Raw genomic sequence first — 70872 nt, 5'->3', positions numbered from 1 at the left:
AAAAATGTTGACGGATCACAAATTTATCAACTAAGATCAATTAAAATTTTAATTAGGAAATTGAAAACAAATATTAAGGATGTGATTAATAGTGACTATTAATTAAGTTATTAAAAATATTACAACTACTTGGTGAACCCATGGTTGGATTCCGAAAAGTCATTTAAAAATAATAGTGGTTCAAAAAATTATTAAACGATAGTAAGTAGTAAAAGATGTTACTTTTTAAGATATTATTAGAGTGAATTTTTGTAATATAAATTATTTTTATATATTTTTTAAGTTTTAAAACTAATTCTTTGTTGCTTTTTTCACTGTTAGAATTCAAGATTTTTAATAATTAAAAATGTGGGAGCATTAATTTGATTAAAAAGAAGGGTAAAGTGCATAGAGTGTAGTAGCTATGGAGAGTGGAGACCAATGCATGTGGCTTTTCTTTGCTGTCACCAAAGTCGTGTATGGGTCCGTAAGACATTAATCCAATAATAATAATAATAATAATAATAATAATAATAATAATAATAATAAATAATAATAATAACATGTTTGTGATGCCATAAATCAGAAGTTGTTGGGAATTACTGTATGAGTAGTGAAAACATTAAGTATAAGAAGAATAATGTAACATGATTGTTCCTTATTCTTTGATTGTCAAATGTCGTTGACTTTTAAAGAGAGGTAAAAAATAACTGAAAAGACAAATTCTGGGCATCTCTCACCCTCTAACTGTATCCATTGTCAAACTTAAATGGTTAGGTTTGGTTAGTGTATTATGAAAATTTAAAAAAGCTAAAATAGAAGGTAGTAGTAGTTTGGATGGGTGGGCCTAGATTGTGAAAACTCTCAATCTGGTCCATAACAACCTAAACACCATTATTTTGGCCTTCCCATTAATGCTACATTGCTATTCAGCGCAAAGAATTTATTACTAAATGTGGTGATTTTTATTCACAATCACAAACAGGGCATTCAATGCATAGCCACTTATAACCATTTTATCGGCAACCGTTTCTCTATATTTAATTTTTCCACCTTCTTAATTCTCACAAAACTCCATTATCCCTCTCTATGTCTTCCTAGTACAACAATCAACTTCTCATTTAACCCCATACAACAACCAAAATAACTTATTAACTTTTTTTTATTCACTTTTAAGCTTACAAATAACCTCATAGCTTCATCTATTCCATCACCATTAATTTCCAATCTTTTTTTTTTTGTTATACCAATTTAGAGATTGCAACCTATTTTTCATCATTAGAATTTAATTATATTTGATAATCACATGTAAATTAATTCTATGTTATAACTGTATCATCCCATTTGAATAACATTATACTCCTAAAATAAACATATTTCATATCTAATAATCCAAATTCGATAACCCAAACAATATCTATATATTTATAATATTAATACAGTCATCTAAAATGATAAATTATAACAATAATTATATAATCTAATATTGTCTACTAGATAACCAAATTTCATCTCAAAATTATATATAACAAATAACAACTACTCTTAACTCAAGTGGTTGGCTCTTCATCACCCATAGGTGCCTCAACTTACACCAAACAAGGTGATAATTACACAAAAATATAACAAAACCACACAACAGACAACATACGGACACATGCACATGTACACATAGAGACACACACACAAATACAGAAATGCACCAATACAGACACACAAATAGATAAACAAACACACTAAAAAACAAACACACAAGCATAAATACATAGACACATATACAAGACACACACACGTGCACACACAAGCACAAAGACGTACACAGATAGATACAGACACATACGCAAACACTAATACAAAGACACAACAACAAACACATACACAAGTCACACTACGACAATAGTGCAAAAACAACGTATAATGTCACACGTTCAACGTCCAACCATTCAATAGCCAAAGTTAAAAATGACCGGTGACATATTTGTAAATAAATGTAATTATTAATCGTCTTCGATGTAAAAGGATATAAAACGTCGAATGCCCCAACGCTAAACGTCAAAAGTTAGTGAATTCAATAAAAATTTGAGTGAGAGATTGAAAATCCATTCACTTTATCTTAGTACGCGATACTCTCTTCTGTGCTCAAACTTTTCTTGAACGAAATTTAACGACCATCACGTGTAATTTTTCTTTCATTTGATACAAATGTATGTTAATTAACTACTTTAGGTATGATTTTCGTTTATTTTCACCAATTATTTTCGTGTTCTTGTCCTTCATAGGCCTATTATGTTTTCTCTCTCACTAGTGACAACACTTTATTCCGATAAACCACTTTTTTGAAGGTTAGTTTTCGTTTTCGTTTTGAAGAACTTATTTGTTGAACTTGTTTGTTGTTTTTTTGTTGAATGTTGTTTGTTGTTTGGTTGAACTTGTTTGTTGTTGTTGTTTGATTAAACTTGTTTGTTGTTTGTTATTGTTCTTTGTTGTTGATCCTATATTACCGTTCATAGTTCATGTTTTATAAAATATCAAAAACTGAAATTTGTTGTTTTTTTGCTTTTGTCTAGTAGAGTTGTAAAAAAGGATCACAATTAATGAAAAAATAAAAGAAAATTATTAACGTCGTATATTAACAAAATTCAACGTCAATTTAATGTCTCTCGATATAACGTTATTCTCGAATTTAACGTGAAAGACCGAAAATATTCGACGTTGTACGTTTTTTTTTATACAAGTGAGAGTTTCATATCTTCAATTAAATAAGCAAATAGTGAGAAATACGAGATAAAAATAAAAAATTATAAAAAAAATAATTCTAGATAGATATATGTTTTCACAGTAATTTCTAGATAGATATATGTTTCTACTTATTTTTAAGTATTTTTAATATTAAAATAAATGAGTCATATTATTTTAAATATACTATTAACTTGTAAATACCATTTTATACGTTCTAATAATAATAAGGAAAAATACAATTCAAATGATAGAAAAGTATTATATTTCATTACTAATTTAAATTGATCTTAAATTTTTTAATCACTCAACTTAATTTAATAATAGTATTTTTTTTCTTGTAAAATGAATATTAATAAAATAAATTAAAACTGCATAGAAATTGAATTATGTTTAAAAATTTTATTCTTTAAATCCATGTATCTTTGAATTTTATATATTAATCACTTTATAATTAATTAATCATAAATCTTAATTAATATCTATTTTTATTAGAATTAAATAAATAATATTTTTGATTTGTAACTTATTACACTTTGTAATTAATTTAAAATTTTTCCTATTGAATTAATAAAATCTATTATAACATTTTTCATTCTTTGTACTTAATTTCCCTTAATACAAAGAATATCACTTCTCACTCTCTTACTCCCTCCTTTTCTTATCTTCTCATTCCCACCACGGTTCACTAAATATGCATTATATATTTGTAGAAAGTAATTGTGGGATGACAAAAATGCATAAGAAGTGTTAGCTGAAAATGAATATAAAGAATAGGTTGAGATGGATGACCTTGGAGAATCAACTTAGGAATATGTCAAATCTCTCACTATTCTTTTCCTTACATGTTAGCTTTATACATATTTAGGTGGCAAATATAAATCCCTATAATTATAGATTTTAAATCACGTAGGAAATATATGTATATATATATAAACACGTTTGATTTTTATTAATAAAATTATTACATAAATTAATATAACAAATATAACAAAATCACATACATTTAAATTGTTATTTTTCTTTATCAAATCTTAAACTCGTAATTATTGAATTAAAATTAAAATTTTAAAAATATCATTATCACAAGAGAGGTATAAGATAAAAAGTTACAATTAAAAATTAATTACAAAAAGGTAATTAAAATTCATTTTATATTTATTTAAAAGCAATAAGTTAAAAAACATTTAGATTTTTTTAAGTCTAAAAATTTTAAAAATTAAATAGAATATAATTATTCAAGTTTTTATATTTTAAACTTTTTTCATAGATGAAAGATATTTTTAATTGTGAAATTTCATCAAATTTTCTATTAAATAGAAACATATTTTATTTTTCTTTTATATATCGTTTTTCGAAATTTTTATTTTATATTATATTTAACTTTATGTTTTAATATTTTATTAAAATTAAATAATATATAAATTGAAAATCTTTCTAATTCCCTAATTTAGTTCCTCTTGTTATATGTACGAAATTTACTTGATACATGAGATGTCACGTGTTCAATATAATCTAACTTTAAAGTAATCCAAGCTGCATTGTTAATTTTATGATAGAAATCATTACATAATTATTAAGTATAACATGTTTATTACTTCAACAATCTTCAATGCGCAAAACTAGTAGGAATCATTTTCCATCCATCACATCGATTTATGAAAATATCATATTTCAAAATACGTGTAAGCGTAATTGTAAATTTTAAGACACATTTTCCATTGTTTTGAAATGAAAAGTAATTAATATAAATGTTATTGTATATAGCATATTTTTCATCTAGGTACATTATTTAGTGCTTTATATAATATTTTAATACATAATAAATTAAATGAATTCGGTTTCTAAAATGAGGATCAGTGGATTCTGGATAAGATAAGAGAGTGGTCTTAGTGAAAAAAATAGAAAAAAAGTTGATGAATGAATTTTTGAATAAACTGTTGCGATAGATCATGCTAGCTTCCATCGCTTCCATCGCTCATGCTAGCTTCGTTCTGGGGGCTGTGGTTCGTGTGTCAGCTTGCAGTATCAGTCACGAGGAGTGGATCATTTAGCATATTTTCTTAGGTACTAGTAAGGTTGAAAAGAAAGAAGGTGAGGGGCTATGATGGGAAGGTGGCTGGAAGATGTAAAACATTGATGGCCTAAAAAAACGAATTTATGATCTGCTGGAGGAAATTAATGGAGATGAAATTATGTGATTAAGTTATTGTAGAAATTGTATTCTTATTTATCTATTGTTTTATCTTTGTGCTCTTCTAGTGGATTAAATTTTATGTTGTGTCATATTTTGCACCATTAAAAGTATTGGGGGAAGGAAGAGTGATTTAGGGTAGAGAGGAAGAAATGGAGGCTTGAAGTTTTAGAAATTTTTTTGTAATGGGAAGGTGTTATGATGATGATGATGGGTGGAAGAAGAAAGGAGATTTTTGTTGTGTGTGGGTCTTTTAGGTCTTTCACTTATATTTGTTACATATTGTTATCAAACAAAATTTCACGTTAGAAAAAATATTGTTATGTTTGCATAACTTGTGAAATAAGCATGTGTAATCACGTAATAATTTTAATGACAACAATAAAATGGACTTGATTGAAGTGTTTTAATAAATTTTGAGATTCAATCGAAACAAAAAGTTAACCAACGATTAACTTGAAACTTTTCATCCAAGGTGAGAACCAAGTCAACTTTGATTGAAGATCGGTTTAAGTTGATCTTGATCGAAGATAGGTTCAAGTCAATTTTAATGGAAGGTTAACCTTAGTCAATCTCAAATAATTATCGGTTTGAGTAAATTTTGGCTAAAGGTCAATTTGAATTAATCTAGCAGTATAAATATTCTCGGAATTACTGACAAAAATAAATTTGTTGATAAATTTGAATTGCCGACAAATTTTACAGACGGATTTTTAATTTTCAATTAATGCTAAATTTATTTTTGTCGATAAAATTTTCGGTAATTGAAAATTCCAATTACTGATGAATTTATAGTCGTTAAAAAAGAACGACAATTTTTTTGTCCAAACTTCAGGGGAAATTATCCCCAATGACCTCACCTTAACCTTTTCCTTTTCTTCTTTTACCAACACAAAACAAAAACTTATATGTGTGAAAGGGTTCTCTTCCCTCATCTTCAGTATTCAATAAATCACTAAATCGTCCACAATGCTTTAATCCACTCCATCAGAGATGATGATTTCGACGTTAATTGCCACTAGAACCTCGATTGTGTTGTTATTGACAAAGGTGGCAAATAGTCAATCTTAAACATTAAAGTCAGTGGCCATTTTGTGATAAGACGTTAAGAAATGGTTCCAATAAGCTCTAGTGCCCTTAACACTAAGTGCTTTAAAGTCAGAAAGCTCCAAGGGGTTACCAATGTTAAATGCCAGTTTGTGTAATTGAATGCTCCCTTGATAGCAGTTGTGGTCAAAACTGAGACAAAAAATGGTCTATGGCCTCGACTATGATCATAACCACTGCCATATGTTTAAAAAACATTTAATATTAAGGAGCTATTCCAGCGATTCTAGCAAGAACCGTTGCCACGGACCCTTAAAATTAAATATATGGAGTGGTTCCTGCATAGCCGCTATCAAAAAATCTATTTTTCTTTTTTCAAGTTACTACTTCGTTATTCGAGAATTGAGGCAACTGAGGCAAAAAAATGCACCTTTTTTGCCTCGCTTGGAAATATCTCGATTTGAAAACAGTTGTCAATTGTCAAAAATAACTGTTCTTATTTTCCTTCGCTAATTCTGATTTATGCTTTTCATGTTATTATTAATGTGTTTCAAGGTTGAAATGGTATGATTGATGGTGATGTGGGGATTTCCAAGGAAGAAAATCCTATTTGATGTAATTAAGTAATGTGTGCATCCATGTAAGAAGTTAGTACTAGAAGTTTATCCTGATACTCTAAGAACCATTTAGACTCATATAGAATAGAATGTGTTATGTGGCAAGAGTAGCCTAGTCTAGAGGTTTTACCATGACCAAAGGTGATGAAAAAACTAACTTTGTAAGTGGTAGTAAAATCAAACTCATTAGTAATGACTCTGTAAAACAATAGAGACCAGTGTAAGTGTAAAAACTAATAAAAATCTTGCATCAATGCTTGTATTCGGATAATTGAATCCAAAGTTGTTTTTCTATGAATAATTATATGATATTGTGGGTGTGATATGTTTGAATTAATGAATTGAAATTTTATTAATTTTATATATATATATATATATATATATATATATATATATATATATATATATATATATATATATATATTATTTTACTTTTACAAATTAGTTTATCATTCATTTTGTCTTGTTTGTTTATGTGATTTTGTTTTGTCTTTATTTTACAATAATTATCTTATTTAGTGTAAGTAAAAGATAATACAATGTTAGAGATACTTTTAGAAAGTGAGAAGTTTGATGTGAATGATTTCGAAGCATGGATAGTTAATTTTGATATAAATTTTTGTTTATTTGATGTGATTATATAAATGTCATATTTTTTATATTCTCAAAGGACTATATTAATTTATAAATTGGATTATCTATTTTAAATGTTATTATAAAATGTTTTATTTTATTAATTTTATATTATTAAAATGAGATATTATATGTTTTGTAATTACAAAAGAAGTTAAAGTTAAAATTCCACTTAAATTATTAAAGAAGTAGATATCTAAAATGCATAAAGCGTTTGTTTGTTCGACTAAATTTAAATATAACAAGCACTCTTTTAAAAATCAAAGTTCAAAAGACATGTGCCCAGAGTTAACGGAATATAGCATTCCATGGTAATAGATGTGCTTTTTGGGGCAAATAAATGTTTCTGTCGGTATCTTAATTTCAACACAATCACGTGAGACCAAGGAAACTAAATTTTTAGACTCTGTAAAGGCGAAAAATAATGGATTATGTCCCATGAATTATTTAATTTTTTTAAAAGTAAAAATATTATCCTTTTAATATCTTTAAAAAATAAAATAAAAATTCAATCATTTAACCACACTAATTCTGTATCCATAATTTCTTTTTTTTTTTTTTAAAAAATGCCCATATATACTTCATGACAACTGGTACAATCTTCCACATTTTTGTTAACCCAAAATAATGCATTAATAGTCTTCTCAACCAATATTATTCACTTGTATTTCCTTCATTAAATGCTAGAATTAAAGGCTAAGCAACACTTTATAGAATTAGTGGGTGAGAACTTTCCTTCATGAAAGACTATCTATTTATTAATTTATTTTGGTATAAACAATAGTAACACTTTGTTTGAATCTAATATGTGGACTACGTGTTTTGATGTCTATGGAAGTGTGATGTTGATTTATTTTTCAAATTAAAATATCAATTTATATTTGTCCTTAATATTAGTAATATTTTTTTAAAGAATATTTCTTTTTTATAATGATCTATGTACTAACTATATGTTTTAACTAAAATAATTTAAATTACTTCAGTAAAAAAATTAATAAATGTTACAAATTATCTCTTTTTCTCTCTTATAGAAAATGAAAATTGAAGAATTTAATTTTAAAAATTAAAACCCGCATCACTATGTGAATTAGTTGTCGATGTGTTATATTTATGGATTATTAAGTGATATTATTATTATTATTCTTATTTCAAATTATGGTGGTTTTAGCCAATAGCATGAATTAAAAACGTGTGATTAATAATTAAATCGTTGAAATTAACATCATAATTAGTTGTGATGGTCCATACTTATTAAGTGTAAAGAACTTTGTTGCCAAAATAATAGAAATGTTTTTAATGCATCTTAAGTTTACTCTTAGAATTATTAATATTTTGTAGGATTTTTGTGGAACTTGCAAGATTTATTCGTTGTGTTTTTCTTTTCATAAAAAGTTTATTTAAAAAATCAAACAAAATGTAAAAAATGATAGTAATAATTGTATTTCTTTTTAATTATGTTACCCAAATAGAATAATTGACAATATTACAGTGAGTTAAACATTGTTTGTGTAAGTCTAAGGTAATCTTTAATAAACTTATTAAAGATTCTACGAGGAATACGTCAACCGTAAAAGTTTATTTGTTTTTTTTTTATAATATAAATTGGTATAAATTTAATCTTACAATTAATTTTGTATGGTTGAATTAGACTTAAAATTTAATTCTTAATAATTTTTAAAAATAATTGTTTTTTATTTTTTCCGCAAACTTTATCTTCATTATACGTAAGAAAAAAGTTTGCTTTGTGCATACATTTGTTACGTTGCCTATATTTTTTTTTCTTCTATTTTTTAATAAATATTCTTTATGTAATGTCAAATTGTATGTTTTGATATGTCAGCTAACTAAAATGTCCTCGTACACAATAATATCTAACATAAGAATTTATAATAAAAATGTTAGTATGAATGCATTGTTATTTATTTTTTAAATGGAGGATTAGATTTTTTAAAATAGAGATATAGTTTGGCTTCTCTCTTCTACCATTAGCAAGTATTGAGCATGTGCTATAAAGAAATTTGTTCTCATTTTATTTATAGATCGAAAGAGAGGGGGAGGGCCCTGCTTGTACAAAAATTAAATAAAAAAATAAAAAATAAAAATTCTTAATAAAATCAAATTATTAACTAATACTCATATCAGTTTAACTGCTTTTTCTTTCATACTAATTATAATAATAGCTAATCCGTTAATCATCAGATAAGAAAATAGTGTATGGTAAGACATATATAAGAAGGTGTGTGTGATAGTAATAATTTTCATAACATTCCCGCATTCCTTTCTATTTGTCTTGATTTTAAAAATAATTGTTTTCTTTTTTTATTTCTCTTGTTTAGAATTTTAATAAGACATTTTAGGTTTCTTTTCTATTAGACTTCGTATGGATAAAAGAGATAACTATAGAATAAAAAAATTATTATATATATTTATTCATTCGTTCAAAATAACCTTACAAAATGTATAAAAAAGATACAGAGAAACATTTTTTTTTTCTGGAAGTTGTATAAGAATATTCAAGACTTAAATCTAAAACTCTTGTGTAGAATTACTTGTCCTCTCACACCCCCTTAGGGGGTGCAAAGAGTAGCATGATAAAAATAGGCTTGACCTAATTTTTGAAAGTTTCATAGAACAGGTCAAACTAAACTAAAAAAATTGTAACCTAAAATACACCGAACATTGTTCTGAAATCCGTTAAAAAGAAAGGTATAACTACTAATGCTTAGATCCTATCTCACTTTACTTTTTCTTTAAAATTTATTTAAAAGCATCACACCTCAACCAACCACAGTAATAACTTGATACTTTGATTGCTATAGATAACTGATCTTATTTCCAATAATTCTTTTTTTTTTTAAATAATTATTATTTGTGATTTATCTTCCATAAGAGTGATGCAATCTACAACAACATTTTCTTAATAATCACCGTATTAGAAATGTACTTTGACATCACTTGTTATATCGGTTAAACCCATAACCTCATGCATTGAACTTTATAAAATAATAATAATAATTACATTTTAAAATAAATAAAGCAGTACCGTTTTAATATATATATATTATAAGTCATTCTATCTATTTGAAAACTGTAGTCAAGAGACCGAGTCCAGTTTTTTTACGTAATTTATTGTACTATCCTCTAGAATGTTTTCAAAATAGATTATTTTTTGTATATTAAAGAAGGGATTTATATACTTGAAAACATTGAAAAACAATATACATGAATGGAGGGTGTAGCACAAAAAACTTAACAGGACCTGCATATTACACCAGCATGACGAAGGAGCAGAGATGCATTGAAACTTCCCCAAGAGTATATATATTGTGAAACATTGAAGAGGATTAATGTAACATAAAGAAATGTAATATTTGAAAAGAATAAAAAAGATAAAATTAAAATTCCATAAAAAGAATTGTATAGGAGTAATGAAAAAAGGAAAAGAAAAAAAGAAGTGTAAATATACTCAACGACCTCGGTGGGCATTAATGAGGGTGGATTGAGAAGGCAATGGAGTCTACTGGTGAGGGAAGAAAATGATAAACAAGAGGCAGCATTTCCACTCCTTATTAATTGTCCCACTTTCAACTTCACTACTATAAAACACTTTTTTCTCTCCTTCACCTTTCCCTCACACACAAACCTCTCTCTTCTTCTTCAACCCTTCTTCATCATCATCCCTCAATACACACACAGCCATTATTCTTCATATTGCATGCAACATAGTTTCTACACACCTTTCCTTTGCTTACATTGAACTCGTATATAGATAGATGCACATGCATGCATTTGAAGGGTCTCTCCGGTGAAAGAGGGAGAGAATAGAATAAAGGAGGTTTTTTTTTTTTTTTTTTTGTTTTTGGGAGTAGGGTCCCTCGTTCACATGGAGGCATCAACGGCTTTAATGTTCCTATCTGCAATAGCGGCCTATTTAATATGGTTCACCTTCGTAACTCGCTCCCTCAAAGGTCCACGTGTCTGGCCCCTATTAGGCAGCCTCCCCGGTCTCATCCAACATGCCAACCGCATGCATGACTGGATCGCTGACAACCTACGCGCCTGCGGCGGCACCTACCAAACCTGCATCTGCGCCCTCCCCTTCCTCGCACGCAAACAGTGCCTCGTCACTGTCACCTGCGACCCCAAGAATCTCGAGCACATCCTCAAGCTCCGCTTCGACAACTACCCCAAGGGCCCCACCTGGCAGTCAGCCTTCCATGATTTGCTCGGTCAGGGCATCTTCAACTCCGACGGCGACACCTGGCTCTTTCAGCGCAAAACAGCGGCGCTCGAATTCACCACGCGCACCCTGCGCCAGGCCATGGCGCGTTGGGTCAACCGAGCCATTAAGCACAGGTTCTGTCCCATCCTCGCCGCGGCTCAGCAAGACAACAAATCGGTGGATCTCCAAGACCTCTTGCTTCGCCTCACTTTCGACAACATATGCGGCTTGGCTTTCGGGCAGGACCCTCAGACTCTGGCCGCTGGCCTCCCTGACAATGCTTTCTCTATTTCCTTTGACAGCGCCACCGAAGCCACTCTACAACGCTTCATTCTCCCGGAGATTCTTTGGAAGCTCAAGCGATGGCTCCGCCTCGGCATGGAAGTCAGCCTTAGCCGAAGCCTCAAACACATCGACCAATACCTCTCCAGCATCATCAAGAACCGTAAACTCGAACTCGTCAACGGCACTGGCTCCCACCACGACGACCTCTTGTCTCGTTTCATGAGGAAAAAGGAAACCTACTCGGACGAGTTCCTCCAGCACGTGGCACTCAACTTCATCCTGGCCGGACGCGATACGTCATCGGTCGCCCTCAGCTGGTTCTTCTGGCTCTGTATCAAGAACCCGCACGTGGAGGAAAACATCCTTCGAGAACTCTGCACTGTTCTGCTCTCCACTCGTGGAGAAGACATCTCAACCTGGCTGGAAGAACCTCTCGTGTTCGACGAGGTAGACCGTCTCGTCTATCTCAAAGCTGCCTTGTCCGAGACCCTGCGACTTTACCCTTCCGTCCCTGAAGACTCCAAACATGTCGTTGAGGACGATGTTCTCCCCAACGGGACTTTCGTTCCGGCGGGGTCCTCCGTGACGTATTCGATTTACTCCGTTGGGAGGATGAAGTTCGTATGGGGAGAGGATTGCCTCGAGTTCAAGCCAGAGCGGTGGCTCTCTCCCGAAGGGGACAGAATTCAGGTTCAAGACTCTTATAAGTTTGTTTCCTTCAATGCGGGACCGAGGCTTTGTTTGGGGAAGGACCTGGCTTACTTGCAGATGAAGTCCATCGCGGCGGCGGTGCTACTGCGCCACCGCCTCGCAGTCGCGGCGGGCCATCGCGTGGAGCAGAAGATGTCGCTCACGCTCTTCATGAAATACGGTCTGAAGGTGAACGTGTGCCCTAGGGATCTGAAACCGGTGCTGGAAAAGATAAAAAAGACCGAGGGTGTCGATGTCGGTCAAAAGTGACTTTGATTTGCTTAATTAAAACAGATATATACATCATCAGTTTAAATAAAGCAATAATTACGCTTTATAATATAAGAATTTTATATTACTATCATTATTACTACTTAATATCGAATGATGATGTGTCGTTTCGTTTCATTTGTGTTGATTAGTTTAATTTACCCTTTCTGTTGTATAGATAGAATTTGCCTTTGCTCTCATAAGCTTCATTTCTCATTTCATCTGATACGATTTTGATGAATACTTACTATGTATGCTTCTTTTTTAACATTTGATAAAAACAAAAAAGTTAATGCTGCGTGCCTAAACCTATGTTCATTTGTTCTGTAATTTACGGTACTATAATCTGTTCGTAAATATTAAATTTTTCGGTGATACCAATGTACTTTTTGCTTACCTTCGATCGTAGCGTACTTGCGTAATTAAAGACTTATGTGGTCTTTGTCACTATACTTCGTAACTGCACATTTCTAAAACTGGGATGTCTGGATTTGTGGCGATGCTTGCTTGTGATGCATATACTGTTTTTTCAACTATAAAACAGACAAAGTTATAGGATTGCACGTGAGTTGGTATACTAAGGTTTGGTGTAAAGCAGAAAAACGGTTCACTTTAGTTGCATTTAATTACAATTTTTGCTTAGATTTTATTCTTGTTTGTATCCCTCCCTCCAATGTTAAGTCCCGAAACAAAATCTAATATACCTTATACATATAAACATGTTTAATAAATGAAAAATAGAGCACGTAATTATAAATACCTAAATTTTACAAACCAATAATATATCCACATACACAATGTTTAAATTCTTTAAATCAAGAATTCTCCTTTAATACTAATTCAAAGCACTACAATAACATGTTGCTCTCACAATCACAAATCTATCTATTGATCTCGCTGTCGCATCTACTTAAGGCTCCATAAATAGATTATAAAACTTTTGAAAGACATGTCTTCTCTCATAATTCAATTATCTCATAGTTAAATAATCATTTTTCATTTATTATATACAATGAAATCTAGGACAACCCACTTCATGATATATATGTTAATAATCAATATCATTATATACATTTACCTACATATATAAATTTAGTCACACATGAAGCGATATTTCTTAGAAAATAAAATTAGTTAATCAGTCTCTTTTATCACCCAAATGTTTATCATGTTTTACGTTCACATGATACTTTAGTGAATTGGTATAAAAAGGAGAAATTGTCAGTATTTATTTCTCAATAAAACTACTTCGATGCTTGAACATAGAGCAACTGCTTGGTCAAATAACAATATTAAATATATCATTGTTTGAATGTTGTTTAAGAGACAAATCCATCACTTCAACAAGATGTGCATAAGACAATAATTAAAAAAAGTAAGTCAATTAAAAAACATTAAACATGTCAGTTCAACCCAACATCATATCAAATTTAGTTCTAAAACCAAAAATAAATTAAAATCTAATTGATTTGAATTGTCTACTTCTACTCAAACCTAATATTAAACATTAGAGTTTAACATTAATAGACAACCAAATTAATCAACTGTCAATCTAAAACAAAATAATCACTTGAACTAAATTGATATCCTTCCTATTATATAATACTTTATTAATACGAAACCAAATTAATAACTATTATCTCCAATTATATAATTTAAAATTTGCTGAAATCAAATGAAGTTGATTAAATTATAGTGATTCATTTTAACTTGAAATTACTTATTTTTAAATAATTTTTAAAAAGATGAAAGAGTAAAAGACATCCTAAGCTTTTCTTAAAAAAAAAAATAATTAAAAAAAAAATCAAATGCATTATTACAAATGTATATCGACATAAATTTATCTTTCTACATCAAATAATACATGTGGCAACAAATCATAATCCATGCAAACAAAAGAAAAAAAACGACTTGAAAGATTTACTCAAACCAAACATATGATATTATAAGTTTGATTTGATTTTTATCACCTTCTAAATAATGGTTTCGAAAGAGAAATGAAAACCTAATATCTCAAAAACTTAAAGATAAATAGATTTTTAAATTTAGAAAAAGCTTTTCTTTTAATAAAAAATAATTGTATTGTGTTATATATATAACCTCAAAACTTAAAATAATTAAAATATTTATTCTTTACTTTATTTTAAACTTTCTGGTTCATATATTTATAAAAATATGTCATTACATCAATATCAACATATTTTTCATCAAACTTGGTTATGATTTAGTTTCCGAATAAAATATAATTCAAATAAAATTATTAAATTTGTATTATCAATTAGTTAATAATTACTTATTTAAATTGAAACTTAATAAACTGCATTTAGTTTGTTTTTGGATTTTTCTCTGTTTAATTTTATTCAGCACTTAAAGAATGTATTGGGTTGAATAAGATGCATGAGTTGTATAAATGTTGACACGTGTTCAGTTTATTAATGAAAAGAAAAAATATTGACTCAGTTAAAGATAATAACAACTTTAGAAATTTAGTTTTCAACCTTTTGAATTGTTGCATTCATTTTAATTTTTACAAAAAGTATTACTAAATGTTTATGTTCTTTTAGAGAAATATTTTTAGTTTAATCATGTTCGTATTTTTTTTACAATGAATCAAACCAATTCAAATTGATATTAATACTATTTGTTTAGTTCATATTGGTTAAAAAAAAATACAACCTGATAAATTCAATTTAGTTATAATATGATATTTCAAACATATGTGTATACCTATGATAAAATGTTACTTCAGACAATAGTTTTATTTTTTTCAAATACGAGAATGAGTATTTCTAGTTGGAAATGTTAATGTTTGGAAATAAATGATTGTCAACTTCGTGCATAATGATAAAGATGAGTTACCGTTATCTTTAGCAGCATTCAACTTATGTTGTACTTATCCCTTGTTTTTTACATCACAGCATATGGATATTTACAGAAAGACACTGATCTTCTCTTTTTTTTTTTTCATTATTTATGTTTTAATAATCATAATGATAAATGTATTAAAATATACTAAAATAATAAAAAAATAAAATAAACATTTTGATAATAAAAATATAATCTCACTTTCTTACATATTTTAACTTTCATTTAATCTAAACGATAATTTTCATTTTCTCTCTTTGATGTTGTAATTTCCACCTGATCCAAACAAGGTGTTCGGGAGTCTTCTTAAATATGTTTCTTTTAATGTTTAGTCTATACTTTAAACTACGGAATGGAAATTTGAGAAGAGAAAAAAAAATATTGTGAGTATGTCAAGTTTTTAGAATATTTTTCAGGTCATCCATATCATAACATTATTATTATCGATAAAAGAAAATATTGGAAAAAGCAAATTCTTTAAAGAATATATTATTTGTTAATATTTTAAAAAAATTGAGAGCATATATAAAAGTAAATTTGTAAAACAAGTAACTCCTAAAATGTTCGACCATGTTCTAAAAGAAATGCAATGGACGTGTTCCTATAAGATGAACATGGTTGATGTCATTGAGATTTTGTGAACCAAATCAACACAGTGTTTGTTATCTTCAGAAAGTATAAATAAATCTTACCCTAATTAGATTGTTTAGCTTACCATAACTGCTCAGTAGCCATAAAAATCTCAGAAAGTCATTCAATAATTTCATATACTTCGATCATATACATCTATATATCGCATTTTCAATAATGAAATATATATATATTTATTTATTTATTTATTGAAGTCTTAATTTATTATGTGTGGGTTGAGTAGGAAATTTTGTATGAGTTTGATGTTTGACATTTATGCAGGCAAAAGTTGATGGTATTGATTCTAGTTCATCTTACTTCCCAACAAGCCACTATAAAATACGGCATTTATTACCTCTAATCATCTCCACAAATTGCATCACAAGCTCTGCATTTATAGACCATTCAAGCCATTTTCAAACCAAATAAATAAAATGCTATATTCCTCATATAAATATTTTATTTATTTATTTACTATTTGTAACGTGTATTATGAAATGTGTAGACAAGTATTTAAAGAATGAATAATCAGAAGAATATGTTTTATTACTTTCTATTTTAAATTTTATTTTTTTTATCCTAGTATTGGGGAGATTTAAACTTCATTTTTTTAAGGATTAAATATGTTTTTGGTCCTCCAACTATTGGTCGTTTTTGTTTTTAGTCCCTCTCTCAAACTATAGTACAATTTAGTCCTTCAACTTTAGAAAACTCTGGTTTTAGTCCTTTTTACTAAATTTTTTTAACTTTAGTTGCTGTTTCAAATGCATTTCTCAGTTAACATTGAAGCAAAAATGTGTCAAACAGTGTAAACAATCCAAATGCTATAACGTAACGTGCTTGAAACAGCAAATAAAGTTTAAAAAATTTGATAAAAAAGACTAAAACCATAGTTTTCTAAAGTTGAAGGACTAAATTGTACTATAGTTTGAAAGAGGGACTAAACACAAAAACGGCCAATAGTCGAGGAAGAAAAACATATTTAACCCTTTTTTTAAACAATTAAATGTGTTCGGTAATCTTATTTTAATTAAAAAAAAAACAGTTTGTTAAGTGGTCCATAGCCTTTATGATTTACTCACTGAAAATATTTAACTGTGTGAACTATTTTTAGTGCAGATTTTTGTAGAAAGATCTCTCATATGCACATTTCTACTTATAACGATGCATTAATCACAAATGAGGAGGTGTTCTTTTGGAACATATTTCAAAAACATTAATTTTTTTATAAAATAAAAAAAATGAAACAAACTTCTTCGTTTTATTTTCTAACTTTTTTTTTCTGATTAAAAAGTGTTTTTTAGAACAAAAGTTCATTGAAACATGTCAACCAATATAAATGAAAAGTCAAAATGATCAAACCTTCATAGACAAACCCTAATCCACTTACGTTGTCTCGTATTTAATTCCATTTAATTAAATAAATATTTTAGATTTTTGTGATCACTAAATACTTAAAATTATATCATATAAATAATATTTTTAAAAAAAAATCAATGCAAATCGTTCAAACTCCATACGTTGGAAGACACGTGATACTAGGAAGCTTCCGCAGCTGTCCTTACATATTCAAGTGTACTAAAATATTAGATCATTAGTTACATAAATTTTAAGTATCTAAAAAATTCAATTATTTTTAATATTTTTTTACTATAAAATTTTTATTTATGAATGTTTACTTTTTTTTTTTATATTTTTTAATTGGATTCCTACTGTGAGATTGTGTTATATGTGAGTTTAATTTTATAGTTTAAAGCAGGACACAACAAACTTTAACGGTAAAAAAAATAAAATTATGAAATCATAATTATCATTACAGAAGTGACCTCCTTTAACTTTATAAAATAAATTTTGAACACTTAAATTAAAATTGTAGCATATATTAAATTGAAAAAAATAGCACTTAAAATATCGAAATTTTTTAATAATATTAATTTTTTTATATGAAAGTAAGAATAAATGATAACGTAAAATAATACTTACACCATCGTAATATACACCTAAATTTAAAGACAAATCTGCATTGAAAAATATAAAAATTTTAAGTAGTTGATAAAATAAAAATTGAATAAATTTTTTAATTAAAATAGTTAAATATCTATTTCTTTTTATGTTTTCCGATATTAAATTTTAAAAGTACTATTTTTTATTTAAAAATAATAATTTTATTAAATTTTTTTAGAATATTTACTTATTTAATAAAATTAAACTGTGTGAGCATTAACATTTAACATTAGATTACGTGGCAGAAGAGAATTTCCCACTATATAGAAAACTAGTGTAAGTATCAGATTAATTTAAGAGTTTTTTTTTTTTTGGTTGGTGAGAGGGAAAATATATCACTCCATTATTATTTAGTTGATTTTTTTTCTTGAATTTTATTTAATTTTTAACAACTGAGTAAGAAATTCAAATTTGGTAGAGATACTGTTAAACTACGATTGATGGTTCTATTCAATTATGATTTTTAATAATTTAATGGAACCAAAAATAAGAAAATTGTAATTTTATCCATATAAAAACAAGTTGAGGATATTTACAAAAACTATAAAATATTCTTAGGATAAAAAGTAAACTTTTTATCTGGTAAAATAGATTTATTATATAATTATTTAGCATTTTAAAATAAACTCTTATTAAAAATAAATAAAAAATAGTAGATCTCTAATTTTAGCGGGCCTAATCGTGTGAACCCATTTACGGCTAAAAACTGGACATTAGGGTGCTTCCTACACCTCCAATTCGACTATTTTACCTTTCTTTAAATGAAAAAAAAAAATAGGTAATTTAATTCTTCGTTTATATATTTATTGAAGTCTTATATTCCCAAGTTCAGTTCCTTCATTATCTGGTCTTCTTGGTTGTTCTTGATTGTGGTCCTCTTGATTCCTTGTTGCTACTCTTCATGCCCTTAGTAGCTGAGTTTTGTTGATGGTTTTTGTTAGTGGTCTTGTTCATCTTCTTCACAGCTATAAAGTTTTTGCAAGCAGTCATCTTCATCTTCTTTATAATCATAATCTTAATCATAACCATAACCATTATCATTACTATTACCATTATCATAACTATGAGCATAACAAAAATTATACCTATAATTATAATTATAACTATAACTATAACCATTACCATTACTATTATCATAACTATAACCATAATCATAGTAGTAACAATAATAATAAGTTATAATAATAATAATAATAATAATAATAATAATAATAATAATAGTAGTAGTAGTAGTAACGTATGTTAACTAGATTTCGTGGATAATATATTTTTAATTTTCTTTTAATTTAAATTTAAGAAATATATAATTTAATATAATATTTTAATATATATATATATATATATATATATATATATATATATTCATATTTTAATATTTTAAAATATATTTTTTAAACTATAACAAGTAAAAGTCGTTTAAAAAAATTAGAAATGTAAAATTAAAAAAAAAAGTAAAAAATTAATAAAAGTGAGTGTTAGATTTGGAAATTAGTTAGGAGTGAATTTTGATATTTGGTGATTTTTTTAACTTTTTTTTCAAATTTGATTAAGTATTGAACAAATTTTGAAATTTTGTAACTTCTTTAATAGGTTTTCGAAATTTTATGACTATTTTAATCAAATTTCGAAACTCGATTAGTTATGACATCAAGTGATTTTTATCGAAATTTCAAAAATAAAAATGAAAAAGTAAAAAAGTTATAAAAGTGAGTGTTATATTTGAAAACTAGTTAAAAGTTTTATCAAATTTTGATATTTGGTGATTTTTTTAACTGGATTTTCAAATTCGACTAAGAATTCAACAAAATTTTAAATTTTGTAACTTCCTTAATAGGTTTTTGAAATTTGATGACTATTTTAACCAAATTTTGAAACCCGATTAGTTATGACATCATGTGATTTTGTTAATCATTTTTCAAAATTCGTTGACTTTGCTTACGAGTTTAACATTCAGTTCATCTCCTAAGTATTCAAAATGTAGTAAAAAGCAAACTAAATAAGCTTATATAAGAAGAAAATAAGCACAACCACTAGTAGGGACTACCAACAAAATTCAACCAATAAGGACACAAAAAGTAACAGCGAACCATGAGGACTACAACCAAGAACATTGAAGGAGACCAGATAATGAAGGAACTTAACTTGAGGGTGTAGGAGTTCCATAAATATATAAATTAAAAAGTAAAGGCTTAATACCTCTTTTGGTCCCTCGAAAAAGGAGTTGTGTTCAAAATGGTCCTACCTTTTTTAAAAAGTTCGAAGTGATCCCAACTTGTGAAAAATCAGGTCAAGTCAATCCTTTTTTGCTACGGCGTCAAAATTTTAATGGTATAGTTGTCTCGTTGGCCAAAACTTATTGAACTGTCATATTTTTCTCATACGTGGAATATAACGTGTCAAATTTAAATTTAAAAAAAACAAATTGCTTGTCACATCAGCTAAGAGAAGCCCCTAGTGTTGGTCATCAAGGTCGTTGGGTCCCCCGCTGTGGTGCCTACGACCTCTCCTCTACCACCGTATCCTACCATTCTACCACCGCAATGCCTGGTCCAAGTGGCGTCACTTCGAGGGCTCCGTCATTCTCTTTGTCGGCGAGATCGCCCCCTAGGCTACCAGAAGCAAGTGGCCCATGGCCGTCGATTGCTCACCCATGCTGGATTGCGACACCGTAGCCACCTGCCCCGACGATCACAGCTCTACGGTCGGGATTCCAGCTCTCAAAGGAACCCAAACTCAGATCAAACAAAAACCCATATTCAAAAACCTTAATCCCAAATTGCAAAATTTGGGCCGCTATCCATTCCACTGCCATCGTCGAGTGGAATTTTGCTCGTCCTATTCTTGGAGGCTCTTCCACTCATCCCTATCCTTGTAGGGGAAGAACCGGTCGATACCCAACAAGGAAAGGTTAGTCTTTTATGTTTTCATCATATGGTTAGCGTAGTAACACTGACTTTTTGTGATGTTAAAACAATTGATGTATTTGTTTTTCCAGGCAATTTATTTTTTGATATACAATTGTTTTCTGATCAATTTCAACTTAACAAATTTGAATTATGAGAAGCCAGTGGAAGTTTATGTTCCAAGAGATGAAAACTTTGGTCACTTGAAATCTTCGGATTTCCTTACGTATGGGATAAAATCTTTATCTCAGTATGTCTTACCAGCGTTTGAATCTGTGTTCAGAAGCATCTCAACATCATCCATACATCCTAAAATTTTTCCTCACCTTAGGCAACAAACCCAAGGATCTCGTCCACCAGTGTCTTCGCGGTGAGGGTTCCGAATGGGGTTTAGGGGTTTTCTGTTCACGCGTGAGGCTCGCGATTTGGGGTTTCCTTCTTCGATTTGTTCTGTTTGTTTCTTCTCTACAAGATTGGTGGTGGGAGCTTGGAGTTCTCGATCTTGCGTTTGGTGTTCGCGTTTTCGTTTTGGGTGAGACTAGGTTCTGTTTTTGAGAATTTTTTATCTCGTGTTTGAGGGTTAGGGTTCTTAGTGAGTTTGATTTGTGTATTGAAGTTTTGTTTCTCGTTGTTCTGGAAATTCTGTGGTGGTTGGTGGTTGCACAAGCGGCAACAATGGAGGCGGTGGGGAACTGTTTTGGAGAAGGTGGCGGTGAGGAATGAACGAAGCCCAAACATTACATCATTTTAAATTTTTTAAAATATTTACACAGTGTAATGTGAACGTATTCATCAAACTTCACAACTTAGGAAGATTGCGCCATGGTGGCATTTGCACCGTTAGGTTTTTAATGGAGTGAGGGAAAAAGATCGGATTAAACACTTTTTAACAAATTATGGGGCCTTACTGAATTTTTTTAAAAGGTATGATCATTTTGAACCAAACCCCTAAAAGTAGGGACCAAAAGAGGTATTAAGCCAAAATTAAATTACCTATCTTTTTTTTTGTCATTTAATGAAGGATAAAATGATATATTTAAAGTGTAAGAACCATGAAAAATATTTATCTTAATAAATAGTAGTAATTTTCTCTTAATATTATTATTATTAGTAATAATTTTTATGGGTAAAAAATATGATTATTAAGAAAATTATGGTAAGTTAGACAAAAATTTATTATAAATAATTATAATAATTTCAAAAGGATGGATTCAAATTTTTGAGAACATGTTTCTACAATTTTTAGAAAGTTTTGTAAAAAAAGTTACAAAAAAAAAGTTAATTAAAAATTCACAAATTGATAAGCTATCTTACGATACAATAAAGAAGCAAATAAGATCACTTGGTGATGTTGGATTAAGATATTATTTTTAATAAAATAATATCAAAAAGAACTAAATAGGACCAAAAATTTGGCCTATAAATAGCCAAAGGAAGGAGAGGGTTTATGCATAGAGAACAAGAGAGAAAGAGAGAAAATCTAAGAAAAAGTAGGCGAGATAGAATTTTTTGTTACAAAGCGAGTAGAGATTATAGAAGGTTTCTGGGAACAAACTTCGATCAAGAATATAATTTTTGAAAAAGAGGTAAGGAAGCTAATCTTTCTAAACTTTTATATTAATGATATGATGTTGTTATATCACTATACGAGCCTTGAATTTCTATTGAATATTGTTAATTTATGTGATCTTGTATTGAATCTGTGAAATATGTGCTCTTGAAATTCTGTGTGAGTATTGTTAATGAAAAACCTATGTGCTTATTATATAACTGTCCATGCCTTGAATTTCTCTATTGATATTGTTAATGAGATATATGTGTTGTTATTTTGAATTTGGGAATAAGAAATTTGTTAAAAACTGCTAGAGGAATACTTTGGCTTAGGAAAGACTTAGTACTTAAGTTATTCATTGAGACACACCCCTCTTTCCTGAAAGTCTGCTCGACGAGTTTTCAACTTAATTCTTATCTAACACATTATGTATTGTTAAGTTATTATGCAATATACTCTATTGGTATGAAAATCTAGAATGAATGCATTTTATTATGTTGGATATGAATTAATGAATTTGAACATAGTATGGGTCTCGTGGAGAGATTTTTTAGTGGCATGGTATTAGTGTACTCATAGATATTTAGGGTCCTAATGTGGAAGGTCCATGTTTAGTCCAGTTGAGTTAGGCCTAAGTCAATCCTAAATTGATCTAGACTAGGTTAATCCTAGCTTAATCAAGACCAAGTCAAGTCAGGTTAAACCGAGTATGTCCGAGTCTAGGTTGAAACAAGTTTATCTAGGCACATTCTAGTTAAGTCGACCCAAGTTGAGGTTGAGCCGAGGTTAAGCCGAGTTAGGATGGATTAATGTTATATGAGGTAAATAGAGTTGAGCTAGACTCAGGTGGAACTTGTTCCAATCAAGGCCAGGTCAGGCCTAACCTATTTAAAACCAAGTCGAGTTGAGTCTAGGTCAAATAGAGTTAGTCCTTGCTCAGGTTGAACCAAATTTGTCTCATCATAAATCGAGCTGATTCAAGCCAAGGTTGAGTTGAGTTGGGGTGGATTAATGTTATCCGAGGTTAACAAAGTTAGGCTAGACTTAGCTGGGACCTATTCCAATTAAGTTAGGTCTGACATAACCTATTTAAGACCAAGTCAAGTTGAGTCTAAGTCAGATTGAGTTAGTCTTTGCCAAGATTGAACCAACTTTGTCTCATCGTAAATCAAGCTAAGTTGGCCTAGGTCAAAGTCGATTCAAGTTGACTTAGGCTCCATCGAGCTAAGTCATCTTGGTTTGAGCGAGGAAAGTTGACTGAAGTCCAAGTCAAACCAAGTCTAGCTTAGAATGAATATAGGTTAAGCAAGGCCAATGTGGGCCAAGAGAAATATGGTTAAGTTTGACCAAGTCGAGTAAAATAAGATCAGGTTTGGCTAAGTTGAGTTAGGTCAAGACATTTTGTTAGGACCATTCAAACTAAGTTTGATCGATTCCATATCAAGTTGAACCAAGTCTACCCAAGCCAAGAGACAGATCCAAAAATTCAAGAAAGGGAGTCAAAAGGAAATAAAATATAATAAAAAATAAATCATAATAAATAAATACATGATACCTTTTATTTTAGTTACGAACGTGTTCGTTCATGTCATAAACTTCTCAATAATCATTCTCTCAATGTATGTAATAAAAAATCAACTAAAATTGAAACAGGGTCAAATATTTCATTGTTTTCACCAATCTTTAACATAACTCCAAATTTTGATAGATTTCTAATTTTAGAATGAAATGGAACATCAAGTTCATAATGTTAAGCATGTACTCTAGCATGCAACTTTTTTAGTTTTGTATAATCATTAGGATAAAATTTTATTGTTAATTCAAAAATTTTCTCTAAATTGAATGATTTCTAAATCCCTTTTGGATCTAGAGTTGCACTCAAAGTAAGTAACTCCACCATATTATCACAAAATCTACTTTCTGAATTATGTATAATCATCAGGATAAAACTTTATCGTCAATTCACAAATTTTCTCTGCATTGAATGATTTCGAAAGCCCTTTTGGATCTAGAGTTGCATTCAAAGTAAGTAACTCTACCATATTATTACAAAATCTACTATTAAGCTTATGTAATTTATATCAAATGTAGCAATAATGAATTAATATAATAATAATCTTTAACTATAATGTTATCAATATTTTTTCAAGCTTAACCTCTTTTAGGAATATACAAGGTAGTCAGTCATCTCAAGAATATTGATTTCTTGCTTCGCACAAAAAGGAAGTGTCCAACGTTCTCTTGAAACTACATGGGAGGAAGAGGAAAAAAATAATAGATTGAGGTTTTAAGTGAAATTTAACACTAATAATATTCATTATTATATACTTTAAAATCAACTGAGGTTTTTATTTAAAAATAATAAAAATGTAATGTTATTGTTTTTAGTTTTTTTTTTATCTAGTGTTATTTTATTCCTCATTTATTGTTTTAAAATTTAATTGTAAGATCTAGAAATTAGTCTATGAGTATTGTTGATTTTAAAATATGATACTTGAATATTTTATTAATAAAAAGTGAAGATTAAAAATAGAATTTATATTAATCAAGTTTTATTTTATGAATATTAACATGTTTTATAAAGATGTATATTTTTTTATTTTGAAATTTTAACTTTTCTTTTTGAAAATAAAAAATGATAGGAGTGATATAATGTAAATTCTTAATCAACTATCCGATCTTAGTCAAGAATAGAGTAAACTCATTTTTTTACTCTTTTTTGAGGTTAATAGGTATTTTGAATTCGATGTGGTATATGGTTAAGTGTTTATGATTCAAAATAACTCAAAATGAATATTTGTTTGTCTATGTATAATGATATGCTTAGATTTTTTATGCAAGTTTTATTTGTATAGTTTGATCATCTTATCTAGAGCTGTCAAAACGGGTAACCCGGCCCGACCCGGCACATCCCACCACGGGTTGGTCACTTAGTGAGCCAACCCAACCTGACTCATTTATTAGCGAGCTAGAAAAACTTGAACCCGGTCCGACCCACTACGGGTTGGTGGGTAAACGGGTTGGCTCACTAGCCCATTTAATTACATTTTTTTAAATAAAAAATACAAACTTTTTGTAATTTAAATTTAAACAAATTTCACTCCCAACAAATTATGTTAAAGACAATTCAAAATAATAATAAAAAATACAATATAATCCAAATTCAAAGATATAAAAAAAGAACTAGTACTCAACAACATCAACAAAAAATTAATAGTTTAATCTGTAACATAATTTTCCAAATTCAAAGATATCAAGCGCAACTTGTTCAAATAATGTATAATCAAATTGTTTAAATAAAATGAACAAACTCTGATATAAGCATGTTAGAACAGGAAAAAAATCATTTCATGTCTTCAAATCCCCCACAACAAAAAACAAATTTGCAAACCCTTTTTTTGTCATTATAGGGTTTTTGAAAAAAAAAAGAAAGAGAAGTGTGGAAACAAAAATGTGGAGAAAAAATAAGAAAAAAGGAAGTGTGTTTTACTTGCTCCTTGAAGAATTTTAGTGAAGTGAGAATGAGAACACTGTCAAATTAGAGCAAGTACCGTGAGAGTGATTTGTGAGAGCAGAGGTTACTTTTTGGTATACACAGTGAGTGAAGAGAGTATTTTATTTCTAAGGATTTCATAAATAAAATAATAAATTAAAAAAAATAAAATTAGGTAGGTGGGTTGGTGGGCCAACCCGGCTAACCACGGGTTCAACCCGCATGAGCTGGGTCTAAATGAGCCGGGTTGAAATCTGACCCGCATATAGGTGAGTTGTATTTTTCAAATCCAACCTGGTCCGAACCCGTGACGGGCCGGGTTGACCCGCGGGTTGTGACCCATTTTGACGACTCTAATCTTATCGAGAATAGGACTCAGAGGAGTAGTCTGAGTTAAGGTGTGATCTACAAAAGATAAAGGAATCATATTATTTTTATTTATGTTGAAGTGCAAATTTGTGTGTGATCTATGTAAATTAATGAACTAAATGGTTTATTAATTGCCCTGTAATATGTGATGCATTAGCTGAATTGGTTGATAACTTGTATGTAGAGCCGTCAAAATGGGTCACAACCTGCGAGCCAACCCGACTCACCACGAGTTTGGGCCAGGTTGGGTTTGAAAAAATTAATTTTTTTTTATGCGGGTCAGATTTCAACCTGGCTCATGCGGGTTGAACCCATGATGGGCCAGGTTGGCAACCCACCTACCATATTTTATTTTTTTTAATTTATTATTTTATTTATGAAACCCTAAAAAATAAAGTACTCTCTTCACTCACTGTGTATACCAAAAAAGTAACCTCTGCTCTCACAAATCACTCTCACGGAACTTGCTCACATTAAGGTGTCGCCACTCTTACTTCTTCACTGAAATTCTTCAAGGAACAAGTTTTTTGTATGTTTTATGTGTTTGTTTTTGGATGACATTTGGATTATATTGTACTTTTTATTATTATTTTGAATTGTATTCAGTTTAACGTCATTTTTTGGGAGTAAAATTTGTTTAAATTTGAATTAGAAAGTTTGTAATTTTTTTTATTTAAAAAAACTTGTAATTAAATGGGCCAGTGACCCAACCCGTTTACCCACCAACCTGTGGTGGGTCGAGTCGAGTTCAGATTTTTCTGGCTCGCTAATAAATGAGCCAGGTTGGGTTGACTCACTAAGTGATCGACCCGTGGTGAGTCGGGCCGGGTAGAGCCGGGTTACCCGTTTTGACAACTCTACTTGTATGTGTGTGTTTTTGAAATTATGAAATGTGATATAAGCTTTATAATGATTTGTTGAGTATAATATGAAATATTGAAGTGTATTGTTATCAAATTGGTTTAGTGAAACTAATTAAGGATGTTTTAAGTAAAAATACACTTAAAACATATCATTGTACCAACTTAAGACATAAAAGGGGGAATATGATAATTGATATGGTGTTAGGCACAACTTATGTATTGCCAAGGACTTTTGACAATAGACACTACCTAAGTATCATTTGGCACCCACAACATAGTGAGTTCCAAAGGCTCTTAGTGTTGGGTGCCGCCAAGATACCTTTGGGCACTCACTTTATAATGAAATCCAATGGATTTAGGTGTTGACTCGTTAGTGTTAGGTGCCAAATGGTTTATGTTGAGCATTTATTCCTGTGCTGAGCACAAGTGTGCTTTGTAAAAGGTTGTGAAATTGGAAATTAAGGGTGCTTTATGATTTACGAAGGTTATTCCATCTGATTTGGTATGGATAAGAGTAATTCCAAAGAGAATTGCTTCATTATAACGACTGAAGTTTAGGTGATAAAAGTTTAAAGGCGTTCTTATTGCGAGATTTAATTTGAAAGAGAATCAGATTGGCGATGCTATGGAGAATTAACCATGTCATGATAGATGTGAGTCAAGTGAAATCACAATGATTATTTTGTTCAAATCCACCGCAAAGAATCCTATGATAGGTGCAAGACTTAATGTGTGAATAGTTATTAGAGTTAAGGATACCTCCTTCCTGACTCTTCATATGTTAATATCATCATAAAAAAATTATCCTTAAAATTCTTTCAACATCACCAAACATATTCACAACAATATTATCACATTCTTAAAACACCATAACACTCATAAACATACATAGAGTCATTATAAATAAACTCTCAACAACTAAGATGAAAGACAATTTAAACATACAAACTAACTCTCAGAGGTGGCGCTCAACACTAAAACCTTTCACAAAAGGTGACACTCAACTTTATTCTTTTTAGATAACTAGGCACTAAATGCTCCGAAGATTAAATGTTCCCATACTTGTGATGCAATATGGTTTTTAGTGGTGTCTTACCACCACTTAATGCCAAAACATTTGCAAAATTGAGTACTCAATGACACTTTCTGACACTCAACGTCCTGGAACTAAAATATTCCCAAACAAAACTGGTCAACGCAGTACAACACCACTTAACGATATATCAATTGATAAAAAGTACATTTTGTGATTTCAAATGAACTTGGACTTGATCAATTACTCAGATTGGTACTTATTTCTCAATGAATTGGTTCAAAAGAGTTTTTACACATTAAAACTCGTACCAATTTATTCAATTGTTCAAAATCTAAGTTCTTTAGTTATACAAATCCAAACAACAATCAAACATAAAACAATCATCCAAATCATACAAATTAATTCAATCATACACATAAGTCAAATTCATCAACAAGCAAAACATCATATTTATCAAACTCACACACACCAAAGTACCTAGCTTCCTGTATTTTTGACAAGTGTTCAAACAATTTAAAATCCTTATAACACTCTGAAACATGTAGGAAACCTTATTTGTCTAAGAATAACATAAAATGATCAGGGTATGTCTCTAAAATCATGAATTAATAAAGAATCTTATAGATGATTCTAAAAAAACATGTGAACAAGATTTTGTCCATATTCAAAGGAAGAACTAATTTGAATCTAAAAAAAAGACAAGAATCTAACTTACTCAAACTAAGAAATTGATATGCTAAAGATTGAAAGTTCACTATAGTAATCACTTGAAAAGTCCTTAATATTCAAACAAATAGACGAGAGGTTAAATAATTTAAAAAAAGAAAAAAATTAAAAATAAAATATATATTTTTAATTAATAAAAAAAATTTACAAAAATTCTATTCATACTTTAAATTTTTGATATTAATGTAATTAAATCTTCTAATTTTATACACTATCAATTTAAAAATTAGTTTTCTAAACTCTTAAACGTCGTACTTATAAATATACAGAAGGATTTTTCTAATACATTTTTAAAATAAAATAGAGATTATATAATATACAAATAATTGTTACATCTGTGAATAATAAATATTTGTTCAGTTAATTTCACATCACAAAGATGCATTTCTTATTTATGACTATTTTATTTTTGTTCTAAGTCTTTTTAAATTCATGTTAATTGAAGATTGGAAAATTTTAAAACAAAATCCAATAACCAGATCTAATAGTTAGATATTAAAAGCATCTTAGTTTTGCTAACAATTTAAATACTTTAAAAGCTCAGTCACGCTACCACATATCAATTTTCATTTTCCAATGTTTGATGTAGTTGCAATTTAATGCTATCGTTTAAAAAAAATGTATTCTTGAAATCAGTTTAAATTCAAATTAGCTAAACGGTTACTATATACTGCTATTATTAATAATATTATAAAAAATAGATGATTTAATGTAAATGATTTGTTATAATCATTTTTGCTTTTATAGTTTAATTGTAATGTTTACTTAAATCATTTTAAATATAATTTTATTTTAGTGAGAATTTTTATTTTATTTTTGAAAATGGTGTTTATAAAATATTAAAATATTAAGATGTTTGATTTTAAAATACTAGTTTTGAAATGAAAGATTATGTGTGATTGTTTTTCCCATGATAAAATTGTTCCTTTTTATAAATTCCCTTTTAAAAACCTTTTAAAGTATTTTGTTGGGTGATATTATAAATTTATAAACTGAAAAAATACATTTTTTAGATGTTTGGGTATTAACAGAAAAGAAACAAAAGCTTTACAATCTTACCTTTAGAAGAAAAAGACAAATCCAACCAAAAATAAGAAGATAAAATGTTTGAAGGAAAACAATTAAACAATTCTATCACGAGAATAAAACGATATATAAATGAAAAATATAAAAATAGAATAAAATATTTTTTCTAATAAGTGAAAGTTAATTAAATTAGAAATTGAGACGTTGAATCACATTAATATCAAGAATAGTTAACCTAAATGGTTAACAAATTCTATGAACTAAGTCATTTATCATTTTTAAGATTTCTGAATTAGTTAAAAAAAGAATTCTATATATAAGAATACAAACAGTATTATCTAAACTAATTATAGGGGTAAGATGAATTAATTAATTTATTTGGTAACATCAATATTACCATTAATTTAATATTATACTATAAATACTTTAAATTCCTTTGTTCTATTTTTCCTCCTATTATTAACTGATGAAACTTCATTTAAAAGTACTTTTATAGTAAACAAAGTGCAACTTATCATTTGAAGAGATTGCATAAAAGGTTAACATTAATGCATATAAAAATCAAATTTTAAAATGGTGCTCATAGAAGGAATTAAAAGCAATAAACAGAGGAATACATTGAACACTATTGTTATGTTAATATTTAAATGTATTAAATATTACTACTTATTAGTATGCTTCAACATTAATTAATATATTAAATATATTATGCTCAGTATTAAATAATATAACTATTAAAGATTAAATATATTTAGTGTATTAGTATTCCATAATTATAATGTTATTTAAATATTTTAGTACGAAACGTTGTTATTATGTTATAAAAAATATTCTGAATATTTTGTTGTATAATTTTTAGTGCAAGCGTGCTTTCAATATTTAGGAAGAATCCAGTTTTACCTTTCCAAGAAAAGAAATCGTTTTAATTTTAAATTTGTTTAATAAATACTATTTTAATCTCTCAACAATTTACCATTTAAAAAACTAGAAACAGTTTTGGAAAATCTTTTTGGTTATGTTTAAAGATCAAAAAATAATTTTAAAATTTTGAGAAAATTAAAATAATCAACACACTTTTTCATTTTTTTTATTTTTTTAATCTCACTTAGATTTAAAACATTGTTTACATGTTTAAAAAAGGAAAAAAAAGAAAGCGAGAGTATTCAAAAGTAATTAAAAGAGAAAAGAAAAAAAAAGGAAAAAATCCTCTTAATCAGTAGGTCACTGATAATATTAAATAAATAATTGATTATGCATAAGTTGCCGTTAACTACTGATGAAATAAAGATTCGGTGTGTTAGGATACAATATAATACCATGATAGCGTCTAATGTTGGATACCCCAACCGCACGATGGCACCATATGTAATTCATCTTTGGAGCGTATCTATAACTGAGTATTTAACGGTGAGATACCTACTAGGAAGTGGTTCCCACAGGTTTATGCACAGTATTGAATCGTTTTATAAAGTTTAAAAAATTAATAAATCATTAATTATTATTATTATTTAATTAGTTTCTCACACTGCACTTACGTTTGGACAATAACACTAAACTGAAAGTACCTTGTTTTGTGCCTGTTTTTCGCTCTTATTCTTGCAAGTTCCCATGGCTTTTCTCCGACTCTTTAACTTCGCGCTACAGTGTCTGTGATGAACGGACACCTCGAGGTTCTTATTTTCGACAAATGGCAATGCTCTGGCGCTGAAGAAAGGTATCACTGAGTAAGTGTAGGGTTACGGTGTTTCGTTCTTTGTTTAATTTATTGTGCTGGTTAGAATAATTTGTGTGTTTTGAAACCTATCCTTGTGCAGAATCGTTTGCATGCTTCTTTCTGGAATTTGAACTAGTTGAGCTTCGGTTGCTATTTTCTGTGTAGGAATTGGAGCTCATTCTGGTTTGCTGTTGGTTTGTTGCTGATTAGTTGCTGTTGCTGGCATTGTTGGTGCGTGCAATTTTGTGTCAATTTCTTTGTGAATACCGTTGTGTATGTTGTCATTTTCACTCTAGAGAGTTGGTTGAACTAGTGGATCTAATTGAAGGTCATTACGGCTCTGTCACTGGTTCTTTTTGTTTCATTGGGCTGATTTTATGTTCATGTGCAATGTTGTTTGTCATTTGTGTCTTTTCAGAGCTTAATTATGATATCTGGTTTGAATGCATAACTGAAAGAGAGAGAATGAATGAAATGTACTTGATAAACTCTGTCTGTGTGCTGGCTAGTTTGTTCTTAAGAAAGAAAAGATTGATAGATTGATGATTCGTATCTAAGAAACTGATATGTGGCTTTTGATTAAGATACCTACGATTTTTTGTTATTAATCATGAATGTCATTAATTCATGCAATTTTTACCATTTTTATGAATTTACATGTATATTATACATTATATAAACTGCATAAATTATTTTAAAATTGTGGCTGTTCTACAATCCTGTTAAAGTATTTTGAGGGCTGGTCTCTAAGAACCACTATCCAGAATTTAAAACATGGAGTCAACTATACCTAAGTGAACTTTGTCTAGTGGTTTCATTTGATCCATGTAGACAACCTCACACAGTGGAATAAGACTTTTGTTGCTGCTGCTGCTACACTTTGCCTAATTATAAAACTCAGTTGCTACACTATCTTCATTATTTCATTGTCAGTGATTCACTTTTTTTATGTTTTGAGTATATAATGATACAACTGTCTTCATAGAACAAGTTAGGGCCATAGCTTCTGGTTTTTTTAGGAACACTTTTGCACTCTATAACAATTTTACAACTCAGTAGAACATAATTGATGCGATACTTGTGTTGTCTTCAATTTCCTAAAATCATCATATTATCATCTCGCCTTCTAATTTTCAACCTGACAATGTTCCTGGGTTCCTTGGATTTAAGTTTGGAATGTGAAAGCATCTGTAGTGTATGTTGTCATGTAATAGGTTTCAGTAAGTGCCACAGACTACAACATAGATCAAAATATTTTCAACATTAGATTATCAATTACATATTCTCATTTACTTCTGTAAAGCCTTTTGGTGTGGATGATTTATTTTTTTAAATGTTTATTTTTTGAGAACAAACTAAGATTGGAAGTCATTTACAGATTGTTATGGTGTGACACTTCAGAGGAACCCCAATTGAGTTAATTGTATTACAAACATTTGTGCTGTAATGCTAAATGTGAATTTACACCTAGAGTTTGCAAATAGTTTCTGCCCTACCCCTCTGCGTGTTTGGCAAGCTTTTCCTAAGACATGCGGTCGTGGTGGGGAAAGTCTTCTTCCAAAGAGGTGAAAAGGAAGGAAAACAAGGAAAGTATTATTCACACCATACAGCGGAAATTAAAGAATGCTTCTGAAGAGAAATGCAATAACAAATCTGAAAGATCAAGGAGACATCGTGATGATGCCATCTCCAAAAAAGGATCTAGATCTCTTGCACCTTCAAGATCACCATCACCCTCTACACATGTATCCCGATGTCAAAGTTTTGCAGAAAGGCCTCTCTCTCAACCACTTCCATTACCTGGGTCACATCTTTCGGATGCCATTGGTGCAAATTCTGGGGTTATTTTAACATCAAAACTTGATAGAACCATAAACTCAAAGCCATCTCTATATTTTCCCCTTCCAGTACCTGGTTTTGTTTCAAACAAGGAAGATGCTACTTATATGGAAGGAGAAATAGCCACTGCATCTGTTTCTAGTGAAAGCTCAATTGATAGTGGCAACTCATTTGATTCGCCGCATTTTGTTAGCCCTCTGGCTTCTGATTGTGAAAATGGAAACCGAGCAACCATTAATAGTTCTTTCAGGTTGTTTTGTTTCCTTCTAGATACATTTATTTTAAATGCTTTCCCTTTATTTACCTTTTCTTTTTGTTCCTTCTGTTACTAAATTTATTTCTATTTTCCTGAAGTCTGGTGCACAAGAACCAACCACTTATTACTATACAAAGAAACTCAAGAGCATTCTCAAAACCAAGTCCTCAGTTGTGCAATAATAAGCCATTGTCTACCTCACCAAGAGGGGTTCCATTACATCTGCAAAATCTGCAAGTGGCTCGCCCAGGTGGTTTGTGTAGTGCTCCAGGTAGTTCAATATCAAGTCCTAGAAATCCGACGGGAACATTTGGTCCTGAACAAATGTTCAACTCTGAATTACAGACAAGAAAGCCTTATCCAGATATAGCTTCTGGGCACTCCTATAGTCTGGTTTCAGGCCGTAATTCTAGCCATATTTCAGTTGGTGGGGATCTTTCGGGACAGATGATTTTGCCTCAAAACAGGTGTAGCCCTGAGTGTTCTCCAATAGTTAGTCCCAGAATGACAAGCCCCGGTCCCAGTTCCAGGATACAGAGTGTTACTGTGACCCCTCTGCATCCCAAAGCCGGAGGAACTGCAGCAGAAGCACATACACGACGCCTTGACGATATGAAACAAAAAAATCATCAGTTACCACTTCCTCCAATATCAGTTACTAAGCCGTGTCCATTTTCTCCACCCTATTCTGCATCAACAACTCCTTCAGCCCCTCGTAGTCCTGCCGGATCAGAAACTTCGATAAGCCCAGGTTCGCGCTGGAAAAAAGGGCAGTTGCTTGGAAGGGGAACATTTGGACATGTATATCTTGGTTTTAACAGGTCCGTATTAAGTGTGTGAATTTTTTATTTTTATTTTTGTGTTCACCTTCTCTTTAAATTATGATACGTGGTACATATGGTCGTTTTTTTCCGTATTTTATTTGAGTAATAAAAATTTGGGAGTAATCTGTAAAATTTGGGTAGGGTGTAAGTACCAAGGGAGGAGTAGTACAGCAGTACCAACTTACCCAGGTGCCTGCCAGATGTATTCTGCTGTTGGACCAATAATCACTGTATGCGTCATTCAGGAATTCTTAATCAAGCAGATTGTGTTTGAATATGCATTTCTCCACTTTTTACATCACCCTCATCCGTTAATATGTCAGCACTGGTCCTGTTTGAAAGTTGATATTTGTTGTTGTTCATGCTTTGTGTTTTTTTCTGCATTAAATTCTTTGAACTCTTTAATTGTGACGTAGTTCAACTTTTGATATTCTATAGAGAAAGTGGTGAGATGTGTGCGATGAAGGAGGTAACCCTTTTTTCAGATGATGCTAAATCAAGGGAAAGTGCGCAGCAACTTGGCCAAGTAAGCTTTCTTTTGTAGATTCGGTGGAATACCCTTGTATGATCCATTTTACATGTCTTATACTTGCCTTTTCTTTTGAAAGGTTAAAATTGTGACGTAAGAAAAAAGTTATTTCCTTTCCTCAATTGTGCTTACTTGTTTAAACAGTTGACAAGGGATAATTGTGAATTAATGACATTTTATAATCATAGCGATGAGTATTCACATACGTGATGGCATTTGCAGGAAATTGCAATGCTTAGTCGGTTGCGGCATCCAAATATTGTTCAGTATTATGGATCTGAGACGGTATTTATTGAACCTTTGACTTTATACAGTAAATGATTTCACTTTCTGAGTCTGCTTGCATAAATCAAGACTTCAACGTTTGCACAAATCAGTTGTTGTAATTGCTTGTATGTTTTGAGAAACACGATTAAATTTCTTCTTAACTGCAATTGCAGCTACTACTGTAATTTAGTGCTTCACATGCTGTCAAACTATTGACTATCAATTGTCAAGTTCCGAATGCATTTACTGCTTTATGAAAATTTTATGCCTAAACAGATCGATGACAGACTTTATGTATACTTGGAGTATGTCTCCGGTGGGTCAATCTATAAGCTGGTTAAGGAATATGGCCAGTTAGGTGAAATTGCAATTCGCAATTATACTCGACAAATTTTGTTAGGACTCGCATATTTACACGCCAAGAACACTGTTCACAGGTGAGTTTTATACATATTGTACTTGAAGTCTTCTCATAATTTTCAATCATTGTAGTCAGTAGCGCACTGTAGTGGAGTAGCTAGGCAGAGTGGACTTGAGCTGCTAAGGGATTGAAATAGAATAGCGGTTTTCAATAGCAGTTGTTGCAACCGCTAGTGTCTTTTCATGTTCTATAGTGGCGCTCCCGTGATAAAAACCCATTTTACCTGAGCTTAGATTTTTGGGGTAAAACTGTTATTTCTTTCCTATTTTCTAGTTCATTTTTTGCTTTAGAAAGTAATAGGGTTTGAAATCCTTCTTCCTTGACCATTTCATAAAATAGTTACCTTTGTTTTACTATTTATTCCTTCACACTTTACGGCAATTTCTTTTATGTCTCCCGCTCTTTCTTCCCATTTTTCATTCTACTAATCTGTTATGCTCTTTTTCTATTAATTTATTGTATGCATAAAACTCCCCAAAAAAATTATAAAGAAATTCATGATATGTAACAGGTCAGAAGATTGCACATCAATCTAGGAGCAATACAGTAATAAATAAATAAAATGACATGAATTTCTTTATTTAGTTTGTATTATTAATTTTAAAAACATCTACCTTACTGCTAGCCCGCCCGCTATAGTGTTTTCAAAGGTGGCTGCTATGCGCCAGTTTCCTAGACTAATAATATGGTTTCAATTCGTATCTATTGTTTTAATTATGTTGTGATCTGTGAAATGATTTCACCTGGTCTGATCACTAAATTCTGATCAGGGACATTAAAGGAGCAAACATATTGGTGGACCCTAATGGGCGGATAAAATTGGCAGATTTTGGGATGGCAAAGCATGTAAGAGCATTTAAATGTTTTATTGTGCAACATCTATGACTTTTTAAGAGCATTTAAATGTTTTATTGCGCAGAAGCATTTAAATATTTTATTGCGCAGAAGCATTTAAATATTTTATTGCGCAGACTTGAGTTGAGCATTTCATCACAATGGGTTTTACTAGCCAGGTCAACCTACTTAATGTGCTATGTTTGGTGGGTTGGGTTTACACATTTGAACCCATCAAGTGCAAGACCCGCCTCTCATAATCAGTGGCTTTTGATAGGTTGAGTTGACCCATCAAGTGCAAGATCCGCACCCTAAACTCACCTCATTCACTATATTGGAAAAATGTGTTTTAATTTTTTTTTTTTCATTTAGGTGACTTGGCCTATCAAAAACCTAACCATCATAAAATGGGGTGCACTGACTTTCCCAACTGTTCCAAAAAAAGGGGCCCACCTATCCTGCCCCATTCATTTGGCGGGAGGGCAACCTGCTTTGCCATCTTTCTAACTTGATATTTCCTATCTTGAATGGTTTGCAGATAAGTGGGCCATCTTGTCCATTTTCTTTCAAAGGAAGTCCTTACTGGATGGCACCTGAGGTCAGGATGATTTCTTGATTCATGTAAACTTTTTTGTCACTGTTCCTATAGTGTAGTCTATTCTTATCTGTGTTACTGCCTTAATTATGTAGGTTATAAAAAATTCAAATGGTTGTAATCTTGCGGTTGATATATGGAGTCTGGGATGCACTGTTTTGGAGATGGCGACAACAAAACCTCCTTGGAGCCAATATGAAGGGGTGAGTTTGTTGACAGACTAAAAGCATCTTGAATATTGATGTATGTGCATTTGAAATCTATTTTCGGACACAAATGATTCTTGGTTGGAAACTTGGAGCACATGCTTGTCTAGAAACATTGATTGCTTAACTTGTTTATGTTGTTTTACACCACATATTTCAAGGTTGCTGCTATGTTTAAGATTGGGAACAGCAAGGAACTTCCGACAATTCCAGATCATCTTTCAGAAGATGGAAAAGATTTTGTAAGGCTTTGTTTGCAAAGGAATCCTCAAAATCGTCCCTCGGCTGCTCAACTTCTAGAGCATTCATTTGTTAGAAATGCTATGCTGGAAAGATCTATTTTATCTGCCGCTCCTTCAGAAGATCCTACTGCTATAATAAATGCAGTGAGATCTCTGGTATGACATTTCATACAATCATCTTTTGTCAAGCTGCATTACTTTTTTTCAGTTTGTGCATGGCTACGTTGTCTGTTAGTTCTTACGATTCGTCACTTTGAATTTCTTTTAGGTCGTTGGACCTGCAAAACGTAATTCATGCTTAGACTCAGAAGTAGCCGGGATGAATCCGCCTAGAAACTTGAAAGCGGGTTCTGGATCAAGGTCTCTTTCAAACTCAAATGGCACACCCTTAAGCATGGGAAAGATCACGATAAAAAATACAAGTCTTCTTTGTGCATATGAATATCTGTAGCTGTACATGTATTCAAAAGCTAGGAACCTACATAACTTTAGCACTTATTTTAGGCAAGTAGCTTTATAGTTAAGTTTCAATAGTTGACAAGGAAAGATGGTGGATAAAGGTCTGATGTCATATTGGTCGAATTTATGCTCTTTTTACTTATTTTACTTTATTTTACGTACTTGGATATGAAAGAGAAGTTACTAACTTTTTTTGTGCCCTTTGTTTCCAGTGATCCTCATACACCTAGAGAGATCTCTTGTCCCATCTCTCCCTCTTTTCCTTATAAATCATTGCATACAAGTGGAAGGATGTCGCCTCCAATATCTAGCCCTCGTACTGCATCAGGCTCATCTTCGCCTCTAACCAGTGGCGGCGGTGCTATTCCATATCATCAGACAAAACAATCAATAATCTCCCACGAAGTTTCGGGGATGATACAAAGGTCCCATCATGGTGTTATTCCAATATCTAGCCCTCGTACTGCATCTGGCTCATCTTCGCCCTTAACCAGTGGCGGCGGTGCTATTCCATATCATCAGACAAAGCAATCAATGCTCTCTCCTGAAGTTTCGGGTATGATCCAAAAGTCCAATCATGGTGTTATTCCAATATCTAGCCCTCGTACTGCATCTGGCCCATCTTCACCACTAACCAGTGGCGGTGGTGCAATTCCATTCCATCAGTCAAAGCAACAACTATTCTCACATGAAGTTGTGGGTATGAGCCAAAAGTCTCAGAATGGTGCCATTCCAGTTTCTAGCCCTCGTACTGCATCTAGCTCTTCTTCACCACTAACCAGCGGTGGAGGCGCTGTTCCAGTTCATCAGACAAAGCAACCACTATTCTCACACGAAGTTTTGAGTATGATCCAAAAGTCTCAGAATGGTGCTATTCCAATATCTGGCCCTCATACTGCATCTGGCACATATTCGCCACTAACCAGCGGTGGAGGCGCTGTTCCATTTCATCAGACAAAGCAACCACTATTTTCACATGAAGTTTCCGGTATGATTCAAAGGTCTCAGAATGGTTGTATTCCAATATCTAGCCCTCCAACTCCATCCGGCTCATCTTCGCCACTAACCTGTGGGGGAGGAGCTATTCCGTTTCATCAGACAAAGCAGCCACTGTTCTCACATGAAGTTGTGGGTATGACTCAAAAGTCTCAGAATGGTGCCATTCCAATATCTAGCCCTCGTACTGCATCTGGCTCATCTTCACCACTGACCAGTGGCGGCGGTGCTATTCCATTTCATCAGACAAGGCCACAACTATTCTCAAATGAACTTGTGGGTATGATCCAAAAGTCTCTGGATGGTGCTATTCCAACAGCTAGCCATCGTACTGCATCTGGCTCATCTTCACCACTGACCAGTGGCGGCGGTGCTATTCCATTTCATCAGACAAGGCCACAACTATTCTCAAATGAACTTGTGGGTATGATCCAAAAGTCTCTGGATGGTGCTATTCCAACAGCTAGCCATCGTACTGCATCTGGCTCATCGCCTCTGACCAGTGGTGGCAGTGCTATTCCATGTCTTCAGACCAGGCAATCACAAATATCGCATGAAGTTGTTGGCATGAGCCAAAATCCTCAGCATGGTTTTCATTCATTTGGAAATACCCCTCATCAGGGTTCTAAGCATGCGCAGTTTGGGAGAAACTTGCAAACTACACATGCTTGCCGGGATGTAGGTTCATCTAACAATAACCATTCTAGGAGGGCTGTCCAGGGAGACCCAATAGAATTTCGCGATGGGAAATCATATTTGGCTGATTGCGTGTCACAACAGCTGTTGAGGGATTATGTACGGCTACATGCATGCCTGGATCTTAAACCCGATCCCCCAAATCCTGATCGCACAAATGGCTTATGATCTGCATTCAGTGCTCAGATGGTAGGCATTAAAATTTTGAAGGTTAGAGCATTCGGTTAGTGTAATAGCATAATCATGTAGTGCATTTGGGTAAATCGTAAATCTCAATTTTGTTCGGAATTCAAAATCGAATACCGTCTGAAGTCTGCGTTTCCTTGGAGGCGCAACATTCAGTCTTAGCCTTGCGTTAAAACATTTTTTGACCAGAAAATGTAAATTACTAACTTAAGTGCTGTCATTTGGCGTTTTATCATCATCCTAGGTCTAGCTGAAAATGGCGGTGGACGCCAAAGCGTATATAAACAGATGCCTATTGTAAATATTGGAGAAAAACGTTATATTTATTTAACAGTTTCCTCCTGTAATTGTCTCTTTGTTGGTTGGTTTCTTCAACTCATTTGGCGTTATCTCTACACTGAATTTTATCAGCATATGCCTGCTTAACTACCGAAAATTGCTCTCCGGAATTAACTGCCCAAAAGGTCGCAGCAATCTGCTAGAAACATAATTTTGGACCAATTTAAATTTAAAATTTAAAATTTATCTCATCATACTTTTACTCCCTGAACAATTCAATCGGGTGTACATAAATTAAAGAGGCTACTTGCTTGAGAACTTGGTAGCTTTTAATCCAAGAGAGGGGAATGGAAAGGAACTTTCTAGTTTTAACTAAATACATTAAAAAAATTTAGTAGAATATTAAGATGTGAAAAGAATAATATTCGTCCCTTTTCTCAAGGTTGAGAGAAATAGGTTAGGAAGAAAAGTAGATATTTAAAATGTGATATAGTTGTTCAAAATAATTTGAAATGTGTAATTTAAAAAAAAAAATGAAGACATTTCTAATGTAACAGTCACAATCCATATTTTATTGACACCCTTGCCAACCAAGGTAACGTTATCTTCTCGTTTTATCCTCTTTACCAAACACTAAGATTTGCCCAGTCGTAAAAGGCATGCCAAATGTGGTAATACTATAGCGATTGCATTGATACAATTTCCTAAATCCCAAGCACATTTACTTCCAAGTAACGATTTTGATATCAATGTAACGGAGTACTCCAACTGGTCAAGTTTGATCACAGTGCTGATTTTCACCAGTAACGATCTCAAAGCAATAATGGTAGTCTGAGATGTAATTTACTTAAAACCTTCAAGATTCAGCTTACGCCACTACAAAATTTCTTATTCTCTGAAATTTCATTTCCTCTAATTCAGTTCAGTCAAACAAACTTTAAGCTACTTTGGATTAGTCAGACTTGAGCTGAATTCCCATAGTTTTTTTGCCAGCCCTGAATCTTTAGCCAGAGAGGTTGGGTCGGCCTTATTGCAATCCATAAAGTATTCACCAGATACTCCCTTCACTTGTGGATGCAACGCCACGTAACACTGAGTTGCAGCTCCCTATAAACATGCCCCAACAATTCAATTATCAAAACACCGGTGTAACATATTTAGATTAACAGCATATCAGCACACACTGTTGTAGATATATTTTGTATGTACTAAATACCTGTTGAACATTTTTAAGGAAGTACTTGCCCACCATATTAGCAAGGGCTGCATAAACCAAGTACTAGATACATGAATGAAAGTTCAAATCGTTATGCAAGGAGCTTTGTACAAGAATCACCAGCTATAACATCTGTTTTGCTTCTCTTTATGACCCTTTTAGTATATATATGCATAGAACGGTAAGCATATTTATATGGATTATTTTGATCAGTCATATAACTATGTCTAATATTTGTTAAACCGGTATCAGACCTATTTCCAAATTCAAGGATACTAATAAACACATTATTTGAATGGCATATAGATACTAACCATTAACATAACCATGGTATCGCAAAATATTTGTAACAATTGATCCAGGATGAAGGGAGTTGACAGTTATTTCCACTCCTTCTTCCTGAACAAAGGAAACATGCTAGGGTTACGTCAAACTAAAACCAACTAGTTCACCGGTTAGTCAAAAGACCAAAAGGATTGAAAACTCCATTACTGAAGCAGGCTATTTACAAACATAGAACACTAAATATTGCAGTAAATAATACCTTCAAGCGCCTTGCAAGCTCCTTTGCATGCAGAATGTTAGCAAGTTTTGATTGTCCATAAGAAAAATAACTGTTGTACCTGATAAAAATCAGATAGAGGTGGAAATTATGCAATTTTGGGAACTCAACATTGGACAAGAATAGTATACATTTATTATGATTTGTTTTATAGCAAGAGCTTTGTAGCAAACGGGGAAAAGGTTTGCCATTGATTTATCGTTCCAATCAGACTGTTACCCTGATTCATCATTGATCTTGTCAAACAAAATTCCTTCACGGTATGCAAATCTGTGTGCCTCTGATGATAGAATAACTATCCTTCCTTCCTGTTTGCATTCTCGTACTGTTTTTTTCATTGTTTCTAATAAAAGGTTTGTCAAGAGAAAATGACCTACAAAATAGTATTAAAAATTAATCTTCAAAACATTTCTGAAAACTATACGACAACAACCAACTTTAAGTTATATATGACGATTTACAAAGACATTTAGCAGAAATGAAGTTAGAGAAATCCCACATATTATGTGAAGTAAACATATAATATAATACCTAAATGATTGGTTGCAAACTGCAATTCAATATTGTCTTGGGAAAGCAAGAATGGAGTTGCCATCACTCCTGCGTTGTTACTTCAAGGGAAAGAAAGAATATTATTTCTTTCAACTTTTAAATAAGCAAAAGATTATGATTTGTCTCAACTTTAAGTATGCAATCAACACAAAAACAAGGAAGTAATTTTACAGGTATAAAGTTGGCAAACAAGAGAGTATAAAGTTGGCAAAAACATCTTTCCAGAAAGATATGAGCATAATAAAAAGTCATCAATCATTCACATTCAACCACTTGGAGCCAAAAAGACAAAACATTACCCAAGTTATCTTAAAACAACTAGAGTTAAGATCTCTTACATTAGAATATTGAGTGAAAGACCAGATGAGTTAAAATCTGCTGCAAATTTCCTTACCGATGCCATAGAGCTTAGATCTAACTCCATAACATCAATTTTAGCCGAGGGAATTTCCTTAAGAACAGTTTCTTTGACATTCTTACCACTGTCCACATTCCTTACTGCCATGACAACATGGACACCGCGGGATGCAAGAACCCGGGTGGTCTCCAGGCCAAGACCACTTGATGCTCCTGAAAATGGACTACGTAAGTACTGAACCATGATACTTAAAACCAGAGAAATAACTAAGCCTCCCATCTAAATCAAATAACAAGTTATATGGATCTCATTTGTTCAACAATTCAGAAAAATTAGTCACTATAAGAACCAAAGAAAGTTAAACAATCTTGTGTTGTATGGTATACCAGATAATGTAACATATCATTTTCTTAAGAGATCACAAGTGTTGTGTCTTCGATGGGGCTATTCTCATACAAAGCTTTGATATAATGCTACCATTGAAACAGGCCATAAGTGATGCATCATTAAACTACAACACAACATAAGAAAATATAACACTGTCCACTTTCAATTCATTTCATCCCACAAAAGGGTTTCAAGTGGACCAAGGCGTTCTCGATCAGACAATGATAAAAATGTTGACTTGCTTCAAGTGGAAAAGCCTTTCATGCAAACACACACACCCCAATTTTCTCACCACCCAGAAACGCAAAACAGAATATTTTTATGCAAAGAAAATTAAAAAAAAAAAAAAAAAAAGGAAGAAAAACCTGTGACAATGGCGGTGAGAGCGGTTCCATCAATCCCTTGAGTGACTTGTTCGGCTGTGGAAGAGGCTGAGAACCCCGACGCCCCTTTCCAACCGAGAAACCACATTTTTACTTTCGCACACCAAACAAGTCAAAACACAGATCACGTTGAGTTCCGATTTCTGTATAAAGCTTACACATACTCACCCAATACTTTCACATAATATATTAACGGAAAACACTAAAAATAATTACAATTAATTCTTCATATTTTTTCAAATCATGATTAACCTTCTCTCCCTTATGTAAAAATTTGTGATGATATAATATTTTTAAAATAAAGGGATAAATTTGTGTAAATTTTTTACCTTAAATGATTGGTTTTAATAATTTTCAAAAATTAAAATATATTTAAATTATTTATTATTAATTTTTTTTTATTTTTAAATATTTGTTTAGATAAAAGTAATTAAAATATTTTATATTTTATTTTTTTGTTTAGATAAGGTAATTACATTCCTCTTTTAAGATAAAATTTTATTGTAAAATATGTATTTTAAAATTAAAATTTACAAAAAAAATATATATATTAGTTCCACTTTAAATATTCAACTAATATTAACTACTAATTTTATTTTTTTCAATATTTATCTATAATCATTAAGAAAGAGATTTTTTTAGTAACTATTAAGTAACTGATTTTTTGCATACACATTCATTGATTCATTGTTTATTTTATGCTTGTCAATATAAACTATAGTTATAGATAAAATAATGTGACCTTCTGACATAGCAAGAATAGACCTTCTTATGTAACTCACAATCGTCTTCTTAATAACAACATGGTTAGATAATTAAATTTCCTTTGTTTTTAAAATATTTTGTTTGAACAAAATTAATTAAAATATTTTACATCTTAATTTATTTTTGTTACAAAGTAATTGTATTTCTCTTTTAAGATAAAATTTTATTTTAAAACTAAAATTTACAAAAAATATTAGTTCAAAATTAAATATTCAAATAATATTTAATAATTTAAAATTTTCTTCAATATGTATACATACAATACGTGTATATATTAAGAGAGCAACTAGTTGTGAAATTTTAATTTTCTTCTTTTTTTTTTAAGTGAATTTTAAATTTTATTGTTTTAATTATTTGAAAAACCTTCTTATAATTTCTTGATTTCAATTTTTTTTTTTCATTTAAACAACTCACTTTACTCTAAAAATTTTCAGATAAACCAACTAAAATGTGTCGACCAAATACACTAGTATATTATTTTCAAAATAAAAAGTAAAAAGAATTTGAATCTGATTTTCATTTAAAAAAAACATTACATCTGTTTTTAATAACCCGAACATTTGCTTACTGTATATTGGTAGTACAAGTTTTATTATTTAAAACGATAAAATCTAATTCAAGTATAACTATTTATTACTTCTAGAGCAATTATCATTTATGTTGAATTTGACTTTCTTTTGAAATGTAAATTTAAAATGAATAAATGATATTAAGTTAAACTAAAAGCAATTAAAATGCGTTGAAGAAACATATTGGATGTGCAAATGGGCACAAAAATGTAAGTGAAGCTGGAAAGTTAAAGTGCTTCAAAAAGCAAAAAGCTTAAAAATGATTTCTTAAAAGGATAAAAGGTAGAAATGAAAGATGCTCAAAGCAAATAATGAACAACTTTGATTGAAGTTACCAATCCTAACTACCAATAACTTAGACAAATTTCTTGTCATAACTTTCAAGCATCATCATCATCATCATCATTAACCGGCTTCAATATATATAATTTTTCAATCTTCAAAAGCATAAAAATAGTTTGAAATTTCATATTTTTAAACTTAATTTCAACATAGTATGCAGATCTGCATTTTCAACAGACATTCTTAAAGTCCTCTAACATTGTCGAGACCTTTAATAATATATATTCTACCAAGAGAGTATGATAATAAAAGGAGCAATCCATTAAAATAAAAGAATAGATAAAAGAGGTGGTTCAGTGTGAGAAATAGCATGTCATAATTTACATCCATAAAGGATTAATTAACAGAAAAAGATTCACATGATGAAATTGGAAATTAAGCAGACAGCAGAGACATAAACAACAATTAAATGAAGCAAGCTCGTGGAAGAATGAAGAGCCTAAGCTCTTGCCTTGAAAGGAATGGCTCGGATAACTATCTGGTGATACAAAGCAGCAAGAGCAGCTCCAATGAAAGGTCCAACCCAGAAAATCCACTGTAAAACCACAGAATCAAACATTAATATCAGAACAAAATTTTAAATCTTGAGAAATTATGCAAGAAAAGGAACGTACTTGGTCATCCCATGCATGGTCCCTGTTGTAGATAATGGCTGCTCCAAGACTCCTAGCAGGGTTAATTCCAGTTCCTGTGATGGGAATGGTGGCCAAGTGAACCAAGAACACAGCAAATCCGATGGGAAGTGGAGCCAAAATCTGCAATTATATATATCATACCATAAAATTAACCTCATTCAAGCTAGATTTGGTTAGAAAGAATTGAATGCATGCAGTGTAAGAAGAGCAGTCGTACAGGAACGTGAGAGTCTCTGGCGTTTCTCTTGGCATCAGTTGCAGAGAAAACGGTGTAGACAAGAACAAAAGTGCCAACAATCTCAGCTCCAAGTCCATCACCTTTAGTGTATCCAGAATTCACAAAATTAGCTCCACCTTTGAACAACTCATACCTAGCATTACCCTCAAAGCCCTTCACCACACCGGCCCCAGCGATGGCTCCAAGAACCTGCATGATGATGTAGAACACTGCCCTTGTGAGGGACAACTTCCTTGCCAAAAACAGACCAAAGGTCACAGCTGGGTTGATGTGTCCCCCTGCAACCACAACAAATGCAGATCTGCCTCAGTTCCAAATCTTTAAGAAGATGAGAAAAAGTAGCATAGGAAAAGCAAAATGAGAAAAGGGTATGATACCTGAAATTCCAGCAGTGCAGTAGACAAGGGCAAAGATCATGCCACCGAAGGACCAAGCAATGCCTTGAATGCCAACAGAGGAGCACTTGGAAGATGACCTGTTGACACCCATCACAGTTAAGATGGTTATGTAGAGGAACAAGAAGGTGGCCACAAACTCAGCAATCCCAGCTCTGTAGAAAGACCATGATTTGAGCTCGCCGGGCTCAAACAATGGAGCCGGCGGTGGCTCCTTGTAGTCCTTGTCACCCTGTGCCGCCGTACCCAACGGCTGCCTCTCCGAGAACTTGTTTGCTCCAACCTTAACATCTTCCTCTTTATTCTCCATTCTCTCTCTCTCTTTTCCAAATTCAATAAGCTATCTAGGGTTCCATTCCATCACTTCCTTTATATAGTGGAAGAAGGAAACTCAAAACTCCACTCTCCAGCTAATAATTACTATCTTATATATTATATTATTATAAAGTAATTAAAAGCTTCAAGTGTGGCTGTTTTTTTGTTTTTAGCAAAGGCTGTTAATTATGTTTTGGCTATGATTAAAAAACTAATATAATACTTGGTTAAGGTCTTAACATGGTGATGTGCATGATTATTTAAATATGGAAAAGTGTATAAAAGGATGTGAGCAGTACAAACTTGTCTTCTTTATCCTCCGCAGACTCTTAACATTTTTGTCTTTTTAATGTTTTAACGTGTAAATTATGTAAAACTGAAACTTCCTATATATTACATTATGCTAACTACATAATTAATTAACATTTAATCACATTATACGAGTTTGGATGTTATCGAGAACGATTACGTTAATTTACTATTAACAAAATACGTTTATATTTTTTCTTTGAAACATAATCATATGATGCATGTCACTAAACAAGGTGGTTGCAATTAACGGTAGGGAAATGAGAGCCACAGGATTGAAAAATAGATCGGACGGATAAGAAGAAATGACCGTTTGGTTACCGTTGAGATAGTGACAGGCACATGGATTTATAGATAAGTGTTATGTGGTCGTTATCAAACTGTGGTTCTCAGTTACTGTTGTTACTGTTACTGTTGCACAAAAGGTGTTTCTCTCCTATTAAAGTGATTCCTCTGCCCGTGATTCTTCCATTAATCAAAAGCTATTTTCAGTTCTGTCAATTAAAATCTACCTGTAATCGAATAAAATAAAATGGCATTACATTAATTTAATAACACCCAATCATAGTTCAACATACCCCACTTCATTATCACGTCAACAATAAAATAAGAAAATAAACAAAATATTCTAATTGATTTATGAAATTAAATTATGTAATAAAACTCTTAATCTTTTAGTTTCTAACTTTATAATTATATACTTTTTATTTATTTAAAAATGCTTAATCTGCTTTTGGTTACTTTTAATTTAACCACTCCGCCACCCCTAACCTTAATTTAGATTTTTTTTTTATTTATTGATATATATGAAATAATATGTTTTAAAAAATTAAAAGCTGTTCTTCATATATTTTGTAATCGTAAAAACAATTACTATAATTTGCTTATGTAGCTGTAAATTAATCATATATACTATAATAGCAAATGTTCAACCCACTCACTGAATTTTTTTTTTTTTAAATATTCTATTTAATTTTAATTTGCAATGGCTTAGTTGATATCGATCACATCACTTCTAAAGGAAAAGAGAGCATTCTCTTATAGAAAAGTTTCTATATAATGGAAAATTTTCATCAATCAGTGTGAGAGATAATTTAATAAGTACAATTTCTTTTTTAAGTGTGATTAGAAATAAAATAAAGTTAACTGCGACAATTGTTTCAGAAGATTAATGATTAGCCTTTTTCTTTTTGTTATAAAGTGATTGTTGTGTTTCAAATTTTAATTATAATTACAAAATATTCTTGTATAATGTTTTATTCAAAATAAATGCACATTTCTAAGAAAACCTACAATGAGAAAATCAACAACAATAAATTTAATTTGTTATACAAAAAATATAAGTTTAAATTTCACGAGTAAAATAAAAAAAAAATTGAGTATTATATAAAAATGAAAATTTATAAATTCATTATTATAAGGTTTTGAATTGAAAATTGTATTAATTTCTTTTGTGTGAGTTTGTATTTTATTAACGTTTTTATTAATAATATTAAAGTCGAAGGTTTATCTTAATAATAAATTTAAATAATTCAATAAAAAAGGTTAAGTAACGAAATTGGATAATTAACTTTGAATGAAGAATAAAAAAACTCACCCTAACAAAAGATTATTGAGAATAAAATATGATTAAGTCTAATATTAAAGAAAAAATTAAACATCATACACGAAAACTCACAAATTCATTGTTTTAACATTTTAAATTGAAATTAATATAAATATCTTGTGTATATGTTAGATTTATATCTTTCGTAGTGATTTTTTCTTTTTGAAAATATTGTATATATCTTTTCACATTATATACAATGTTTCATTGGTTTAGCCTTTTTAAATTTTTACTCTAAAGTTAAACATTGAGAAAGTTAGAATCATCATCTACAACTTTAAACACGTTAAAATATTGTGTTGTTTAATCAATAAAGTTTCTTGTTTGAAATGATAACATTTTAGAATTAGGTGTAATGATATCATATTTCTTGTTTTAGTATTCTCATAGGAGCATGCGAGAACAAAATTTATAACGAAAATTCAAAACAAACAAAACCTTAAATACAATATTCAATCTAACGATTTCGATATCAATTTTATTGAAATAACATTATTAAAATTAAGTATTACATGAGAAAATCTATTTATTTTATACATTGAATGGTTTGGACATGTGGATGTAATTTGTTTATATAGATATTGAATAGTTTTAGGGATTGTTGTGTTTGATTTAAGATTTTGTATTATATGGAAGAAGTTGAATAATGAAAGTATGTTGTTTGAAATATTAGAGAAATAGGAAAGTGGTGGACCTATTCAAAAAGTAGGGTGGGCCCTCTCATCAACCTTTTATGTTTCTTGTGCACAACAGCTCATACCTCAAACATACCTAGTTGGACATGCTTCTCACACATGCTCATTAATTCCACATTTTTATTTATTTACAATTTCATTATTATTTTTAGGTTTAAACCTTTTTTTTTTTCTAAGTTATAAGCGGAGGTTCAGTTTAGTCCATGTTTTTAAAAATGTAAATATTTGATCCCTAAATTATAAAAAATATATCAAATAAGTCAGTTTTTGACTTGAAATACTGTTTTTAGTTGTTTTTTAACAACTGCTACATCATTTGATACATTTTTAAAATTGGGGACTAAACTGATAATTTAGAGACTAAAAAGAGGTTTAAACCTTATTTTAATTTATTTACAATTTCTTTTTAAAAATAAATATTCATATAGATATTTTTCTTTAATGAATTAATGAGTTGTGGTAGATGTGTGGGTAAGTGGGGACAGCTTTCATACAAGTATTTGGTAATGACTCCAAAACATTATTTAGAAGCAAATTATGTCAATACTTCGTATTATCCTTTTTTTTTTTTCTTTTCCATTTCATTATCGTGTTGGAATGTGATGTGCACATGTATGTATGCTCTTTCCCTTTCTCCTTTACTCCACCAAATCCAACAATTACTTATCTTCATCCATTCAATCATTTAAATAAGAAAAACACATTTCCACCTCATTTTTCTCTTCTATGCCACTTTTCATTTTTCTCACATTTATCAACTTCTCTCTCACACTTATAAACTTCTTCAAATATGGTGTATATTGCATTTTTTTCTAATAACCATTCCAATTATTTCACTAAATTTAACTTGAAACTAGTAAGTGAATGGAATAATGCATACTAATTATGGTTTCGACATGTCCATCCATCAACTTTAATATTATGTTCATGAATATGTTAAAAGTTTCACCTTCACTATTCATAACATCAATTATATATATATAAATTATAAATCAGTTTTTAAAATTGAGTTAAACTTAAAAGTCTATTTCTTAATAAGAAGATTTATTAAAAGTAAAAAATAAAAAAGTAGGATTAATAATCTTTGTAAGTTAAGCTTTAAAATGATTTGTTTTAGTTTCAAAATAATTTGTTTTCACATATTGAATAGAAGGGTTACCAAAATCAATAAATAATAATTACGATAAAAAATACCATTCATACAATAATTACATTGCAATTGTATAAATAATCAACAAAAGAATTATGAATTACGAATATCAATGAACTTTCCTTCTAAATAATTGATTCATGTATACGCACATATAACATTTTTTTGTCAATAAACTTCATTTTACAAGTCAATTTTATAAAGTTAAGTTTAAAATTTACTTCTTATTAAGAAGACTTATTAAAAGTAAATGAAAAATAAGAAGAATAATATTTGTAAGTTTAGCTTCAAAATAATTTTTGTTTAGTTTCAAAATAATTTGTTTTCCTTATAAGAATAGTAGGATTACCAAAGTCAATAACAAATAAGATAAGCATAAATTAATTCTCATGAAAGACATAAACAATCATTGTAATAAAAAGCATAATTCATATAATAAATACATCCAAATTGAACAAACAGTCAACAAAATTGTGAATTGTGAATTGTGAATATTAATGAACTTTCCTTCTAAATAACAAATTTCCTATATGTATGTATATGTATAGTGTTCCTACAACGCCAAATAGTCTAATATCACTAAAGAATTGAGGCTAAAAATAGTTTAAATACTCATTTCTCATTTCATCCTTTGAAACACCTTTTAAGAACAAAACGTACTAAAGCGAAAAATACCTTGGATGAAGAGTTCTTAACCCTAATGATATCAATTGACGAATTTGAGATTAAAATATATTACATTTTTTTATCATCAATATTCGAGCTATGATTTTATAAAATTGAAAATACTTTTTAGATTATAGAGTGAACTTATCGACTTAAATTCTTCAAGAGTATTGTTTCTTATTTAAAGCTTAGGTTAAAATGTTTTTATGTGGGTTGATGGTAACTTTATAAAATTATACTAATTATTGTGGGAAGTATAGCTTCGTCATTACTCAACACAAGCATTGCCTATGAGGATATAAAACAAACAAGAGAAGAAACCACACTTCAAGATTGATCAATCATTAAGTGAAAAAAAAAAGAGGTTAATTTGAATTAGATACCTTGAAAGTGAAAACGTTCATTTCAGATTCTATAATATGAAAGGTATTTTCAAATTATGTGATTTGTAATCTACAATGTTAGTGTAATAGATAATATAACACCTAAACTTTTAATTTATGAAACATGGGAAACTTCTTTTATTGACTTAATGTGGAATCTTTTCATAAACTATGTCAAAAAATTCTTTTGAAGTTTAATCAGTAATTCGATTCTTATATTTAGGTCTTTAATTGTTTATAGTTTTTATATTTGTTTCTTACTCAATTGAATTTTTTTTTATAAGAAGACTCAACGTGGTCTTTTCATTAAATTAGTGTTAACACTATTTAAAAATGTGATGTGTAAAGTTCATTACTTGTCAAAATTTAAGTCATTTTCTATTTTCTAATAATATAATTTTGACACATATTACCTTGAAAGTAAAACATGACTTAGATTTTGACACATGATTCATTCAAATAAGTTAGATTTTGATATGAGACTCGGATTTAACATATAACACTTCCAAACAACACTAATATTAATTTAACATAAATCACCATATTGAATTATTAAAAAAAAAAAAGTTCAATTGAATTTTTTTAAAGAATCGGAATTCCCTTAAATAAAAAAAGTACAGGGACAAAAATGAATCAAAAGCCTAATTAAGACTTTCTTTATAAACTTAATTAGTAACTTACTTCCTATAATTTACTTTGGTTCCTGTATTTTTTTATTCAATATTTTTTAAATAAAGTCAAATTAATTCTTCAATGCATTTGAAACTGTTATATATCAAAATTTAAAATATATCACACCGTTTAAATATGTCACATATCAAAATCTCAAATCATTTTTAAAAAGAGAACTATAAGATAAAATTAATATGACTTAAATTTTCACACATAACATCTTTCAAATTAAAGTCAATTTAATGAAAAAAATAAATTAATTATATTTAAAACATATTAAGAATAAATTATATGACGGACTAAATTATTGATTAAGTTTTTTTATATTTCCTACAGTCTCGTTGGGGTGCATCAGGAAACGATCGGGTGGAGTACCAAAGTGTCTCTCATCACCATTATTTGCATGATCAGGGTATTATTGCAACGCTCTGTTTAGAATCTGCGATTCCTAATTTGTGCTTCGCATTTCAATGAATGGTTTATTGATGCACACAAAATGGAAATAAAATACACTCTGAAGCTTCATCTGCTTATTGATGCACAGTCAATATTAAGTTCAACCCCAGTTTTTGTAGACTTACACTAAATATTCTTAAAATTCTGTAAACTATTTTCTGTATTTTTTAATCTTTACACCAATTTCTCTTAATTGTTTTAAAAATATTTTATCAACATTCTTTATACATTACACTATCCCGTTTGTTATTTGAAAAGCATTACAGTGTATGTTAGTATAAGAAAGGTTATTAATATATATATATATATATATATATATATATATATATATATATATATATATATATATATACACACATACACACACATAATTTCATAGAAATCTCGAAGATAACTACAGTAATTTACTTTCTTTTTTAATTGTATACTTAAAAATATATTATAATATGTGAATATCTATTAATTTAATTATTTAAAAATTGTTTACTCAACAAAAAATATTAAACACACATTTAAAATTCTAAAAAATATTTTAATAGTTTCTAATATTTTGTTAAGTCTAAAAGTATGAATTTTATTTGGAACAGAAATTGAAAGATGTATCGTAAAAAAACAAGGTAGGAAGAAAAATGGCTTGTGTACAGTTGTAAAAAGCTAAGAAAGAGGAAGCAAGCTAATGCATTACTCTTGATAATTTAGGTAGAAGACGTAGAATTACAGTGGAAAAGGGAAAAAGAGATTATGACTACATTTGTATAAACAAAATTAAACGGTTGGATAAACTAACTGTACTAAGCGCACCGTGCAATTTTTTGGCTGGAATTTGAAGGCTATTTATTTCCGGCTTGCGCTTTCCAGCTTTTTGCCCTTTTCTGCAAACTTGCTAGAATTATATCAATGGCTCTCTGGTAACCTGAAACAGTAACGAGATAAAAAAAGAAATAAACATGTGAATTTTTTTGTTTAAGGTGTGGTCTTCGAAATTTGACAATAACCAGCTTTGTCAAGTAACAAATGGGCATAGAAGCAGAAAACACTCTACATTACCTCCATGGAAATTCACTTGTATCTATTCCAGCTTGGTGAAGCTCATCAACATATTGCAATGCCTCTCGGCACTCTTCTCGATCGTCAAAAAACTCCTTCTTATCACCTTCTATTTGATATGCTTCATGGCCTTTGCCAGTTACCACCTGCACCATGCATAAAAAAGTATAAACTTGTTGCACGCATCACAAGACCAACGAATTGACAATTCTTTGTTTACGTTAACCTTTGGTGCATTATTTCAATTTATTTAAGATATCATATTCTTAAAGATTTAATTCAAAAGATGTCAAAACAAGAGTCTACAGGTTACTAAACTCCGCTAAGTATTTTATTTTTTCAGACAGTGAATCTAAATCTTACATAGAATACGTTATCAATAGTAGAATGACAGCTAACAGGAAGTTTTCTCAATTCCAAAAACCACAAATTATTGAGAAAGGTTAGCTTGGTTTGGGCCCCTTATACTAGGATGGGGTTGTATCAATAGTAAAGGCTTAAATCAGTCCAAGGCTACCAAAATGTCAAGCTAGAATTCCAACATGTGTACCGGAACCGAGTCTTGACTTCATTGAATAACTAATTGGAATGTTCGGTATACAGGAGGAAACTATGATAGATGGACATAAAAATGATCTATGGAAAATAGATAAGAAATAGCATTGAAGCTAGATGTTGAAGGATAATTCATCCACATGCAAGAGAAGGATTCTTGTTGTGGATCATGGCAAATAGTTATTCTATGTTTCTTCAATGTTTAAATTTAAGCCTCTCCCTATTTTTTCTCTCTTAATCAGCATATTTGACTATAGTTGTTCTTTCTTGTTGGTTTTCTATGTTCCCTCCTAAGAAAAATCTGCTTCGTAGAACTATCACTTTGATATAAATCTTAATATTATTCAAATTTTTTAAAAAAATAAACAACTAAAAAACCTTTTTGCAGTAACAAACACCAAAATACTTTCAAATAAGTGACTTCTGAGACATCACAACTAAGCTCAATTCTACAATAGAGGGTGAAAAATAGTAGTATAGAGCTCCGTTAACTTACAACCACATCGCCCTCCTCTCCCATTGCAACCGCAGCTCGCACAGCTACCCTCCTAATGTCATGGAGAAAAAGTCTATGACCATTTGGAAGAGGTGGATAATAGTCATTTTCTCCATATTTGAGGTAGTCTTGCATTGACCATCCTACCCCAGATAACATATCATCCAATATATCCACTGGAAACAAAGACAAAAAGTATGTCAAATTAATTAAAGCATGCACAAATATTCCTACATTACCTATATTCAATGTTCAAAATACATACAAGGGTCTTCATTTTTGGGATTGTCAGATGTGAGCATGGTCACTTCACTTTTATCTGTTGCTATCTTGGTCATCGCAGGTCTCTTACCCCTGTCACCCTCACCACAGCATCCAATGACTTCAAAAATGAACAAGGAATTGTGAGATGCACAATAAAGAGAGCATATTTCAATAAAATAATCCAAGTCTTCGAACTCAACGGCATGTGAAGAAGTATGCAGTTTTAACGTTCCAAAAGAAAAATGCTTTGGTACAGTTTCTTCAAGTCCAAAACAAAATTATAGAGGAAATTTTCCACAGCAATAAACGAAACAGTAACACAACACAAACATACCAGTTATGATCCTGCGAGGTCCTAGCTCTCTTACAGAATCAAGCAATCTAGACAACGAATCAGGAGTACTGGCATGGTCCACTATCACCCCAAACGCCTGTTCCTCATCAATCAATTCACACCTCCCAGGAACCGCATCAACCTCTTCAATTCCTCTAACAATGTCCTCTAATGGCGCCCCAACAGCAATCCCAACCGCTACAGCCGCAAGAATGTTGTAAATATTATGCTTCCCAAGCAAACCTGAAGAAATCTCCAGTATCCCTGTGGGAGTATTAACCAACACCTGAGTCTCAAACAGAGAAAGTTCAAACTTCAATGGATGAACATCTGCATCCTTATTCTCCATCGCAAACGTCACAACAGGAACCTCCTGACTCCCCTGCGACACAAAAAATGGCGCGTTCGGATCATCAATGTTAACAACCTTCCTATGCCTCTCAGGATCCACCATTCTCGAGAACAACTTAGCCTGCGCATTTCTGTCGCCCTCCTTGTCCTGACTCAAGTTTGTGAAAACAGCGATGTCAAAATCAACCTCATCATACTTCCCCTCCTCCAGGCCATGAGAACCTGCCTCCATGACCACCGCCTCAGTCCCGTTGTGAATCATCTTCGCCATCAAGTTCTGAACCAAAACAGCATCCAACGCCCCGCTACCCAACTCCAACTTATTATCCCCGTGGACAAAAGAGGCAACCGAGTTCAACATCCCAGTGCGTAGTCCCATGGATTCATACAAACTTTTAATCAAACAAGTGGCGGTCGTTTTTCCATAAGTCCCAGTTATCCCAATCACTGCCATTTTAGTGGAAGGATGTTTATAAAACGACGCAGCCAGAGCAGGAAGAACAGCATTAGTATCTTCCACAATAACCAAAGCCTTACACCCCAAAGTATCCTCAATATCAACCTCTTTACTAGCCACAACCGCAACCGCACCTCTCTTATCAGCCTCGGAAAGAAACAAATGTCCGTCGGTTTTACGCCCAACACAACACACAAACAAATCCCCGGAATTAACAATCCGCGAATCGTGCTGAATTCCGGTGATTTCGACTTCTAAATCACCGGAAACCGACACCGGCACGACCTTACTCTCATCTAAAAGCTCAGCCAAACTCATCTTGAACTTTCCGTCTACAATTCTAACCTTGCTTTTCCCGTAACTGTCAAAATCCAATTCAAACGGAGATTCACTCAAGCTTCCGTTACCATTACCATTACCGGTGAGTCCCTGGAGCCGTTCAATTTCCTCCAAATCGCCGAGCTCATCCGCCTGAAGTTCATCCACGGCGGCTGCAGCGACCAGCTGGTCTTGTTTGGGGGGATTCGGCTCGAGAAGGCCTTGGGAGACGAACTCCTTGCGCTTGAGCGCGATGGCTTTGTCGATATCGCCGAAGAGGTCGTCGCCAGAGGTGTCGAAGTCGACGTTATCGGGGGCGTCTTCGACGTCGGCGATGGCGGCGAGGTACGTGGCCTGGTTGTTCTTGTAGTCTTCCTCTTCGATCTGGCGCGCGCGTTCCGCTTGCTGCTGAATTTGTTGGAAGGTGGAGAAGCCATGGGAGGAGTCCTCGGCAGCCTCCGGTGGGTCGTCGTCACCTGGGCTTGGGTAGAACCTCCCATCAGGCCCAATGGCCCTAACCAATGGACATAAAATTGAAGAGCGAAAGAAGAGTGTGAAGTCAGAAGGTCTACGAAAGTGTTGGAACTTCACTACAGTGGATGTAGTAGTAGTAGTAGTAGTAGTTGCAGTTGCAGCTGTAGGAGTTGGAGAAACCAACTGCGAAACACGAAGAAATGATAACGCCATCAAAGGGAGTGGCAGTCGCGACAACGCTCAAGGGGTTTCTTTGGGTTTTAGAAATTTTTTTTGTTTGGACTCACATTGGGCCTAATTGCAGTTTTCTTTTCCTTGGGCTCGGCCCAAATTCCATTTACGTCTTTCTCTGTTGTTGTTACATGAGATGTGAAAATAAAAGATAATCTCATAATAAGTGAGTGCGGGACCAAAGGCAGAAGCATGAAGGGTTGACAGTGGTAGCAAGACAAGGAACAGGGGCCAGGGTGTTCCCTCCTTACACATGAATGAAAGCAACACGTCTACTCCAGCAAAAGGGAAGATTCCTTTAAACGACACCGTTTTCGGTACTCGGATAGCTCCATTCAACAGCACAACTCCGAAAGGAGGACCAACATCATACTTTGATTGCTACTAATACCAATTTTCCGTTAATGGACTTTGTATGGTCATATAATCACATTCCTTCAACCTTAAACATGTTGTCAGAAGTTCATTCTCTGAACATATGTATATCAAAGACCACCCTTTAGTGAATCCCAGTACTCTGAGACATTGACACTCAGACAATGAAAGACATGCAAAGGAGGGTGCATTTGGATTTGTTACTGCAATTGCACAGAATTGGTGGACATGTCGAGAAAAGTTTCAGATAACGAAACAAAAGCAAGCCAAGTTGCCTTCAACCAAAAGCTTTCCTCCACCACTAATTATTTTACGATTTACTAGTCACTGTCATAATATTTGGTGTTCCAATCAGATTCCTTTCACTATTTACACACACATGTTTTTTCGTTTCACACTTCCACTTTCCACTCTAGATCTACATTTTCATGCTCTTGTTTAAGCTCTGGGAGAACGTGCATTTGGGTATTACAACCAGGTATGTATCTCTCACATTCGATTCATATATCCTTACAGTTACAATGTTAACCTTAACTAAGCACAAAAAGAAGAAGACTTTAGGAATTAAATAACTCTGATCTTCACGTATTTTGTTTTACGAACAGACAAAGTGGATTATTTTTCATTCTTATATTTCAATTTTGTTCGGTGATTGGTGAATATGCAAATTCTCAATTGGTTATAGATCAATATATAGGTATACTTGTTTAGTTCTAGAAAGTATGATCATTCGATTGTAAAATTGAACTCTTCCTAGTTTAAATTTTTTTGTGGGGTTTGAAACTGATTATCAGTTAGTACTTTGGATTCTGGTGTTTGTAAACTGTCTTTTGGATGACATTCTGAAGCTGAACATAACTTGTTACTTCTCAATTACAAGGATTAACCTTTCCTTATTTCCGTGCTTGCACAGACTTGGTGTTTTTCCCATTAAATTTGACTAGAAGATCGCAGATAAAAGCTTTCCTCCTTATCATGGCGAAAAGATCTCCTACTCGGGTTAACCAAACGTACGAGACAGGCTGTACGTGGCGAATGTTTAGAATCTTTAATTTTCGTGAAAGTCGTTCCGACAGAAGATTGGTTTCCAGTAGGAGGCATTTGAATGCTCATGCTAATGGTAAGATATTTCTTTGTTTGGCATTGAAAAGGGTAAAAGAAAATACGGTACGATTTTAAAATGAAGATTTTTGGGCCAACGTGTGCCTTCATTTCCCATTTTTTTATTTTGCTTAAACCTTACATATAAAAAATCAATTGTAAGTTTTCTGCATCTTTTTTCCAAGCTGCAGAAAATGGAAAATCCAGAAGTAACTCAGGTGAGGCCAGCACAGTTGATGAGAAGTGCCTTCAAATTGGTGTAAGTTCTGATCAAACACACTTCCTTTTCTAAGAGCCCTTGCTTTTAAGATTCTAATTAAAAAGTTTTATCTTCCCATGCATGATGCTTTTACCCTTTTAACACTATTTTACCTCTTCTCTCATCTGTTTACGTGTTCTTTAAGTTGCTCGTGATACTGTACTGATCACCTGTAGTGTGCTTATATCTCATTACTCATCAAGTGTACTTGTTATTTCAATTTAAACGTCTAGGAAGTTTGTTAACCATATCTTTTGTACAGAGAGGAAAACATCTTCCTTGACATTAGCCATCTTATTTTGTTCTGACATTTTACTCTTTTTCTTTCACTACCCTTTTTTTTTTATCTCAAATTAATTAGTGTAGGGGTAGTGTTTAGGACTTTGTAACATGAAGAAATCTTTTAATACTGTATCACTTTAAATCTTGAATGCCTTAAAAAAAATTTCACTGTGATGATGGCCGGAAGACTTACATCCTAGTATACATTTCAAAATCATCACCTTCAGCCTTGGTCTAAACAATAAGTGTCCTGTTTTGATGATCTGGCGACTGGTTTCGTGAAGAAGAAAAATCCATACATTATGAACCTAGAATTTTTGTTTAACCTTTAAAATTGTCTCGTATAGATAGCCAGATTCGGCAAAAAGTGTTACCATGCATTCCTCTCATATGGAGAGCACAATAGCACTGACAGAGAATTGTAATTACAGGTTAGTTCCAGAAGAAGAGATTACATCTGTAGAAGTATCAACAGCATGGTGAATGATGAGGTAGCAGATTGGGAAAATGAAGTAAAAAAGATGATCGTTGATCACAGGTTTGTCAATACACATTATCAAGGCAAAGATGGAGCGGGCTGCCAGCCTAATCAATTCCTGGATGCTTTACAGATTTTATATACAAACAAGGAACTTTTCATTAAACTTCTGCAAGATCCAAATTCTTTGTTAGTAAAACAGATTCAGGAATTACAGAGTTCTCAAGTGAAAGAACCATGCCAGCATGCAAGGCAGAAAATGACGAGTAGATTAAATAAGCCTCAAAATACTGATGCTACACAATGTGCAAAACCTTTTAATTCCTCTGATAGATCTGATTTGAGGTCAAACAGAATAGTAGTTTTGAAGCCTGGCACAGTTAATGTGGAAAATTCTGTAGAAACAAGCTTTGTAAGTCCTCCACATTCGCCTGATAGCTTCAGTTCTAATGCACAAAATACTAGGCTTTCACATTTTCCCTTCAGTTGTATAAAGAGAACATTGAAGCATGTTATGAAAGTAAGGAGACAAGAACAGCAGTTGAAGACAGCTGATGGAATACCAAGTAGACTTTCCTCCAGTTCAAAGGGCCTGGGAGATGGAAAAAAAGCACAAGAATTGGAAATTTCTGAAAGAAACTCACCAATTCATGCCCTTAGTAATACTGGAAAATGGTTGAATTCATATCATGATTTGAAGAAGAAGAGGGAGAACATTATCATGTTCAAGGATTCTGCGTTATGTATGGGTCAGGAAGCAGCTTCTTTTGGTGAAAGTTGCAGTAAGAATACTTCAGTTAGCCCTCGTGAAGAAAATATATTGAAAATGCACGTTGAAAGTAGGAAGAGTCGATCTCAGATGTTGAACTATGGAATCGAGGAAACTTTTGAAGAAGACATTAATCTTAAAAATAGTGTTCTTAACCACAATCTGCATGCATATTATGATATTCCTAGAGGTATGCCCTATATAATAAATATCTGTCTCGTCTACCACCAATGCAATCCATCATTTCTTTAGTATGGTCTAATGAGAGAATTTTTCTGAAGCAGATGGCAGATACATGGACAGTCCTACTCAGAACATCAACATGAATAATATAATCGGAGGAAGTGGATCTTTGCTGGTAAATAGCTTTTGACATTCACTCTCACTGTGAAGTGACGTAGAAATCTGAATTATTCCTGTCATTTTTTTTATCCTTAATGTGAATGATGAAATTTGACGTTTATTAGGATTTGCGTCCAGAAATCCAGACATTGTCTTTTTCATCAGATGTTTCATCAAGCCAATCCTGTCAGAGAACAGATAATACTGTAAACATGGGAAACAAAGTCGAACATCCTAATAATGAATCTTTTGATGAACATTTTATTAAGGATGATGTTACCAACCTTATTCAACCAGGTATATACGGTTTTAAAGCTGGACATACTAAAATTTCTTTTTCTTGTCTCTCTATTGTCAAACCAAGTTGACAGTTTAGGACTTGCACAGATGAGTCACCAGAAAAGAGAATGCATGAAAAAATTGAAGAGAACCATTTTGAAGACCTTTTAAGACTCTCTTTTGATCCAATGAACGATTTAGTCTCCTCCAAGGACGACATCATAGACTATGTAAGGGAAATTCTGCATGCTTTGAACCTTACTCTGAAGAGATCATCTGACCAATTGCTGGATCCAACCACCTTTGTTGAACTGAAGGAAAAACCTAGCCAACTTTCTGGTGGAACAATCTTGCATGACTGTGTCATAGAATGTTTCATGCAGGTATACCAGAATAGTGGTTTCCCACTTCACGTTGGAAACGTCCAAGCGTATGTTTTGAAGAAACTTGTGGTTAAAGAGATCACTGAACTCGTTAACTTGCACTTTCACTCTCATCCATCAACTTTAACGTTAGAACAGCTTGTTGAAATGGACTTGGCAAGACGTGGTTCATGGCTAAATATCCAAGTTGATGCAGAAGATATAGCAGTAGAGCTGGAGACACATGTTCTTGAAAAACTGGTATTGGAAATTGCCTCTGAGATGAATTACCAGAAACATGACACATTGCAATAAACCTATCTGTATGTACTTAATCGTTGGATGATAATTAATAAAAAATTACATTAGCATCAATGCAATATATTTTTCATACATCTAGGTTCATTCTTTAACTACATGAATCTGAATCAGTGTTGGCTGTATTTTTATTTTGAACTTAATATTAATAAGTAAATACAGTAAAAATGAATGATATAAGATTAAACTCAGATACAAAAAGGTGGGTCCCATGTTAAAAAGTTAATTCTCTTTCTTACATATATATTCATTTCCTTCGTTTATAATGTTTATGAGAATTATTTCTTATTTTTTATTTCTTTTTCTTTTCCATCATATATTTCTTATATCTTCGTCATAACCTGTTTATGAAAATTATATTGCATTTTAGAAAGAATAGAAACTGTAAAGGTATTGTTGCTTGAAATGTTTGTTAAAAAATTGTATGTTTTAGTATATATATTTGTTTACTGATTTATGAAAATTTTAATTGAAAATTGAATTTCCTCTTTGTTTATTCTGCTCTTATCAATATTCTCTCTCTTTTAAGATCATATCCACTCATTTCCTTCACTTATAATGTTTATGAAAATTACTTTTTTACTTTTTCTTTTCTTTTCCTCCATATATTGTTCTCTTTTATTCTTCGTAAGTGTGGTCTATTTATTAAAATTAAATAGTTTGTTTGCAAACAATATAAATTGAACAGGCATTGTTCTTTAAAATGTTCATTAAAAAATGGTATGCTTTAGTATATATATGTATTCCCTAATATCTGAAAATGTTAATAGGAAATTGATTTCCTTCTCTGTTTATTCCGTTCTTATCAATAATCTCTCTTTCTTAACAACATACTGAGTCATTTTCTTTACTTATAATGTTTACGAAAAATATTTCTTATTTCATTTTTATAAAAATCTTGTTTTGGTCCTCCAATTTAATTTAAAAATTCAATTAGACCCCATAATTTTTATTTGACGCGTCCTCTAGTTTTTAAAAATGGTCAAATTAGATCTTTTTTAACGTTTATTTATTTATTTATTTTTTTTTTTGTCATACGTTAAGATATTGTCATGTAACATAATAGATGTTACATGTCATATAACAATACTCAATTTAACTGTGATATTTAAAATTTTGATTCAATTGAATTTTTTTTTTAATGAATCAGTGTTATTTCTTGTTAAGAAACGAGAAAATCAGTAATTAAGTCTCATTATTACTTATATATATATATAGAGCTTAAAATAATTTTTTAAAATTTATATATCAAATTACTTCACATAAATCTTCAAAATAGTTTTATTTTTTTTACACTTTTAATTTGAATAAAAGATCTCTATTTTAAATTTATAATTTAAAAAATTAAATATGTAAGGTGACACGATAAATTTTTAAATAATATATATTGAATGAAAATTAAAAGTTTCACTTTACATTTGCATTTTTTATATTTTTTAAAAATTATAAATTTAAAATAATTATTTTTTAAACTTTAAATTGAAAAATAAAATTAATTTGAATATTTAAGTGAAATGATTTAATGTATAAATTTCAAAAAAAATATTTATATATATATATATATATATAAATTTATATATAAATATATTTACATTCTTCTACATCCTTTAACCTTCTTATTTCTAGAGTTTTTGCATTATGTTTTTCACATCACCTACTCTTTACATTTTTTCTTCTACATCACCAAACCTTTGTATTTTTACTTGACATTTTTTTCTACATAGTCAAACCTTCATATTTCGGTTTTAAGTATTTTTTTACATACTCTCTATCATTTATACTTTTAAAAAATCTACTTCTATATTCTTTTACAAACATATTAACTTTCTAAAATCATTTTTCCCATAACTTAATTATAAACTTAAAAACCTTTTATTGGTTCTACTTGAAACTTAATTATAAAGTGAAAAATATATATTCATTTTTTTCAATCTCTAAGTTTCTTTTAATATAATACATACTTACTAACTCAATAAACACATAAAGAACTAACATCAACCCAAATTGTATACACAAGTTTAACACTAGTTAATTACTAAAATAATCCATAAAATTTATAAAAACTGTTGTTCTATCAAAAGTGTAGTTTTATTTTTAATGTTCTGAAAATTGTCAATTTTGTTAGCACAACAATCATAGAGAATAACGATATACTTATCAGAGTTCGAATACATCCTGAAAATGCCAACATCCAAACTCCAATCCCATGTTCAAAAACTACATCAATAAAATTGATTCATGGGGCAAAAAATCATTACAATGTAATAATTTAGGTTATGGTCCTCTAAACTCCTATTCCAATCACAGTCACAACAATCATCAATTCCACTAGAAATTCCCGCTCCCATAACATCCCTCCAAACTAAGAAAATCAAATAAGAAATTAGTCACAGCCTTAGCGCATATACAACTTGATAATGCCTCAACTTTTGTAAAATAAAAACCATAAATGCTAATTATTCCCATTCAATGGTTGATGGTGGCTTTGAGGTAATGTCTTGCACAACACGGTTTACACCACGAACACCATTACAAATCTTTCTGGCTACGTCGTCAAGAAACTTGTGCTCAAAGTAGTACCTGAAATTTGTTTCATCATGCAGTTAGAGGAAAAGATTATTTGAACTCAATAGGATAATTTTAAAAAACTTGTAGATCGTGATATCACATAATGAAATGATAAGCTGACACCATTTTATCTGAAATCATTCAAATTTTTATTCTTCACTTATAAGTAATTTAAATTCTGGGAAAGGAAGGGATATTGTCCCCTTCTCGTGTCAAATAACATACCACCGCAACAATATTGAACAAGCAGAATATCATGTCATCATACGCCTAACAAACTTTATTTACAAAGTTTATTTGTTCCATTCAATAGTTTACCAGAAACATTTCAACCAACAATTGGTAATTTAGTACACAATTAAATAAAAATAAAAAATAAGGCTAAGGAGCACAGGACAACAAAATATTTTTTTAGCATGTACATTAGCCGATGAAGCACATTCAGTATTAATAAGGGAAATATAAAAAAGTTAAGCAGCAGCATAGCCAAACAGTAGAGTTCAAATCTTACCAGTCTGCAGTCATTCCATCTTGACTTGTAACAGCTCTAAGAGCAACAACATGGGAGTGTGTTCTTTGATCACCTTGAACACCAACTGATCGAACAGGCAAGAAAACTGCAAAAGCTTGCCATATTGAATCATAGAGTCCAGCATCCTTGATTGACTGGATGAAGATCTCATCAACCTAAAAAACAATTTTCAAAGGTAAACACCAAAGGGTAATCATCAATCAACACAAAATATACACAGGCACAAAAAAATAAAAAATTCATATACCTGTCGGAGAATATCTAAAGCATTTCCTTCAGTCACATCACCCAAAACTCTCACAGCGAGACCAGGCCCAGGGAATGGATGGCGTTTTAGAAATGCCTCGGGAACATTCAAGATCTTCCCTAATTGACGAACCTAAATTCACACGAACAGAAAAAATGTATTACATAACATGAGAATCCAAGCCATTCAAACAAGCCAGTTGATCAAAAGTAAAAAGTAAGACCTCATCCTTGAATAGTAGCTTAAGCGGTTCAATAAGCTTCAATTTCATGTCCTTCGGAAGACCTCCAACATTATGATGACTTTTAATGGTATGGGAGTGGGTTCTCCCAGTCCCAGGTGGAGGGCAAGATTCAATCACATCCGGATACAACGTCCCTTGAACCAAGTAAGCCGGCTTCTTTCCCAGCTTAGCTTCAAGCTCCTGGGCAAATGCATCAAAAATACAAATAAACTCCTTCCCAATAATCTTCCTCTTAGTCTCCGGATCCGTCACACCTTTCAACTTCGTAAGAAACTGATCCACGGCATCAACACACACAACTGGCAGATGAAGATCCTTCTCAAAGGTCTCCATCACACGCTCCCTCTCCTTATACCTAAGCAACCCATTATCCACAAACACGCAATGAAGCCTACCGCCAATAGCCTTATGCACAAGAGTTGCAGCAACAGTGGAATCCACACCACCAGACAAAGCACATATGACATGCTCATCAGGCCCCACCGTATCATTAATCACCTTTATCTCCTCCTCCATCACATCCTCCATGTTCCACCCTGCTTCCACGCCACAGACATCAAACAGAAAATGCCGCAAGGTTTCCATTCCTTCCGCTGTATGCGTCACCTACACAAGAAAACACCCAAAATTAATCCCTAACGAACACCACATAAGATTAAAATAGCCAAAATACGTCGTTAGTGACCAGAATATCTCAATTTTTTTCTGCAAAAATCTTGACGTAGTTCATAAAACTTTAGAAACCACAAATATCTTTCATTGAAGATTAAGATATGATACTAATGTTAAGACGACAAAACACTATCTCCAAAACCAAATGATTTGAAACCAAAATTAGATGGGCAAGAATCATATTCTATGCAATTGAAAGTATGTTTCCAAAAAACTACCTCAGGATGATACTGGAGGCCATAGAACTTAGCGGAGGGATTTTCGATGGCAGCGACAGCGCCCTGGTCGCTGCGGGCGATGACGTGGAAGCCATCGGGGAGCGTGACAGCCTCGTCGCCGTGGCTCATCCAAACGACCTGTCGTTTACCAACTTTCCCGGACGGGAAGAGCGCGGAGGGTTTGTCGACGCAGATTTCCATGCGGCCGTACTCCTGCTTGTGTCCGACTCGGACGTCGCCGCCGAGGCGCTGGACGAGGAGTTGGAGACCGTAGCAGATGCCGAGGACAACGACGCCATGGGAGCGGGCCCAGGAAAGGAAGCCATCGGGGAAGGAGGGGGAGTCGGGGGTGTGAACAGAGTGGGGACCGCCGGAGAGAATGACGACGGAGGGGTTGAGGTCGGTGATTGTGGCGAGGGAGGAGGTGCCGGAGATGCAGAGAGAGAAGACGGAGAGACTACGGATTCGGCGAGTGATGAGGTGCGTGTATTGGGAACCGTAATCGAGGATGAGAACAAGGTCAGATTTCACGTTTTTGGGGTCCATTTTTTGAGATTCTGCCGGTGGCTGCTCAAAACTCACAAGAGAATTACAAAATCTAGTTAGGGTTTATGGTGTTGACAGTGGTGACAGGTCAGGGTTTATGTCGCAACACTACTAGTACAGTTAGTACGTGTTTGGTTAATCGTTAAATTATCACCTCCTTTTGCGTCGAACACTTACCAAAACGTGGAAGCTATATACTAAGTGCCTCTGGTTTCAGGACTCACAACCAAACACACCGTTAGTTTTGAAAACCGAGTAAACGTGACGCTTTATTTATTAGTAATTACTGTCACTAACTGGCATTAGGGTTTTAGCTCTGGCGGGAACCACTCATTTTATTTCTGGTGGTTTTTTTTTCTCTTTGCAATCAGTTTCTGCCACTTCACCAACCTTTTTTCCTGTAACACTAATATTTCTTCTTCCCGCAATATAAAAAAAGATGTTTCAATTTGTGATGCATTTTATTAATTGTTTATTCTAGTTTTTTAATTTCATATAAATTAATTTTCCATAAATAATCTATGTAAATATAAGTCATTTAAAAATATACTATTTAAATAAATTTATTGAAGTAGAGAGAATATAATGAGTGGTGTGTAATTAACGAATTTTATTCATATTTTAATGATCATATATAAATTTATTAAATTCTCAATTTTCAATTTGACTGCGACTCAAAAGTGCTTTAAATTTGCATGTATAAAAGAAAAAACTATTGTTGCTCGAAAAATGCAAAAAAAAGTATTGCTGTCATATTCCTTTACAATATAAGTTCACTCGCTTTCTTAGCACATTATAAAAAAAACCGTCACATCACATTATTATATTAATGTTGTTATTCCCTTTTTACTATTATATTACGTATATAACATCATACGGTAAGTATATGTTTTACTAATTTATTTTATTAATATTTTTAATTTAAAACACAAAATTTAATCTTTAGATCGAATTGGGTAAGTTTTGATTTAATTTGTAAATCTTGCAATATAAAAAAAATTGTGGAAAATAAAAATATTTATATTTTATTATTATCTTTATGTATTAAAGATATATAATCAGATATAGTCATGATTTAATTAATAGAGTTTGTAATTTATAAGATATTTTAGAAAAAGATAAAAGTATTTATATTTTATTATTATCTTTATGTATTAAAGATATATAATCAGATATAGTCATGATTTAATTAATAGATTTATAAGATATTTTAGAAAAAGATAAAAGTATTTATATTTTATTATTATTTTTGTATTTTTGGAGATATATGATTTATAACAAATCTATAAATTTAAAAGCACATTCAAGACTTAATCACAAGAATTTTCTAGCTTAAATAGTTAACTTGAATCATATTATTTATTTTTTATTTGTTTTTGGGTTCAGAGCAGTCAGCATTTTGCAGGAACAGGTAAAGATCTAAGGTTAAGGTTTTCTCAAATTGGGGTTTTTGTTGTTTTGTTGAATTTCTTTTAGGAAATTTCAATTCATTGAACAATTAGGATTCTCCTGTTTGATCACGTTGAATTAGAGGTCTTAATGCATATAAGTGACAATGGCGGGTGATGATAGTCTGGAGTTCGGGATCCGGTTAATGGATACTCATGCATTTGCGAAAGAAATTTATTCAAAAGTTCCTCTCCAATCATCTGGATTAAATCAATATCAGAAACAAGAGAGAGAAGTTGTAATGTTGGCCAGGAAGCAGAAGACTTACATAATTTTGAAGGGTGATGACAGACAGTGACGATGAATCTGTGGATAAATCTTCAATAACTACTACTCCATCTAGAAGGTCTGACAATCATAAAAAAAGACTATGGAATGCCAGAAACTTATGATGAGGAAGGTGGTGTTAATCAGGAGAAGAGATTTTATGAGGCTATGCAGCGTTGCAGGGATCCAAATGCTGAGGATAAAATGAATCCATTTCTTGAACAAAAGGCTTGGGAGGAACATCAAATTGGAAAGGCAATGCTGAGGTTTGGTTTAAAAAGTAAAAAACAAGTCTGTGATGATTATCAGTATGTGTTTGAGGACCAGATTGATTTTGTCAAGGCACAATAATGGATGGAGATAAATTTGATTATGAAAAGTCCAGAGCAAAGTGAGCTCTGGAGGCACTTCAGGAGGAGAGGGAAAAGTTACCATGTACCACCCTCGGGATGAATTGCTTAAAGCTGTTCATGATCACCAGTTACTTGTAATTGTTTTACCGCTGAATGCCACTCGCTGAGAGCTTCAACGCTTAGCGTCGTCGCTGAGCACCACTTTTTCCTGGAGCTTAATTAGTGTTGAACGCCACCCTATTATTGTTGAGCGTGTCTGTTTTGTTGTTTATCACATTCTCTGGTTGTGCCTTTTTGTTATTATTGTTGTTTACGAATGACTTATTGATTTATGGACGAATAGGCATGTGTATAATGATATGTTTGCTAATAAATATGAGTATGTATGAAAATATATGTTAGTTGTAATTGATCATCAAGGATATCAATTAGTAGGGAGGAATACAAATGAGTTGTTGTTTGGTATTAGGAACTTGATGTGGAATCAAGTTATGGAGGAATTTATGTGTTTGGTGTAATTCCAGGAATCTCGTAAGGAGATTCTATGATGGTATTTTTTATGTATGTTTTGATGTAAGGATTCAAGTAATGAGATATCATGACACTCTAATAATCATTCATATTCGTATATAGTATAATGATTTATGTGGTTAGAGTAGCAAGATATCCTAGTCTGAAGGTAGGATAATGACCTTAGACGCGAAGAGGATTGACCTTGTAAGTGGTAGGGTGAAATCCATTGATAATAGCTCTGCAAAGCAGTAAAGGTCACCAAGTGCATGTCTCCAATGATTCGGATATTAAATACATGTATCAGGATAATTGAGTCTAAAGAGTCTATAACTGTATGTTTGATTATTATATGAATGTTTGAAACATATGTTATTTTATAATGAAATCGGTTTTACGATTACATGTTTGTTTCTTTTATAATTTAGCTTACCTTATCTTATGCTTGTGTCTTGTGTTTGTTGTTTTTCTTTTGCGATGACTACCTCTAATGTTACAACAAATGAGGAATCAAATGGTGATGTACTTTAGGAGAGATGTTAATGCAGTTGTATGGATATATATAATCGTGGAAACTAGGTTTAGCTTCTATCTTCCAAAAGCAATTGTAGTTTTGTCGTCAGCTTTTAATTCCTCAAAGAAATTTATATAGAACTTATTATATGCTAGTATAGTTATTTTGGATATATAACTGTAATAATATAGTTATGATCTTATTTTGGATATAGTTATTAAGTTCTTTTTTTTCTGAATTTTTCCTTAGTGTTTTTTTCTTAGGATAGACTTCTTAAGTGAGTCATGCATGAATTTTTATTTTAGTTAGTGGTGAAACTGCATATTTCTTCTTCACTCTGTGTTGGCTTAACACAACTTGTTTCTGGTTAGTTAAAAGAGAAATGAAAGTTCCTTGTACATAAACAAGAGTTTTTTCTGCTAGAATATAAGTTAATCATTACTTGTATGAGTCATTCACATTAATAGGAGATTATTAAAGTGACTAAAGTGACACTCAAGTATTGCTCTATAATTAACCGGTG

The 70872-nt window shown here is 31.6% G+C and overlaps 7 protein-coding genes across 14 annotated transcripts; 3 read left to right on the top strand and 4 right to left on the bottom strand.

The window, feature by feature from the left end:
• The first annotated feature begins 10718 nt into the window (after positions 1–10718).
• On the top strand, positions 10719–12941 carry LOC106769560 (cytochrome P450 86A22). Its single transcript, XM_014655226.2, has one exon. It carries the CDS (start codon positions 11090–11092, stop codon positions 12671–12673), a length of 1584 nt encoding a protein of 527 aa, XP_014510712.1. The 5' UTR covers positions 10719–11089; the 3' UTR covers positions 12674–12941.
• An 18605-nt stretch (positions 12942–31546) lies between these two features.
• On the top strand, positions 31547–40365 carry LOC106765387 (mitogen-activated protein kinase kinase kinase YODA). Of its 6 annotated transcripts, none has more exons than XM_014649987.2 (13): positions 31547–31854; positions 32020–32085; positions 33233–33943; positions 34048–34770; positions 35212–35299; positions 35525–35587; positions 35846–36006; positions 36761–36836; positions 37363–37422; positions 37515–37622; positions 37787–38023; positions 38136–38227; positions 38539–40365. In XM_014649987.2, exons 3-13 carry the CDS (start codon positions 33384–33386, stop codon positions 40184–40186), a joined length of 3816 nt encoding a protein of 1271 aa, XP_014505473.1. In that variant the 5' UTR covers positions 31547–31854; positions 32020–32085; positions 33233–33383; the 3' UTR covers positions 40187–40365. The 6 variants fall into 6 exon arrangements, with proteins under 6 accessions (XP_014505473.1, XP_022640070.1, XP_014505471.1 ...); XM_022784349.1 differs by having other exon boundaries at positions 31955–32085; XM_014649985.2 differs by having other exon boundaries at positions 31547–31864.
• Positions 40366–41307: 942 nt separating this feature from the next.
• LOC106766772 (short-chain dehydrogenase TIC 32, chloroplastic) lies at positions 41308–44116 on the bottom strand. Of its 2 annotated transcripts, XM_014651521.2 has the most exons (8): positions 43924–44114; positions 43152–43383; positions 42793–42872; positions 42481–42634; positions 42244–42322; positions 42014–42098; positions 41700–41746; positions 41308–41590 (listed from the first exon to the last, which is right to left on the bottom strand). In XM_014651521.2, the coding sequence occupies exons 1-8, from the start codon at positions 44027–44029 to the stop codon at positions 41426–41428; spliced, it is 948 nt and encodes a 315-aa protein (XP_014507007.1). In that variant the 5' UTR covers positions 44030–44114; the 3' UTR covers positions 41308–41425. The 2 variants fall into 2 exon arrangements, with proteins under 2 accessions (XP_014507007.1, XP_022640074.1); XM_022784353.1 differs by lacking the exon at positions 41700–41746 and having other exon boundaries at positions 43924–44116.
• A 1741-nt stretch (positions 44117–45857) lies between these two features.
• LOC106768796 (probable aquaporin PIP1-2) lies at positions 45858–47239 on the bottom strand. The gene is made up of 4 exons (XM_014654123.2): positions 46868–47239; positions 46470–46768; positions 46232–46372; positions 45858–46152 (listed from the first exon to the last, which is right to left on the bottom strand). Exons 1-4 carry the CDS (start codon positions 47193–47195, stop codon positions 46057–46059), a joined length of 864 nt encoding a protein of 287 aa, XP_014509609.1. The 5' UTR covers positions 47196–47239; the 3' UTR covers positions 45858–46056.
• A 6518-nt stretch (positions 47240–53757) lies between these two features.
• Positions 53758–57669, bottom strand: LOC106768412 (UDP-N-acetylmuramoyl-L-alanyl-D-glutamate--2,6-diaminopimelate ligase). The gene is made up of 5 exons (XM_014653560.2): positions 55834–57669; positions 55501–55617; positions 55236–55411; positions 54185–54330; positions 53758–54050 (listed from the first exon to the last, which is right to left on the bottom strand). The coding sequence occupies exons 1-5, from the start codon at positions 57644–57646 to the stop codon at positions 54032–54034; spliced, it is 2271 nt and encodes a 756-aa protein (XP_014509046.1). The 5' UTR covers positions 57647–57669; the 3' UTR covers positions 53758–54031.
• An 85-nt stretch (positions 57670–57754) lies between these two features.
• Positions 57755–62306, top strand: LOC106768413. Of its 2 annotated transcripts, none has more exons than XM_014653562.2 (7): positions 57755–58517; positions 58953–59159; positions 59332–59399; positions 60113–61118; positions 61213–61286; positions 61396–61567; positions 61658–62306. In XM_014653562.2, the coding sequence occupies exons 2-7, from the start codon at positions 59015–59017 to the stop codon at positions 62224–62226; spliced, it is 2034 nt and encodes a 677-aa protein (XP_014509048.1). In that variant the 5' UTR covers positions 57755–58517; positions 58953–59014; the 3' UTR covers positions 62227–62306. The 2 variants fall into 2 exon arrangements, with proteins under 2 accessions (XP_014509048.1, XP_014509047.1); XM_014653561.2 differs by having other exon boundaries at positions 59326–59399.
• A 2074-nt stretch (positions 62307–64380) lies between these two features.
• LOC106765655 (GMP synthase [glutamine-hydrolyzing]) lies at positions 64381–67460 on the bottom strand. Its single transcript, XM_014650342.2, has 5 exons — positions 66711–67460; positions 65800–66426; positions 65577–65708; positions 65309–65484; positions 64381–64809 (listed from the first exon to the last, which is right to left on the bottom strand). The coding sequence occupies exons 1-5, from the start codon at positions 67254–67256 to the stop codon at positions 64686–64688; spliced, it is 1605 nt and encodes a 534-aa protein (XP_014505828.1). The 5' UTR covers positions 67257–67460; the 3' UTR covers positions 64381–64685.
• Positions 67461–70872: the final 3412 nt, after the last annotated feature.

This window comes from Vigna radiata, chromosome 7 (assembly GCF_000741045.1).
Source record: "Vigna radiata var. radiata cultivar VC1973A chromosome 7, Vradiata_ver6, whole genome shotgun sequence".
NCBI classification, from domain to species: Eukaryota; Viridiplantae; Streptophyta; class Magnoliopsida; order Fabales; family Fabaceae; genus Vigna; species Vigna radiata.
This window is presented reverse-complemented; position numbering and strand designations above follow the sequence as displayed.

What these genes read in the sequence shown, in the direction of transcription:
- LOC106769560 (XM_014655226.2), top strand. Translation starts at nt 11,090, where the DNA reads ATGGAGGCATCAACGGCTTTAATGTTCCTATCTGCAATAGCGGCCTAT.
- LOC106765387 (XM_022784352.1), top strand. Translation starts at nt 33,384, where the DNA reads ATGCGGTCGTGGTGGGGAAAGTCTTCTTCCAAAGAGGTGAAAAGGAAG. An exon ending in GTGCGCAGCAACTTGGCCAA is followed by an intron (nt 35,300 to 35,524) that starts GTAAGCTTTCTT and finishes TGGCATTTGCAG; the next exon opens with GAAATTGCAATGCTTAGTCG. An exon ending in AGTATTATGGATCTGAGACG is followed by an intron (nt 35,588 to 35,845) that starts GTATTTATTGAA and finishes ATGCCTAAACAG; the next exon opens with ATCGATGACAGACTTTATGT.
- LOC106766772 (XM_014651521.2), bottom strand. Translation starts at nt 44,029, where the DNA reads ATGTGGTTTCTCGGTTGGAAAGGGGCGTCGGGGTTCTCAGCCTCTTCC. An exon ending in GTTTGCAACCAATCATTTAG is followed by an intron (nt 42,635 to 42,792) that starts GTATTATATTAT and finishes ACTATTTTGTAG; the next exon opens with GTCATTTTCTCTTGACAAAC. An exon ending in TCCTTAAAAATGTTCAACAG is followed by an intron (nt 41,591 to 41,699) that starts GTATTTAGTACA and finishes GCATGTTTATAG; the next exon opens with GGAGCTGCAACTCAGTGTTA.
- LOC106768796 (XM_014654123.2), bottom strand. Translation starts at nt 47,195, where the DNA reads ATGGAGAATAAAGAGGAAGATGTTAAGGTTGGAGCAAACAAGTTCTCG. An exon ending in CTGCACTGCTGGAATTTCAG is followed by an intron (nt 46,769 to 46,867) that starts GTATCATACCCT and finishes TTGTGGTTGCAG; the next exon opens with GGGGACACATCAACCCAGCT. An exon ending in ACCATGCATGGGATGACCAA is followed by an intron (nt 46,153 to 46,231) that starts GTACGTTCCTTT and finishes GTGGTTTTACAG; the next exon opens with TGGATTTTCTGGGTTGGACC.
- LOC106768412 (XM_014653560.2), bottom strand. Translation starts at nt 57,646, where the DNA reads ATGGCGTTATCATTTCTTCGTGTTTCGCAGTTGGTTTCTCCAACTCCT. An exon ending in ACCTCGCAGGATCATAACTG is followed by an intron (nt 55,618 to 55,833) that starts GTATGTTTGTGT and finishes TCATTTTTGAAG; the next exon opens with TCATTGGATGCTGTGGTGAG. An exon ending in TCCCAAAAATGAAGACCCTT is followed by an intron (nt 55,412 to 55,500) that starts GTATGTATTTTG and finishes CTTTGTTTCCAG; the next exon opens with TGGATATATTGGATGATATG.
- LOC106768413 (XM_014653561.2), top strand. Translation starts at nt 59,015, where the DNA reads ATGGCGAAAAGATCTCCTACTCGGGTTAACCAAACGTACGAGACAGGC. An exon ending in AGAAGTGCCTTCAAATTGGT is followed by an intron (nt 59,400 to 60,112) that starts GTAAGTTCTGAT and finishes TTGTAATTACAG; the next exon opens with GTTAGTTCCAGAAGAAGAGA. An exon ending in GAGGAAGTGGATCTTTGCTG is followed by an intron (nt 61,287 to 61,395) that starts GTAAATAGCTTT and finishes GACGTTTATTAG; the next exon opens with GATTTGCGTCCAGAAATCCA.
- LOC106765655 (XM_014650342.2), bottom strand. Translation starts at nt 67,256, where the DNA reads ATGGACCCCAAAAACGTGAAATCTGACCTTGTTCTCATCCTCGATTAC. An exon ending in GCCTCCAGTATCATCCTGAG is followed by an intron (nt 66,427 to 66,710) that starts GTAGTTTTTTGG and finishes TTTCTTGTGTAG; the next exon opens with GTGACGCATACAGCGGAAGG. An exon ending in AGCTACTATTCAAGGATGAG is followed by an intron (nt 65,709 to 65,799) that starts GTCTTACTTTTT and finishes GTGTGAATTTAG; the next exon opens with GTTCGTCAATTAGGGAAGAT.